The sequence below is a fragment of the Perognathus longimembris genome, chromosome 13, assembly GCF_023159225.1.
Source record: "Perognathus longimembris pacificus isolate PPM17 chromosome 13, ASM2315922v1, whole genome shotgun sequence".
Lineage (NCBI taxonomy): Eukaryota > Metazoa > Chordata > Mammalia > Rodentia > Heteromyidae > Perognathus > Perognathus longimembris.
Genome location: NC_063173.1, coordinates 8186844 through 8247791, shown reverse-complemented (window position 1 = coordinate 8247791; position 60948 = coordinate 8186844). Strand labels below are relative to the sequence as shown.

Below are 60948 nucleotides of genomic sequence, written 5' to 3'. Positions count from 1 at the left end.
GTTTTCTGAGCGTGAAGGAATAGCTATCTCGAAGAAGTCCTGAGATGGTGAAGGGAATGGGAGAAGCACCTTAAGGGGCGGTGTGTGTGTGTGTGTGTGTGTGTGTGTGTGTGTGTGTGTGTGTGTGTGTCTGTTCAAGACTAGAGAGCAAAGGAAACTTCCAGTGGGGGCATTTGTTGGCTATTGTTTTGTGGGCATGCTTACAGGGTTTGGGAGAGAATAGAGGTGGGGTCACTGAACACAATAGAGATTAAAGAGAAGCTTAAAAAGGTTTTCCATTAACCAACCCAGATGCCCCTCAGTAGACGAATGGATCAGGAAAATGTGGTACATATACACAATGGAATTTTATGCCTCTATCAGAAAGAAAGACATTGCCCCATTCGTAAGGAAATGGAAGGACTTGGAAAAAATTATACCAAGTGAAGTGAGTCAGACCCAAAGAAACATGGAATCTGTGGTCTCCCTCATAGGGAATAATTAGCACAGGTTTGGGCTAGTCACAGCAGAGGATCACAAGAGCCCAATAGCTATACCCTTATGAACACATAAGATGATGCTAAGTGAAATGGACTCCATGTTATGGAAATGGCTGTTATATCACTGTTGTAATTACTTTCAACATGTGATATGAAACCGTAGCTTCTATTATTGATGACCCTCTTGTATCCACTTCCTGTGGTTGTACCTGCACTATCTCTGTATCTTATCTGTGTACATTGGAAACTGTATATACTGGCATTAGAACTAGGAAACTGAAAGGGAATACCAAAATCGAGAGGCACAGGGTAAAAAGACAAACGACTATAAAAGCAATACTTGCAAAACTGTTTGGTGCAAATCAACTGAAAAACTCATGGGGGGAAAGGGAAAGGGGGAGGGAAAAAATAAATAAATAAAAGGTGCTCCGTTGGTGGTGACACTACCCTGTGAAGGGAGGTTGAGAATATGACCGGTGTTTTTTCACATTAACGATGGCTGGGGGGGTGTATGATGTTAGCAGGATTTGAGACAGGGAATGAATAGGAAGGATAACAGCCTACAGTAAGGTGCAAGGCAGTACTGTAGATTTGTCCCTACACAAGGCCACTAACAGCTACCCCTGGTGGTGAGTCTCATCGGGGAGAAGGAGAGACAGGACAAACGGTGGCAGGCTCTGGTCCTAAGGACCTAACGAGTACTAATGTCCAAAGCACCCTTGGCTTAGGACTTAGCAAGGGAAATGTAAGTACCTCACAAGGGGCCTCAGAGCATAGATGTAATGTAGCCAGTGAGGTAGTCTCCCTACTAACTGAATGCACTTATAACAAACCAGAACCTTTAAATTTATTTGGTTCATTTAAAAATGAGGTTAGTTGAAGAGCAAGATTGCATTCTGCACCGTAAGAGGGAAAGATGTACAGTCAATGGCAAGCAAACGTTTTTATAAGCCAGAACTGGGGCTTGAACGTGGGGCCTGGGCGCTGTCTTAGCTTTTTCACTCAAGACTGCTGGCCTACCACTTTAGCCACAGCTCTACGTCCAGCTTTTTGCTGGTTAATTGAAGATAATAGTCACCACGGTCCTCAAATCTCAGCCTCTTGAGGAGCTAGGATTACAAGCATGAGCCACTTGCATTCGGCTAGAAACCTCTCCAACTGGGGGTGTTCGTGCTGGAATCTTGGATTAATGGTGACTTTTTCAGTGGGGAAGGAACCAGAGACCACCGTGAACCTGCTCTTTTGCTTCTGAATGGTGCTTAAACAGAGAGACAAAGTGTGTTTTTCTTTTGTCACTCATCCACACAAGTAAATGGAAAGCTGAATACTAGAGACTTTGGGTTTTGAATGTAATCTTGACCTTTTGAAATAACAGGCTCGAAAATGGACCAACGTGTAAGTCAAAGGAGCAAGTGCGACGTGTGGTTCCTGGGGTGCTGAGGAGAACACGGTGTTCTCATGGTGGCTGCAGCCTCAGCGGAAGGACTTCATCATCTGGTAAGTGACGTGGGCCTCCGGGTTCCTGCTCTCCTCGTACACGTTGATGGGCATCTCTTTTTCTTCAGCGTGAATCGGCATCCGCTTGCCCTGCACGCTCATGAGCTTCACCGCCAGGGGCCCAAGGTTTGAATAATCCTGGTGGAGAGACAGAGGAGCGGGTTAACCGGCAAGTTAGCCCTGACAGGTAGTCCTTTATTCTCCTTGACCCCTCTACCCAGCTAATGTTGGCTTTGTTTCTTGTCATCTATAGCCTGTGAGCAAGCCGAGGCGAGGGCCTGCTATCTGGGTGTCCTTGAGAGCTCATTTCCTGGTTCACCCCTTAAATTACCAAACATCCTGGCATGCTGTAGAGTTTGCAATAAAGAGCTCCCGGTATTTGAATTTAACAGAATCAAAGAATGAAAACAAAGGAGCCACATTTTACTTCCCAAGGCTGCTTACACTTGCATTTCATTTTTTAAAAAAATTTTTGTCAATTGAAAGGTGATGAATGGAGGGCTGGGAATATGGCCTCCTGGCAAGAGTGCTCGCCTCGTAGACATGAAGCCCTGGGTTCGATTCCTCAGCACCACATATATAGAAAAGCCGGAAGTGGGGCTGTGGCTCAAGTGGCAGAGTGCTAGCCTTGAACAAAAAGAAGCCAGGGACAGTGCTCAGGCCGTGAGTTCAAGCTCCAGGACTGGCAAAAAAAAAAAAAAAACAAGAAAGGGGATGAATGAGGAGTTACAGTTACAAAAGTAAGGTAGTGATTACATTTGCTTTTAGACAATGTTACCCCATCCTTCATTTTCTCCTGCTTGCCCCTCCCTACCTGTATTTCATTTTCAAACTGTTCCACTATGAAAGGGAAAGGGAATTGATGGAGATCTACCACTTTATACACTAAGGACGTGATAGTTGTACCACCATCAGGCATGACGTCACGGTGTGCACCTGTAACCCAGCACTCAGAAATGGAGGCAAGTGGATCCCATGTTTGAGACTACCTGGCTAGGCGACGAAGCAAGACTCTACCTCAAAAATAACAACAAACGGGAGGGGGAAATGGAAGGCGTGAAAGGGTAACATTGTCCAAAAAGCAACGTCTTCTTTACCTGATGTACATAACTTCAAAAGGGATAAAAGCAAACACCATTCGTGTGGAAGTAAATATGCCCCGCTCTCAAACGAATGGCACCCATGTAGATTTTGTGTACAATTGTTTGCCAGTCTGCACTCACCGCAACAATGAGAGCCATGATTCCAAGATGCATATTGGAGCACCTGGAGTGTACAGTTGAGAGACTAGGACATTCATTCATCTTGGGTGGGGGGGGGGTGGTTGAACTCAGGGCCTCATGCTCTTGCTTAGCTCATTTGCTCAAGGCTGGTGCTCTACCACTTGAGCTACATCCTTAAAGACTTTTTGCTGATTAGTTAGTCTCACACTCTCCTGCCTGGGCTGGCTTTGAACCGCAGTTCTCAGATCTTAGACTCCCGAGCAGCTAGGATCACAGCTGTGAACCACTGGAGCCCGGATGCTTTCATGAAGCTTACCTTGAAATCCCGCTCATCCTCGTACAGTAAAAAGTTCAGAGGAGAGCCCCCGAGCTCTTGCCAGGACCCGAACCCCTCGAGTGTCTTCAGGCGCTGGACGTCGTCACTGCTGTCTTTACAGATGATGCTACCCAGCTCCCCTAAAGATCTCGAGTCTGTCGTCTCTAATTTTGACGGCTCTTCTGTGATGAACACAACGCAGTTAGATACACGTGGTGGAAGGATTTAAACGTAACATGCGATAGATCCGGTGACACATTTTTAATTCAAAAGGACTTTGCCTGTCAGAAATGTAAAATCTGGAGCTAGGATTATAGGTCAATGGTAGTTTCAGCCTAGCATGTGGGCCAATCCCAGCACTGGAGAAAAAGCAAGAAAACAAAGTGGAAGGGGGAAGGAGAAATCGGTGGGAAACAAGAGAAAGAGAAGAAAAGAAATAGAAAGTATTGATTAAAGTAAGGAGCAGCCTCATTTTAAGAAGCTCCAAATTATATTGCCTTCTGTTAGCTAGTGAGTTCAGTATCATTTGGAAACAAATATGGCTTTCGGTTGGCTAAGCTGGGACCCAAAGTATGCCAGTGTGGGGAAATACCCTGTCGCTTTTCACTGGTCAAGTTCAATTAGAAACGAAGTATTGTGGTGCTTGCCTGTCATTCTGGCACCTGGGAGGCTGAGGCCGGAACATCATGCGTTCAAGGCCAGCCAGGGCTATACAGTGAGACCAAAAGAAAGAAGAGATGAGAGAGAGAGACAGAGGTATAGACAGACTGAGGGAGAGACGGAGAGGAAAGGGAGAAAGAGAGGCTGGGAGAGAGAGGGGGGAGGGAGAGGGAGGGAGGGAGGGAGAGAGAGAAAGAGAGAGGGAGGGGGAGGGAGAGAGAGGGGGAGGGAGGGAGAGAGAGGGGGAGGGAGGGAGGGAGGGGGAGGGAGAGGAAGGGAGAGAGGATAGAACACACAGCAGGAAGTCTGTGACTCTGCCCTGAGTAGCTTTTGTGGGTGGGGTACCCGCCCATAAGAGATGGTTAGTAGCTGTTCATTAAATTGAGAAAAAAAAAATCAACACCGCCACAGAACGCCACCTGTTGGTTGGCCTGAGAAGTGCAGGATCGTTCCTCCGGGAGGCGCCTCGGGCTGCCCGGTGGCCTGGGCGAGGTAGAGCCGCCTGAAAGAACCAAGGAGAGCGTGTGGGTGGCCCCTGCTCGCCGGGGTCCAGTGCGGGTGGGGAGCCAGGGCTGCAGGCCCGCTGCACGCGCGCCCGCCCCGTCTTACTCGTTCGGGGCGCCGGGTGCGTGTCTGAAGGACGGATGCTCACGACGTTAAAGGCGAGAACGCACTGGGCGGCCGCAGGGCGGCTCGGGGTGGCGGGCGCGGCCCTGCGGAGGGGGAGCCGGGCACAGCGGCTGCCAGCTGCCTTGGTGCAGTTTTTTTTCTCCCCGAGTTTTAAAACGGAATAATTTTTCAAGTGTGTTTGGTCACCTAAGATGATGCTAAGTGAGATGAGCTCCATGTTGTGGGAACGACTGTTCCATCACCGTTGTAATCACGTTCCACATGCCGTGCGAAACCGTAGCTTCTACTGTGGATGATGCTCTTGTGTCCCCTTCCTGTGGCTGCACCTGCGCTATCTCTGTATCTCATCTGAGTACATTGGAGACCGTGTATGCTGGTATTACAACTAGGAAATTGGAAGGGAATACCAAAATCGAGAGACGCGGGGTAAAAAGACAAACGACTACAAAAGCAATACTTGCAAAGCTGTTGGGTGTAAATCAACTGAACAACTCATGGGGGGAAAGGGGAAGGGGGAGGGGGGAATGAGGGAGGAGGTAACAAACAGTACAAGAAATGTACCCAAGGCCTAACGCATGAAACTGTAACCTGTCTGTACATCAGTCTGATAATAGTATATATGTGTGTGTATATGTGCACAGTGTGTTTGGTCAGCTTTGCATGTAATGGATCCTCAATGTGCCGCGTGTTGGTTTTCGTTGGCTTGGAAATGGGCCCCGCTTCTCAGTGAGTCTATGGGGACATGGAGGATGCACACAGTTCCCGATTCGTGCACATCTTGCTCACATCTTCCCCACAGTGGCCTGGGGGGGGGGAGGGGAGGGGGGAGGGGGAAGGGGAGGGGGGAGGGGGGAGGGGGGCTGCCATCCAGCCAGGAAGCAGACGGGAAGTGAGCGCAGGAGTGCAGGAGCTGGGGCCGGGAGCCGCCTCGCGGGCGCCCCGTCCAGGCCCTGGGCTTTCCCGAAGCTGCTTCTCCCTTGCCCACACTCTGATTTCACCTCTTCCAAGGACAAGCAGAGCCACTGGCTCAGCCACACCGGCGGGGGGGGGGGGGGGGGGGATTTTGCACTCCTGATCTTGGGGTGGGGGCGGGGGAGGGAGGGCAGCGTTGACTCCTGGCTGGCATAGCAGATGGCGGAGGGAAAGTGTCCCATCCCGGCTGGGGCAGCTCAGTAGCGGGGCACCTCCTCAGCATTGCAAAGACGTTCCACACCGCCCTTCCTCCCCGTCCACACCGCCCTTCCTCCCCGTCCACACCGCCCTTCCTCCCTGTCCACACCCCCCTTCCTCCCCGTCCACACGGCCCTTCCTCCCCGTCCACACCGCCCTTCCTCCCCGTCCACACCGCCCTTCCTCCCCGTCCACACCGCCCTTCCTCCCCGTCCACACCGCCCTTCCTTCCCGTCCACACCCCCCTTCCTCCCCGTCCACACCCCCCTTCCTCCCTGTCCACACCCCCCTTCCTCCCTGTCCACACCGCCCTCCCTCCCCGTCCACACCGCCCTTCCTCCCTGTCCACACCGCCCTTCCTCCCTGTCCACACCGCCCTTCCTCCCTGTCCACACGGCCCTTCCTTCCCATCCACAGGGCCCTTCCTCCCTGTCCACACCCCCCTTCCTCCCTGTCCACACCGCCCTTCCTTCCCGTCCACACGGCCCTTCCTCCCTGTCCACACGGCCCTTCCTTCCCGTCCACACGGCCCTTCCTTCCTGTCCACACCGTCCTTCCTTCCCGTCCACAGGGCCCTTCCTTCCTGTCCACACCGCCCTTCCTTCCCATCCACACCGCCCTTCCTCCCTGTCCACACCCCCCTTCCTCCCTGTCCACACCGCCCTTCCTTCCCGTCCACACGGCCCTTCCTCCCTGTCCACACCGCCCTTCCTCCCTGTCCACACCGCCCTTCCTCCCCGTCCACACGGCCCTTCCTGTCCTTGCCAGTCTGTGGTCCATTAAAGAAGTCTTTGTCATTATCCTAGCCACATCAGCACTCAGCCAAGCGCAGCAGCCTGGGCTGATCACAACACAAGAGGGGAGCTGGCGGGGCACAGGGCAGCGCTGTGCCCAGGTCTAGCCAGTTCAGAGCGGGGACAATGGATAGCAGGACAGGCAGGGTTCGAAGCCACACAGTAGTGACAGCCGCGAGAGGTCGGGCAGGACCACACGGAGGACAGCAGCGGGTGGCAAGGATTCGAGCCTGAGAGTATGTCTTGTGTCTGTGTCTGAGTTATGAATGACCTTTTGAATGTTAATTCCATATTCAAGAGCCCCAGCTTCCGTCAAGAGGGATGTAAGGCTTCGGGGGAGTCGGGTGTGGAAGCTAGCCAACCCAAACACAAAGCCATGGATACACCGGGTTTCTCCTGCCCAGGGAACACTGGGACTTGCAGTGCCAGCCACTTTCTCCTCCTACAAAGTCATTTTACCACTTCATCATGCCGAGAATTCTAGAGTCTACTAGGTAATTCAATGTCCAATACATCTCTAAGAAGCTTCTAGAACCTCAGTTACCCACTCCCTTGTGCTAACTCTGCACCCCATCTATGTGGTAACAGTCCCCGCCCTCCTGGGCCATCCTGGGCACTGCTTTCTAACTAGTGCCCTCTGGCTGAAGCACTGAGCAATTAAACCATCTTTAAGAGAAACGGCTCTTTACAGACATAAATATTTACAAAACATTGTCTAGGTATGTTCGTGGATTTTGACCTGGGTATTTTGAGATCCACAATTTTACAGTTGTATAATTGTTCTATAAGCAGCAAGTTTTCTTCTTCCAGTTCATGAATCGTACTTTCTAGTCCTTCAACTTCCTTCCGGTGAATTGCAATCTGTTCACAGAAGGAGAGAAGGGATGTGAGTACTGACTGCGTTCTATGAAGTTCTCCTACAGCCAGTTCAGCTCTTTCAAGTTTGCCTGAGAGGAGGCGCTGGGGTTTGCTGAGCCCTTCCCCTGAGGACAGAACAGGTGGGGGTGTCCGCTAGGTAATTTTCAGAACTTGTTGCATGGGCAGTTACTATGGAGAATAGAAAGTGTCCTTGTCTACCCTTCCAATGCACTGCTGAATCTAAGCAAGGCCAGTTAATCTATCAATACGGTGTACTGGTAGCTCAGTGAGGATCTATTTGAAGAATACAAGAAAGACTGGTAACACGTGAAAAATTATGTGCTATGGTGTTTTGAAAAAGGGAAGCGTACACTTAGTAGCCTTTTCTGTAAACTTCTATATTATAGTTAGGATTCTAGTCATAAGCCATCATTAGTGTATGTGTGTGTGTGTATGCGTGTGTGTGTACGCGTGTGTGTGTGTGTGCGCATGCGCGCATGCAGGTGCAAGCACTGATATTGGGACTTGAACTTAGGTCATGGGCACTGTCCCTTAGCTTTGCCGCTCCAGGCTGGGCCCCTACCACGTGAGCCTTAGCTCCACCTCTGGGTTTTTGATGGTTAATGGAAGATAAGAATCTCTTGGGCTTTTCTGCCTGGGTTGGCTTTGAACTCTACAATCCTCAGCTCTCAGCCGCCTGGGATCTACTGGCCAGGATTACCAGCATGAGTCCCTGGTGCCCAGCTTCCTCATCAGTTTTTGAAGTACATTTTGTTAACTGCTGTCTAAAGAGTGGGAAGGAAACACTTCCAGACTGACCCCCGACTGTCCTCTCTGCCCCCACCCCATGGGGCCGCGTGGGTGCCAGACTAGGTGTTCATGGGAGAGATCAGGAGAGTTGGGAGAGTTAGAACTACGTATAGAGAGTGGAGGATGTTGAGATTAATAGAACAATGAACAGGGGTGGGGGGCTGACCATGTAGCTTAGTGGTAGAGCGCTTGCCTAGCATACATGAAGCCCTGGGTTCGATTCCTCAGTACCACATACACAGAAGAAGCCAGAAGTGGCTCAAGTGGAAGAGCGCTAGCCTTGAGAAAAAGAAGCTCAGGGACAGTGCCCAGGCCCTGAGTTCAAGCCCCAGGTCTGGTGGGGGGGAAAATGAAGAGGGAAGGGGAAGTCATAAGGGCATTGAGGGAATGGGATAAGGAAAAAACCAAACCAAACCCCGCCGGTGCTTCCGTTCCCCATGGCTTCTGCAGAGCTGCCCCGAGCGCAGCTGAGGACTGACAAGGTCACTAAGATGGAATTGCACTTCAGAATTTTGAAGCATTTCTTACATTACTGAAAATGTAGCATTCAAGTCATGGTTCTGAGCTAGATGCAGGATACAACCGTGAATGAGACCAGGTTCCCGCCCCTCCCCACAGTTTATAATCCAGTGAATATACAAACACACGTAACTACAAAGCAGCAGCATACAAGAGGCTCAAGAACTGTGGGTGGTTTGGTGTGAGAAAGAAAAGCATGTATTACTTTCCTGGCTGGACTGGCTTCGAAATGGGATCTTCAGATCTCAGCCTCCTGAGTAGCGAGGGTTATAGTGCCTGGCTCTAGCTTTTATAATCATACAAATATATTTACATTTCTGGAGTGAGAAAGCAAAAAGGAGGGAGAAAAATTGGAAGATCCTCAAATACCTATGACAGAAATCAGGAAAGAATATTTAGCTAATGCTAATAAGACAGGGATGTAGAATAAAATACCTATTTTTGAAATTGTCTTTTGAACATTTTATGGAAGCCTTAGGTCTCCTCATGTTAACTTCTTTCCTTTGTTTAGTTTCTCGGTTTTCCATTTGTTAAATCAGTTTAAGTCGTTTGAAGATTTCAGTTCTGTTCATTTTCTTAATAAGCATGCTAAATTAGACCGAATAATGACATTCATACAACAAGAAATCTTTGTATCCTTCCCAGGGATCTGAAATTCTGGTTACTGTTGAAAGAAGTTAGATGGAGAAATACCTCCAAGCACTCCATTATTGAACAATCCATTGTTACTCATTCTAAACCTGCCCCCAAGAAATTGACATTCATTGTTCGGTTGCCAGACAGTTTTTAAGTCTTGTAATAAAACATCAAACCAGGAATGATCTACATTGATTTTGTATGTAAATTTAATGATGCTAAAATGAATATTTATTGAAATAAGAAGTAATTAAAATCTATTGAATTTCCTTAAAATTATGTCTTTTATTATTAAGCCCTTTTCTCCTATGATTAAATTAAACTTGGCATATTTTTCAATCTTTTATTTCCATTGAATTATAAAAGTAAAAGCAAGGAAAGTGTCATGTGTGGTTTTCGCAGAGTCAAGGCTTTCTTTACAGTCAAATATAAGTTCTTTTGTCATCATTTTCTCTAAACGTAAGATCCATGACATCTTTTTTTTTTTTTTTTTTTTGGCCAGTCCTGGGCCTTGGACTCAGGGTCTGAGCACTGTCCCTGGCTTCCTTTTGCTCAAGGCTAGCACTCTGCCACTTGAGCCACAGCGCCACTTCTGGCCGTTTTCTGTATATGTGGTGCTGGGGAATTGAACCTAGGGCCTCGTGTATCCGAGGCAGGCACTCTTGCCACTAGGCCATATCCCCAGCCCCAAATCCATGACATCTTAAAAAGTGAAGCGTTGAATGAGATCATGTTTGATAAAAGTATAAGAACTAAGTTGCTTCCCAGTACAGCGTGCGTGTGCATGTGTGTGCACGTGCGCGTGCCAGTTTTTGACTCAGCGTGGAGTCTACCATTCGAACCACACCTCCACTCAGGCACTGGCTGGCGAGTTCCAGATGGAGTTTCACACTGTTTCCCCCAGGCTGGCTTTGAACCTCGATCCTCTCATTTCTCCCTCCTGAGTAGCTAGCCGGCACCAGGCCCCCGCGCTGCTTGGCTATGACCACATCTTGAGGGTTCTGCTTTCCTCATTTGGGTTTATTTTATTAGCACACATTGCTCTACGGGGGGTGTGGGGTGGGGGGTGGGACGGAGGACGGAGCCACACGTGTGTGCACTGTGTCCCTGGCCCTTCCATGCTTCTCCAGACTCACCAACTGTACTCAAGTCGTGAAAAAGGAAAGGGGGGCCGGAGACGCTGCAAGCCACGTCTCTATGGTGAATGTCTAGGAAACACGGGAAGAAATTGCAAGAAGGAATTGAACAAGTCATCTCACAGGTGTACCTGTGAAGTTGGGGTGTCTGTGCGGGAAGATGTGGGGGGCAAATGAAAATAGAGATCCAGAGTTACTCAGGAAGCAGTCCGCAGCCAGCCCGGGACGGGGGGGGGGGGGGGGAAGCGCGAGGCACTGAACCCGACAGCCACAGGGGGCGGGGGCGCAATGGAAACTCCACCTATTAAGTTTTCCTATTCTCTCTGTAGATGAGTTCCTTGTGACACTTTATTTCATTTCAGGGGGTCCTGAGGAGACACAGGGTACAGTCTGCTAGACTCAACACAACATTCACAATTCACAAATGTTTTGGGATCGCCTAAGGTTTTTACCCTAAGATCGAAGCTGTGCATCGGGGTCACCCCTTCACTGGGAGAATCAACATGCATTGGTATTCAATCAGTAAATATTTAATAAGCATGGGTTGTTTGTCAGGGGACATGAATATACACTTGAAAAAACCAAAGGGACTGTGTATCGAGGACATGGATGCACAGACAGACAAATGGTTCACATATTTTAGCAAGGACACTGGGAGGAAAGAGAGTGATGGAGGAAACCTCAGCATTTCCTGAGGTTCTAAAATGATTCACAAACTGCCTGGAAGAGGCGTTTTCCAGGCAGATGAGCATGACGAAGTAATGGAGATGCTGACAAGGGGACCATCACGACAAGGAGGGGGCGCAGCAGCTCCTAACAAACAATCAGCAGCTCACAAGGCCCACAGCGTGGCGCGTGAGTCTGTGCCCCTGGATCTGAGCTGTCCTTTGCTGCAGCCCCTTTGCCATCACCTGGGGCTCCGGGGGGGAAGAGAAGATTCCGTGATGGCAGTTTGTGTGGAAGACCAAACTGATCCTCCAACAGGCAGTGCCTCCTTAACATCTCAAAGGAAACTGCCCCAAACCCGAGGCTGCCTTCGCTGTTATGTGCCGGGAGCGAACTCCTCCCGGCTACTGGTCAACCAGGCCACCCCTGCGACTTCAGCCGGTGTTAACTAGTCATGCCTTTCCCACCCCCTGCCCCCAACTCTCTGTATTTCACCTCTCTCTAGTTCAAGTCTGTCTCTGAAGACGGCTGAAGATGTACTCAGGTACTCTCTTCTCATAATTGCCATGGGATGAGAAATCTCCTTTCTCTGCCCTTTACTATCTCTTTATTTGGCACATGAGGTGCATGGCTGGACGAAACTTGGGGCTCCTAGACGTTGGACCTTTGATCTCAAGAGTACTTCTTGTACAGCAGAGAGACAAAGGGGACCAAGGATCCAAAGGACACCCCATGGACCTAAGAGCTCTTCACTAACACACTAAAGGCCATGCAAGCATGTCTCTCCCTCTGTATTTCCTGTGGCCATCTTGGAAAAGACATTGGAGGGGAGGGTGGTGGTGTGAGCCCAGGAGGAGAAAGACTAGTTCACTTTTAGGACATCAAGAAACTTTATATTTGAGTATACTGTAAACTCCCACATCCCTTCTGGTTGTTATCAAAACTACTTCTGGGGGCTGGGGATATGGCCTAGTGGCAAGAGCGCTGCCTCGTATATATGAAGCCCTGGGTTCGATTCCCCAGCACCACATATACAGAAAACGGCCAGAAGTGGCGCTGTGGCTCAAGTGGCAGAGTGCTAGCCTTGAGCAAAAAGAAGCCAGGGACAGTGCTCAGGGCCTGAGTCCAAGCCCCAGGACTGGCCAAAAACAAAACAAAACAAAACAATAAAAACAAAACAACAAAAACTACTTCTGGTACGTGCTAAGTAACAGTTGTGGTAGAATTAGGACTTCACTTGGATTTTACTTTATCTTGGTCAAAGCTCATTGCTGTTCTCATGTCTTCAGTTCATAATTCATCAGTCATTTCTACTTCAAATATTGTGAAAGAAGCCAGGCACTGGTGACTCACGCCTGTAATCCTGGCTACTGAGGAGGATGAGATCTAAGGATCACGGTTCAAAGCCAGCCCAGGCAGGAAAGTCTATATGACTCTTACCTCCATTTAACCACCAGAAAACCAGAAATGGCACTGTGGCTCAAAGTGGTAGAGTGCTGGCCTTGAGCAGAAAAAGCTCAGGGACAGTGTCCAGACCCAGAGTTCAAGCCCAATGACAGACAAAAAAAAAAAAAATATATATATATATATATATATATACATATATACATATATATGTATTGATGAATTCCACTTACCTCTCTTTTTAGCCAGTCATTCTCCCAGATTTCTCGATAACTTCCCCTATCAATGAACTTCACAGCATTCTAAAAGAAAGTTTTCTGTGTTAGGGAGGAGTTTCCACTTGGCCATTCCTAATTTTAGCAATGGTGACATACAATGTATCTGATCTTTTTTTTGGCGGATGGGGTGGGGGTGGGGCTGCCAATACTAGGGCTTGAATCAGGACCTAGGTGCTGTCCCTTAGCTTTTTAGCTCAAGGCTGGCACTCTTATCAATAGAGCCATAGCTCCCCTTCCAATTTTTTGGTGGTTAATTGGAGATAAGAGTCTCATGGACTTCCCTGCCTGGGCTGGAGTAGCTAGCATTATGGGCATGAGCCACTGGCATCTGGCATATCTATTTTTTAAACATATTTATGTGATTTCTTCACACGTGGTAGGCAAACTCTCTGTTGCGGTGCCACAGACTTAGCCTGATATTTACATTTTCATCAACTAGAATTGTATAGTGGATGACGTTGTAGCTCTCTATGAGATGGTTTTATATAGGTATCATGTTACAAATTAGATTCTCAGTATCAGAAGGCCAGAACCAAAAGAAATTCAGAAAGCTATTCTAGCTAGCCAAGAACTGGTGGCTCACGCCCGTCATCCTAGCTGGATCCTCTTGTATTTATGCTTCCTCTGTAAGTTGGGATTTAAGGAAGGAATTGCTGTTTCAGCTTTGTTTTTTGCTGGTACCTGAGTTTGAACTCGGGACCTTGAGATTGTTTGGCTGGAGGCAGGCCTGCAGTTCCACTTTGTGGTAGTCATTTCGGAAATGGAGTCTTACGGACTCTTCTGCCCAGGCTGGCTTTGAACTACGATACTCCGTAGCTCAGCCTCATGAGTAGCCGGGATTACAGGCGTGGACCATCCACACTCAGCTAACGGCCAGCTTTTTTACTTGTTAACAGCGTAATCTCACGAACATTTGCTCAAAATGGCCTTGAAGCACAATCTTCTTAATCTGAGGAGAATCTAGATTATAGACCTGAGAGAGCAGAACCCAAGTACTTAACCACTATGATAAACTATCACAGATAAGGGCTGGGGCTGGGAAGGTGACCTAGCGGTAGAGTGCTTGCCTAGCATGCATGAAGCCCTGGGTTCGATTCCTCAGCACCACATACATAGAAAAAGCCGGAGGTAGCACTGTAGCTCAAGAGGTAGAGTGCTAGCCTTGAGCAAAAAGAACCCAGGGACAGTGCTCAGGCCCTGAGTCGCAAACGCCAGGGCTGGCAAAATAAAGAAATGCATAAATAATGAGGGGAATACTTCGCTTTACGATGGAAGCAGAGGTTGGAGGCATGGCTCAGGTAGTAGTGTCAGCAATGAGAAATGCATCGCATACCAAGTCCTGGTTTTGGACCAAAAAAAAAAAAAAAAAAAAAAGGAAATGTACCTGGGTAGCCCACTCCTTCTTTTGTTCTAGTTGCAACAAAGTTTCTCTGATTATTCTCTTTCTAGCATCTTCCAGAGTGACTTTATAATGCTCTATATAAAGAAATGAAAAGCTTTAATAGGACTGATCCTAGGTAAAACTATGGTTTAATAACTATTTCACCTTCTGGGATTCTCATCTGTCTATGCATATATTTTTCTGAATTCCCAAAGCATATTTTTATGATGCACCTGGCTCCTACAATTAGAAGAAATGCTCCCCTAGTTTGCTACCATCTTAAGTAAACTAATGGAAGATCAAAAGAATGCATGTTCAAAGGACTGTCTCTTCAAAAGGAGAATTTTAAACACTGTAGTGTTTGTACAGCTATCTGTTTTCTGCACCACACCATTTAGGATTCTAGAAGACAGTATAAATATCTCATTCTCTGCTTGCGTGGCACCATGCACATCTGACTCCAAGAAGCGAGCACACGGAGCAGAGGTCGCTGGAGGTAGCATGCCTGCCCGCATGTCGCTACTCTCTCCACGTTGTCCAATGTTCATAAATGTCATATGGAGGAGAAGAGATAAAGTTCTAGACTTCACTGTTCCTTTTTGTTTCTTTTCTGGCACTGGGGCTTAAACTCTCCCTTGGCATTTTTATTCAAAGCTGGTGCTAGACCACTTGAGCCATAGCTCCATTTCTGGCTTTCGGTGGTTCATTAGATAAGGATCCTGACCACTGCCATCCTTATATGTCAGCTTTCTGCGGCTTGGATTACAGGTGGAAGCAACTAACTAGTGCCCGGCTAGCTGAGCTTTATTCATAGCACATGCACAATCATTGTTTGGAAGTCAAGATCTATGATCCTATATAAATACGTTGAAGTATCACGATACTAGATTGTTGGGCAGGTCCGCCCAGCCCTATTTAAATTCCTCTGTAACTACATTTAAAACTGGGATGAGGTGTGCTGTGGCACCTGCCACTTAGGACGCTGTTTAACAGCTCATTGTCCTTCACAGACCCATGCAGTCGAAGTAGAACTACAGGGAAGGCGATCCCAGACCGGACTCCGCGAGCTAGCCCTGTTCACCTGACCTGACATTTTCTCTGCATTCTCTTTAACTGTGTTGATGTCATTTTCTAAGGAAACAATGGTTTGAGCATGTTGTTTGCTCCCAACATTCTTATATTCTTCCCAATATTCCTTTTCACCAAGTTTCTCAAGAAATATTTTCTCAGCATTACTTATTTGCACACGCATGTCTGTTGGAAAGAAAATCAAGACACATGTCATTTTTATTGCCATGACAATCATATGTTGCAATCTGTTATCATAAAGTCAAAGTCTGATATAAAAATGCCATTAACTCATAAACATTATTGTATATATATTATATATATGTTATATATATTTTGTGTATATATAGTGTATATAATTTTAGGAAATCTAAATGATTCATATTATTAGATTCAACATCTAAGTAAAATCAAAACTTCTATTTTCAATAGGTATGTAGTGTAGGCTGCCAATGGTATAAATGCCTAGAAACCCCCAACTTCATGCAGTCCTGTGATAAGGGTCCCATTCTGTATAACACATTAGGCCACGCTTCCTTACTGTAGTATAAAGAACTTTTGTCTCTGAGCAAAGGCAATCTGAAGTCATTTTTGTAAGGGCATTATTGTTATCGCCATGGTTTGTGTGTGTGTGTGTGTGTGTTTATGTGGCTTTTAGGAAACTCACGGCTGGCACTTTAACACCTGGGCCACAACTCCACTCCCAGCTTTTTTGGTGGTTAATGTGGAGGTTAACCACCAAAGCAATTGGCGTTACACTGCAAATGAACTGGGGTCACTCACACAGACTTTTCTGCCGGGGCTGGTTTCACACTCCTATCCTGAGTAGCTAGGATTACAGGCGTGAGCCACCAGTGCATAGATTAAAAATTATTTGACTCAGTCATCTAAAATTCACTTTTTGGATTTCCCTCTTTTGGAATGGCCATCACAATAATGTGTCTTCTCCCACTCCACCACTCGGTAAGGCCTTAGAGTAAAATAAGTACAAATATGTACAAATACTGAGCTATTTCAAGCATATAACTTTTAGTCTGCCTTTATTAAGGTGCACTTGCTCAATGGGGCTTTTAGGCCTGAGTGGAGTATTGCGGAATCTATTTGAATGGGGGCATCACACAGAGCCAGGCACAATGACTGCGATGGATTTGTGCCTCACCGCACACGTGCTTTCAGAGTCCCTGGAGGATGTACTTCAGACATCTCTAGGAAGGCAGCCCTCAGCAGTACTTGGTGCTCAGTAAACGTTTACTACATGAATCATTCTAATCGGGCTGGAGAGACGCGCTTTAGCCCAAAGGCCTGAAAGGACCCCTAGACCATTCACAACTATTCTGCTAGCTACTTGGGAGGCTGAGATCTGATTATTGAAGCTTGAAACCAGTCTCGTCAGGAAAACGCCTGAGACTCATTCATGAGTAACCAGGGAAAAGCCAGAAGCCGAGCTGAGGCTCAAGTGCTAGAGTGCCAGTCTTGAGCAGAGTGCCCAGGCCCTGAGTTTAAACTCTGGTACTACACACACACACACACACACACACACACACACACACACACACACACACACTCTCTCTTAAGCAGGTCCAACTTTGCCCAATTACCACGGTTTTCCTAAGCAAGAACACGTCTTGGGGCTTTCATGGCCCATCTCCAGCATAATTTCTATCCTGCCGTCCAATTTTCCTCTTCCCAACTCTAAACTCTTTCCTCCAGCCAAACAAGAATGTGGGGGCTAGCTCCCTTAGAGAGATGGGGGAAAGGTTTCACGCTTATAGTCACCTTATTACTCTCAGATCTAAACTAAGGCGAAAGTCAAAGAAAGCGCTCAGTAATAGGCTCTCACATTAAAGAACAAGTCCCACTAGAGCCCCGTGGACTTTATCTGCCCCCCCTCGCTCCTCCTCCCCCTCACGTGGCTCCCTTGCTCACGTGATCACTGCCTTCCCCTGACCATTTACTTGTGCTTGTGGTGGTGGCGGCATCATCTGAATCCACACTCGGCGATGTTAGTGCGTGCAAGAGCTAACTGCCGCACGTGCTATCAGGATGCTCACGTTTCCTCACTCACCTTTCAGGCATTTTTCTTGGTCTCTTTCAAACTGCCATTTTTCCTTCATTGCTTCTTCCACGTCCTCCCTTGTTACAGGTGACAGTTTGTCCTCTCGCTCCTCGCTCCGCTCCTTCAGGATGTTCCTCAAGTGCCAGAGCTGCTCCTCCTTCAAGCGCCCATTCTGTCACAGACACGCGAGGGTGATGCTGTCTGCACCGGAGGCCCCCACACCGAGCTCACTCATTCCACAGTGACACAGTTACATCTCCAGGAGCTTAGAAAGCCTGCGCCCTGCACAGCTATGGACCCGAGAGCTGCCAGGCTCAGTGGTGCTTATTGAAATTGTGCTATGACTATCACGTGATTAGTGATTATATCGGCTAAATGCTGAAGTCAACTTTTCCAGGCTACATCAACTCTGTTCTCTAACTAACACAAGCCAGCCTGCACTCTGAGCACTGCTTTTGGTTTTGGTTTTGTTGCCAGTCCTGGGGCTTGAACTCAGGGCCTGAGCACTGTCCCTGGCTTCTTTTTGCTCAAGGCTAGCACTCTGCCACTTGGGCCACAGCACCACTTCTGGCTTTTTCTATATATGTGGTGCTGAGGAGTCGAACCCAGGGCTTCATGCATGCGAGGCAAACACTTTACCACTAGGCCACATTCCCAGCCCCTATCCATCTTTTTTTTTAAGTTTTTTTTTTTAATGGTTACCATTCAAGACTTCATATTTAAACTACAGACCCTTCCATATTTCTAAACTGCTTATTTAATCAACATGAAGTTTATTAATCCAATGAAAACATGCCCTAAAATAAATGGTAAAGTGAGTTCTTCACAATGAAGGACACCAAAGACAGTAAAGAAATAGGCATATTTGAAAGCCAGAATAAGTGTTACTTACTTGTTTTTCTTTTTTTCCCTACCTTATTGAAAAGACAACTGCATAGATAAATAATTATCAATCTATGTTGGTGGACATGGAAGACAAAAAGTGTAAATTCTATGGTAACAATACAAATGAGGAAGGAAGGAACGAGACAAAGGTTTCGTATGTTACTGAAATTAAGTTGATACTAATCTAAACTAGACTATTATTCATTGTTAATTGATATTGTTGAGGAAACCACTAAGAAAATAACTTTAAAATATAACAAAAGAAATAACGGAGCTGGCTGGACCCTGGTGACTCATGCCTGTAAATCCTAACTACTCAGGAAGCTGAGATCTGAGGATCACCATTCAAAGCCTGCCCCGGCAATAAGGTCTGTGAGACTCTCATCTCCAATGAACCACCAGAAAACTGGAAATGGCGCTGTGGCTCAAAGTGGTAGGACACTAGCCTTGAGCTGAAGAGCTCAGGGACAATAGAATTCCAAGCCCTGCAAAGACTGACGAGAGAGAAAGAGAGAGAGAGAGAGAGAGAGGAAGAAGAAGGAGGAGGAGGAGGAAGAAAGAAGAAAAGGAAGGAAGGAAGGAAGGAAGGAAGGAAGGAAAAGAGAAAGAAAGGGCAGAGTTAAAACAGTACACTAACACCAGGTAGGTGCTGGTGGCTCATACCTGTAACCCTAGCTACTCAGGAGGCTGAGATCTGAGGATCAAAGTTCAAAGCCAGCCTGGGCAGGAAAGTCCATGAGACTATCTCTGCTTAACCACCAGAAAACTGGAAGTGGTGCTGTGGCTCAAAGTGGTAGAGCACTAGCTAGGCCCAGAGTTCAAGCCCCATGACCAACAAAATAACAATAACAACCGTACACTAGAAGATATTTAATACAAAAGAAAGAAGTAATGGAAGATAAAACAAAAGAACATGAGACAACAAAAGAAAATTAAGATAGCAGTTGCAAAATTTTCTTATGAACAATTACATTAATGACATGAAAATAGGTTAAGTATGAAAATGAATGACCAGAACTTGGCAAAATGGGCTGTTAAAGAATGACCCAACTGCATCCTTTTTTCCCTAGCTGGTGCTGGGCTTGAGTTCAGGGCCTCCTGCAGGCGCTCTGCCCCTTGAGCCCCGCCTCCAGCCCTTTTTGCTTTAGGTTATTTTTAAGACAGAGTTTGCCAGTTTTGCCTGGTGCTGGCTTTCGCTAGCAATTTTCCCGCACAGAGGGGAAGAGCCTTTGCATGCTGCCGTAGCTGGATGCTACCCACTTCAGAGACACTTTAGATGAAAAAAAACCAAATAGGGTGAAATGTTAAAGGTGCAAGAAAAGATATACTATGCAATTAGCAATCCAAAGAAAGCTAGCATGTCTGTAGTAACGTAACACGAAAATAGGCTTTACAAAGAAAATTGTTATTGGAGGCAAAAGACAATAAATAATATGACAAAAAAGAGTAAAACCATCAAGAATATGTAACAACTAAACACACATATGCCTTGGGTTGGGTATTAGTGTTCATGCAGTTCAGAAGCACAAGCAGTGACCTATTACAGAAGTCTTTTTAGCCACATGGCAGTGGCTCATGCCTGTAACCCTGGCTCTTCACGAGGCTCGCATCGGAGGATTGCTGGTCAAAGTCAGACTGGGCAGTAAAGTCTACGAGAGTCTAATCTCCAGTTAACCACCCAAATCCCCAAGGTAGAACTGTGGTTCAAGTGGTAGAATGCTAGCCTTGAGAACAAAAGTTCAGGGAGAGTGACCAGGCCCTGAGTTCAAGGCCCAAGACTGACACCCCTCCCCCCAAAAAAAAACAACCCACAAAAAACAAAAAGAAAAGAAAAGAAAGAAATACTCTTTGTATATGTAATTCATTTAAGATAGGTCCGACTAGATTATGGTGGGCTCTAAAACCAATGATGGGTGCCCATTATTAAATAGCAGTATGCGTAGCTGGGGTACTCAGTGGTAGAGTGCTTGCTCAGCATGCATAAGGCCTTTGGCTTTGATCCCCAGTGACACACACACACACACACACACACACACACACACACACACACACCAGATGCACAGAAGAAAAGGCATTGCTTGGCTTATAAACAACTCCGTAGAAGACTCTGTTTCTAAGCCATGTCCTGCGAGAGAGTGATGAAAACACCAGAACCGAGGAGACACAATAACTTCTGTCTGAGTGAGTTTACAAGAAGCCAGTCTGGCCTCCAGGGTGCTAGCACTTGGATTTATGAGTTCTGCCCACCTAAGCTGTGAGAGAATAAGTTTCTGTTATTTTACGCAAAGAGTTTGTAGTATTCTGTTATGGCACCCCACGGAAACTATCAATACCCTCATTACAGAACCCCAAATTATATTAAGCCAACCCTTCTCCCCACTTAGTAGCAATGAGGGGTTCCCCGTACACACGATTCAGGTGTCAATGAAGGCCAACTAAGAAACCTAAGTTCTATCTATCACCAGGAAGAGTGATAAGGTAGCTGACTTATATCTATAGAAGCTAGGTAAAATATGATCCAGAGGTTACAGTATAATATCAATATGTCCATGTTTCAACTCATCATACCAACAGTCAAGATGTCAAGCTGAATGGAAAGGGCTAGTCTCATGATACCGATGCCCACGTCCCTGACCGGTTATAATTATTTGACAGAGTTAAAGCAGCTGTGATAAAACTGCTCCATGAACAATGATCAACAATGACCAATAACAGAGCAGAAAGCACCAGGTGCTGGTGACTCACACCTGTAATCCTGGATGTTCAGGAGGCTGAGATCTAAGGATCGTGGTTCAAAGCCAGCCCAGGCAGCAAAGTCCATGAGACTCTCATCTCCAATAAACCACAAAAAGCTGGAAGTGGCGCTGAAATGGTAGAGTGCTAGCCTTGAGTAAAAAAGCTCAGTGCCCAGGACCCCAGGGAAAGAGGTAGAGAGGGAGGAAGGGGGAGAGAGGGGGGAGAGAGGGGGGAGGGAGGGAGGGAAACAGAGAGAAAAAGAGAGAGTCAGCAAAAGAACAGCACATACAAAGAAAAACACAATGAAAAAATTAGAACTAAAAAAACCACAGTAACTGAAGGAAAACGTTAACCAGTAGAATGGAGGGGCCAGAGGAAAGAATGAGCGACATGGAAGACTGCACAAGAGAGAGAATAGAGACTAAGAAAAGCAAAGAATAGAAAAGAAGTTCTGGGACCTATGGGAGAACGAGGGGTTTTTCCTTATCAATGTGTTTGATGGTAGCCATCCTAGTAGCTGGAAGACACTACCTCACTGTGCTTTGGAGCTGAGTTCCCCGGTACACAGTTAAGGGAGCATCTTTTCATAGCCTTGTTGGCCATTTGTATATTTTCTTTGGAGAAATGTCTATTCAATGCTAAACTGATCTTTAAGAAAAGTATACAAGCAATTCAATGGAGGAGAAACAGCTTCAACAACCAGTGATGTGGAGACACCTGGGTATTTGTGAGCAAAAAAAACCAGACGCTTTGATCTGAGTCACACCTTACAAAACGAATGCGACCCGGATGCTGACTTCCATGAAAAAGATGAAGTCACAAAACTTTAAAATAACATAGGGGCTGGGAATATGGCCGCATGGCAAGAGTGCTCACCTCCTATACACGAAGCCCTGGGTTCGATTCCTCAGCATCACGTACATACAAAATGGCCAGAAGTGGCGCTGTGGCTCAAGTGGCAGAGTGCTAGTCTTGAGCAAAAAAGAAGCCAGGGACAGTGCTCAGGCCCTGAGTTCAAGGCCCAGGCAAAACAACAACAACAACAAAACAAAAAAAATATAGGAGAAAAATCTTCTAACTTTAGGGATGAACAAGGTAGGGTGTGTGTGTGTGTGTGTGTGTGTGTGTGTGTGTGTGTGTGTGTGCGCGTGCATGCACGTGCGCCAGTCCTGGGCTTGAACTCAGGGCCTGAGCACTGTCCCTGGCTTCTTTTTGCTCAAAGCCAGCACTCCACCACTTGAGCCATTCCCAGCCCTGAACAGAATGTTTTTAAATGCAACCTCCAAACTGTGATCCAAAAAAAGTAAAAACAAAAACAAAAAGGTAAACTAGACAATATTATACTCTACTCTGAAAAATCCTTTCATAAAGACAAGTTACGGAGAGAGAATATTTGAAAATATATTTCCAACGGTGGACGAGCATCTAGAAACGCAAGGCCCTGAGTTTAAACACCAGTACCACAACAAAAGGGTAAAATTGGCAAGAGATGTGAAAATATCTCCAAGGAGGATATACACATACATGGCAGATGCGCACAAGGGGTGATGTTGTATCATTATTCACTAGAGAAATCAAAAATTAAAGCTTCCGTAAGATGCCACTGCGTACCTAGTAGAGTGGCCCATGTGAAAGCGACGTCCCCAGGCCCCTGGCGACACTCATGCTGGAAGGTGAGCGGCTCGGCCAGCCAGGTGGGGGACATGCCTGCCCCCTCACTCCCCGGGAGGCGGGGCTAAGAGGTGTGCTACCTCCAGTCCAGCAAACCAGCAAACAAAACACACACACAAAGGAAAGAAGGATTTAAAAAAAAAATGGGTCACGTAGTCCAAAGCACAATTTAGTAGTAACTTAAAAAAATGAACATGGGAAGCCCTGCGTATTTATTCCAGAGAAATGAAGACTTAAGTTCCCACAAAGACCTGTACGTGGCTGCTTGGGTTGGCTTCACGCCTGGTACTAACTGGAAACAACTCCGAAAGTCTAAACAAATGGAAGGAATTCCAGATCGTCAACGGTGAAACGGAACCAGCGACCAGCAAGGACCGCAGCCATGGCTAGGATACGCTCGAAACAAGAGAATACAAATGTTCAACGCTGGGAGGGGACTGAGTGGTGAGCCAAAAACACACGAATGCTATGTGTTCACGACCAGCGTGAATGTTGTTGAGGTGCGTAATACTGTCAGCGTCCTAGCTGTGATGCTGTACTACAGTTTTATAATATGCCATGGCAAGTTAGGTAACGGCTACAAGGATCACTCTGTGCATTGTTTCTTGTAATTACATGCAAATTCATAATTATCTCACAATAAAACGTTTAAAAACATGGCCAATCATTCTTACCAATGAAAAATACAAAATATGTTACTTTCTAACCATTTCTCATAATCTGATTTTTAGTTGATTTTAGTGATGCAACAATGGCTGCTAAATTTGATTCCAGCCTCAAAATTTTACAAACATATATATTATATAAGGATAAGCAATACCCTGAGCTCAAACTTAACCACAAAAAAAAAAGAGGAGGAGGAAGAGGAGGAAAAAAGATGATGTTAACGGTGACAGAGACAATTCAATTTATAAAACTCATGAAGAAATACTACAAGACACAACAAATCTTTTTTTTTTTTTTTGCTTTCCATACATGGAACAATATTCTCAAAGTGAATCCAGTTTCCTAGACCAGAATTTTAATGTGGCAATTCTCTACAAGCATGTAGTTTTTAGTATACGTGCTGCCGAAGCGAGCACATCAAGCGTGTGTTTTTTAAAAATTAAAACAGCAGCACATATCTGCACATGTTAATGAATATTTACATGAGCCTTAATAATATTTCTGTTACACAAAAACTTAGCAACCACTGGGATCCCATGGCTCACAACTGTAATGCTAGCTACTCGGGAGGCTGAGACCTGAGGCCCTCGATTTGAAACCAGACTGGGCAGGAAAGTCTGTGAGACTCTTGTCTCTAATCAACCACCAAAAGGCCACAAGTGGAGCTATGGCTCAAGCGGTACAGAGCCAGCACCCAGGCCCTGTGTTCAAACCCCAGGACCAGCCTGTGTGGCCGTGTGTGTGTGAGCACGCGTGCCCCACCCCCCCAAATATGATTTCAAAGCCTTAAAACATTATTCAGAAGAAATTTGCTTGGTCTTTACCTCACTTACATAACTGTAACCCCTCTGTATATCACATTTAAATAGCAATAAAACATTTTAAAAAACAAACCAAACTTAGCATCTTAAAATACCAAGTTATGTAAGTTCTTATAACCTAAATAACACAATTAAACTTTCACTGACATTACTAATATAACAGAACCATTAGTGCCCTCTTGTCTCACATGTCCAAAAACATTATATCAACTCCAAACTCTGAATAACATATTTCCTTGGGTATATTTCATCATGTCATATTCCTCTCTCTCTCTCTCTTTCCCTTCTTCTCTCTTTCTCTCTCTCTCTCCCCCTTTCTCTCTCTCTCTCTCCCTTCCCCCACCCCCATCTTTTTTTTTTTTTTTGGTCAGTTCTGGGGCTTGCCTCCAGCGCTCCCTTGGTTGGCTTCTTTGCTCAAGGCTGGTACTCTACCACTTGAACTGTCCCTTCACTTGAGGACTTTTGCTGCTCACTTGGAAATAAGAGTCTCTCAGGTTTGGCTGCCTTGCTTTGAACTGTGAACTTTAGGTCTCAGCTTCCTGAGCAGCCAGGGACAGGTGTGAGCCACCTGTACCCAGCTATAATTTACAGTTTTTTAAAGGCATGTATCTACATGTTTAATGACTGACAATAGATTTTTACTCACTCTTTCATGATTCTTTTGGTTCTTGTCTCTAAGCTTCTTTAGTTGAAATAGCAGTCGGTCTACTGTATTTTCCTTTATTTCACGTCTGAGAATAAACAAAGATGCTTTACAATTATTTAGCTTACGGAAAGGTTAGACCAAAATTAAACTATTAGCTGTATTACCGTTATGATCAAAGTGGATTCATTCCAGGGATGCAAAGCTGGTTCAATATATGCAGGTCAATTAACGTAATTGACCACATCAACCGGAGCAAGGTCAAGAATCACATGGTTATCTCTCTAGATGCGGAAAAAGCATTTGATAAAATCCAGCACCCATTTATGATAAAAAAAAAAAAGCTTTGGAGAAACTAGGATTCCAGGGAACATTCCTGATTATAAAAAAGGCTGTCTATGACAAACCCACAGCGAGCATTATACTTAATGGTGAAAAGCTAAAGCCATTTCCTTTAAAATCAGGAGCAAGACAAGGTTGTCCGCTCTCTCCTCTTCAACATAGTACTAGAATTCCTAGCTAGAGCAATAAGGCAAGAGGAAGACATAAAGGTGATCCAAACAGGAAAAGATGAAGTTAAAGTGTCTCTCTTTGCAGACGACATGGTCCCGTATCTAAAGAAGCCCATAGACTACTCCCAAAACTTTGGCAAAGTAGCAGGATATAAAATAAATCCTCAAAAATCAATGGCATTTCTATACGCCAATAACTGGAAGAGCGAAGCTGAAATCAGGAAAGCAACGCATTTTGCAATAGCCTCAAAAAACATAAAATACTTAGTAATTGTGGGGACTGCTCTCTCTGCTCCGGCTCAAGTGCTCATTTCTTTCTCTCTTATTATCCTCGCATCGCCTTCTACCCCAACCCTCGGCCTGCAGGTTTGTCGGGGTGAGACGTGGGGATGTCTCCGTCCTGGCGGGCGCGCGACCCGCGTGGTAATGTGACCGCTATCCTACTCTGGAAGCAACGGACATAGACCACGGGTCAGCTTCTGAGAGCGAACTAACTTTATTGGGAGAGGGGCGAGGGTAGATGATCAGGGGAAGGGGGTTGGCCAGGATTCCCATAGGCCATGAGCTGTCAGGTGACCTCCAAGGGGCTGGTCACTTGACCTCCAAGGGGCTACGTCACTCTGAGCGCGCCAAACCAGGGCGGGCTGGTAGGCGCCAGGCTGGCTGCCAGCTAAGTCGGGGGTCTCTTATCGGACCGGTTTCTCCAGATTCCAATGTAGAGAGGATGGAAGGGCTGCATTCCCCAGCTGGGGGAGGTGCCTCAGGCCCCTTCCATCTAGGGGGGAAGATGGACCCCAACAAGTAATAACCTTAACCAAAGAAGTGAAAGACCTCTATGATGAGAACTTTAAAAATGTGAAAGATGAAATTAAGGCAGACCTATGCTCCTGGATTGGGAGGATTAACATGGTCAAAATGGCAGTATTGCCAAAGGCTATCTATAAATTCAATGCAATACCCATTAATATCCCAACATCATTCTTTAATGAAATAGAGGAAGCAATCCAGAAATTCATTTGGAACAATAAAAGACCCAGAATAGCAAAAACAATCCTAAGTAGAAAGAACAGTGCTGGGGGAATTTCTATACCAAACTTCAAACTCTATTACAAAGCTATAGTAGTAAAAACAGCTTGGTACGGGCACAAGAACAGGCCTGAGGACCAGTGGAATAGAAATGAAGACCCAGAAATGAACCTGCAGAACTATGGGTACCTAATCTTTGGTAAAGAAGCTAAAAAGAAAGTATGGAAGAAAGACAGCCTCTACAACAAATGGTGCTGGCAAAACTGGTTCAACACCTGTAACAAACTAAAACTAGATCCTTATATATCACCCTGCACCAAAATCAACTCCAAGTGGATCAAAGACCTCGAAGTAAAATCAGATACCCTGAAAACATTACAAGAAGGAATAGAAGAAACACTTGGGCTCCTTGGCACAGGACGAAACTTCCTTAATAAAGGCCCAGAAATGCAACAAATCAAAGAAAGGTTGGACAAATGGGATTGCATCAGACTGCAGAGCTTCTGCAGGGCAAAGGCCATAGTTTTCAAAATAAACAGAAAGCCCACAGATTGGGAGAAGATCTTTACTGGCCATACAACAGACAAAGGCCTCATATCTAAACTATACGCAGAACTAAAAAAATTAAATTCCTTCAAGACAAAAATTAAACTAAACTATTAGCTGTATTACAATAGCCCATTTAAAAAAGCAAGAACCTTTTGCAAGAGAATTTGTGTATTTGAATCTATTTAATTCACTAAAAAATATGCTAGAAAACTTCAAGCCTTAAAGAATATCCCTACTGGTATTTTATAAGAGTAACTGTATTTTCCACTTATCTATGTATAAATAAATCAACATAAAGGAAACCTATGAAAGAGTTGACAGAAAACAAGAGCTCTCTAAAATAATTTCTATTCTAAAAACATCAGATAAAATGGCGAGTAAAGCAAAGACTTTATAAGAGCAAGCACATCTTGCAATACTAAGCTAATCCTTGCACCAGTACTTTTTGGTCCAAGCTCATTCATGTACAATCTCTTCTACAAATAGAAGCTTCTTTCCTGCAAAAAGACCTTTAACAGTGAACAGCATCTGCTGACCATCTGTAGAGAGGAAGGAGAGAAGAGACTGGGAAGAATTACTATTGGGTGGCTATTTGAAAGGTTAGCCTATCTCCATATTGCTATTCTCTAGTAAATTTTATAATTTTAAGCCTGATACAAAAATAGCACCATAGAAATAACTTCACCTAAATTTCTGGCCTCATTTAAGAACAAAACCAAACAAACTAAAATGATAGCATCTCTGGTATAATAAATAGAGGCGTGGTTAAAGCACGAGAATCTCTGGTTGACATCTTGGTCTTTGGTGCATCTTGCCTACCTTTCCACATACTTAACATGCACATGGACATGATATATTAGGGGAGTTGGTTGGGTTTTTTTTTTTTCCAGTCCTGGGCTTGAACTCAGGGCCTGAGCACTGTGCCTGGCTTCCTTTTGCTCAAGGCTAGCACTCTGCCACTTGAGCCACAGCACCACTTTCGGCTTTTTCTGTTTATGTGGTACTGAGGAATCGAACCCAGGGCTTCATGCATGCTAGGCAAGCACTCTACCGCTGAGCCACATTCCCAGCCTGGACATAATAAATTATACAGTACTGGAGGCATCCACACACAGTAAGACCAAAGGTGGATACTCTTAGGAGAGGAACACAAAGGCACAATGCCTATGTGCATTTCATCATGTCAGATAATAGTCAGTGAAAAGTGCCTGTTTAGAGGTAAGTATTTCACCATTTCATGTAAGTACTTAAAGAATATTTCCTATATTGATAAGCAAAGCAAGATCTTTTTATTTTCATGAATGTGGTTTTGCTCTGACAAGATCTAAAAATATTTACTTAAAAAACTCTGTGCTCATATTACATAGTAGGCTGTGCTAAGTATTCGAGATATAAAGAGTTGTAAAAGAGAAAAACACAGAACTGTACAATTTGGTCTCCAATCTGCTTCTATTATCTTGTCAAGAGTTGGGTGGATTATTTCCATTTGGTATCACAGAAGTCCCAACAATGACTACATCTACATCAGGCAATTGTTACAGACTTACTGATAGTCTAGGAATGCCTCGCTGGTGGACATTTTGTCATTTTTTGGTGTGACTGTTATTGCATCCTTTTTATTTGCTTTCCCCGTGTTCTCCATTCTTTTGGATAGCTACTAAGAAATATACCTGTATGGAAAAAAGACATGGGAAAAGTGAGTACAGTTTATCCATCTAGTGTTTGTTTACTCTAGGGACTTAAGACTAAAAGGTAGAAGGGGCACTATTTGGGAAGAGGAAAGAGACCAGTGGTAGGAGGGTAGGGAACAAGAAATGGAGGCAAATGTGATCCATACACATATATGGAAAAGTCATAATAAAGCCAACGAAAATGTCAAAAAGAAAAGAGAAAAGGAAAGAGAGTTTTGTTGTTCAGGAGGCTGAGATCTGAGGATCAAGTGGTTTAAAAGCTAACCTGGGCAGAAATATCTGAGACTCATTTCTCCAACTACCCACCAAAAAGCAAGACATGGAGGGATAGCTCAGGTGGCAGAGAGCAAAGAAGCTAAGACCCCGAGTTTAAGCGCCAGTACTAGCGCATGCATGTCCTGTCCAGAAAAATCTGCCTTTTCTATGAGGACTGCTCCCTGTGGCCAGATCTCACATCAGTCCTCAAGGATTATTTGGATTCCTGAGTCTGGTGAGTTCCATGTTTAGTCCCGGTACAATGTCCCCTCTTCGTCCCCATCTCCATTCTTCCATCCTGAACTTTCTGAGATCTCTTATGTATTTTGATACTTTATCCTTATCAAGCTCCTCTCAGAGCCAAAAAGTGATAGTGACTTAAAAAAACGAACCTTTTCTTTCTCTATACTGTTTGGCGGTTGGCTAATATTTTAAAAATGAAAAATGGTAGCACAAGTTTTGTCTTTTTCTTTTGGTCACACAATTTTCTATAATCACCAAGAAGCTTGGATCTAAACAAATTTGGACTAGGCTCCAAAAGAATTAGGTTTTGTCTGGGTTGTTACAAAGAGTAAATACAAACACATTTTGCAAGTGTTTTATTTAGGAGGGTGCTCAAGGCTAGTTTCCATGCTCCGATCTCAGTCTCCTGAGTAGCAAGGATTACAGGCGTGAGCCCCCACCAAAGCCTGGCTTGAAGGTGCTCTTTCATGGTGAAGAGATTTACAAATCCAAATAACAATAATGCATTATCAACAACAGCTTTTTATAAGTTATTACTTCCTTTTCAACTTCATAAACATGATCAAAAATATGCATACATATGTAGATGTACACTTTGCTTTTTGAGACAAGGTTTCACTGTGTAGCCCCTGCTGGCCTTGAGCGTATGATCTTCCTGCCTCTGCCGAATGCTGGGATCACAGTGTGCCACTCATATCCAGCTGTGTGTGTGTGTGTGTGTGTGTGTGTGTGTGATTTTTTTTTTCTTTTAAAGAAAAGCTAGCTGGGCACCAGTGGCTCATGCCCGTCATCTTACTTAGGAGGCTGAGATTTGAGGATTCAGGTTCAAAGGCTGCTTGGGGAGGAAAGTCTGTGAGACTCTCATCCCCAACTAACTACTAAAAGAGCCAGACGCTGAGCTGTGGTTCAAGTGGTAGAGCACCAGCCTTCAGCAAAGTAGCTCGGAGACCGGGGCCCAGCTGCCCGGGACCAGCACTACAAACCAAACGCAAAGCTCACTGTTTAGCAATATTCCCATTAAGCAGGAATATTTCATGCCTTTGGTTTAAGTACTACATTATACCTCTCACAGCATAGTTTTCCTGAAAGATTTTAAACTTTATAAAGTTTTACTGCTCTCATAACCCTCAAGGGCAGCCCTGGGCGTATTGGTAGTCTGTGGCAGGAAGCGCCTGACCTTTGTAGTTGTTTGGAGGGCGAGGAGGGAGGAGGATGTCATTAGCTCTCTAGCGCCGCTGCCTTTCTCCTTGCAGCCCTACATCCTGATCCCTGAGAACTTCAGTGGATGGATGGAGGGCGCAGGCGTGCGCAGGTTTTAACCCTACACCCACCACCTAAGTATCTGCATGACCTTGTGACTGTTCCGTTAGTCTTTTTGAAGTCCCTTCTCACCGTTTCTGAAGTGGAAACAATAGTGATCTTATTCTAAGAGCTCTTGTAAGGACGGAACGAGCTAGCATTTAAAGTACCTGGCATCTCACCTCACGAACAGAGCTTAGTAAGGGTGCTTCTGCTTCTTTCTCTTCCTTTCTAACTCCAGATTGATCCTAAAACTCCAGGAAGCCATAAAGAAGGGGATGCCTGTGTATTGCCAAGCATGACGACATGTGGAAAGATCAATCGCAGGTTGCCAACCTTCGTGACTGACTTGGACTGGCAGTCTACCTACATCTACATGGACCATTTAGCTCCACGGTGGAAAAACTTGCTGAAATGGAAACATGCCCTGCCCACAGTCCTCCCGGCCCCAGACCTCCAGGGGAGCTCTATGGGTTTGAGACTTTTCTAGCCAAGTATTCCATCATCCATGAATGTAAATGCATAATGCTTTCCAATGGATGACTCATAGCAAAATAGAATACATTAAACTAGTGTCTTAGGCTGGGCACCGTTGCTCTTGCCTATAATCCTGGCTAATCAGAAGGCTGAGATCTGAGGATTATGGTTTGAAGCCACAGACAATTGTGACACTCTTCTCTCCAATTAGTCACCAAAAGGATGGAAGGGGCTGTGTGGTTCAACGGTAGAGCATAAGCCTCGAGTAAAAAAGCCAAGCAAGAGATTGAGGCCCCGAGTTCAAGCTGTAGTATTGGCACATAAAAAAAGGACAGTGTCTTAACTCAGAAGAGTATTGAGAATAATTTAGGAAGCTCCGTATCATCATTACACCAACACACAGAACTAGTAGCCAAGAAAACAACCCTTCTTATTTGTTTCAAGATGCAGACTTGAATTTTTATGTTATTTTCTGTTTTACGGTGAGAAATTTTATCCTGATAGTCACGCAAAATGCTTCACTTTAAAACAGTAACTTACTACTTAATAATGAACTATACAATAATATATAATAATAATAATGAACTATACAAACTATTTTATTTGAAAGTTACAAAAAAGTCAACATTAATCTCTTTCTGACTCACGTGGAAGAGACCACCCGTGGCACCCGGCGTGGGTGGAAAATGACCTCATCTTGCCCAGTGATCTCTCTCACCTGCCTCTGAGCTTCATAATTCTCTAATGCACAATTAGTCACCTACCTGTGGCTTAACCACAAAGAGCTGTCATAAAATGAGAGCAAATATAGATCTGTTACAACACAAGTGACTCATGCATACATTACCTTAGGACTCATTGTTTAATACTTTTAAGAAAATTAGTAAGACAACTGGACTGCCTGTTTTGCAAGCCAGTTTTTGCAGTGAGCTAATGACAAGCACTTCACAATGTAGCACTTATCATGTTCTGTGAATGATGGAGAATTTCATAAATAGTCCCAGTTCCTGACCACCCCCGGGATTTCCATCTCCAGCAGAGTGAGGATTATCTCCCAAGAGGATGGCAATTAGGAAAATTCCTGACCAGCGGCTGTCTAACCCGTCCATAACTGCAAATATGTATTTAGTGCTGCTCTGCACGTGACACTTCATCTGGCCACTGGCTATGTAATACAGAAGCAGCAAAATCTCTACTCAGACTGAAAGAACCTCACTGCAACACCATGAGAATTTAGTGAGGAGGGGAGGGGGCTTGTGGCCCGTGCCTGCAATCCTAACTCTTCAGGGGGCTGAGATCTGAGGATGGCCTACCAAGCCGGCCTGGACCAGCCTGGGCAGGAAAGTCACAGAGACTCAGAGCCAAGAGTAGTGGTGCGACTCAAGGAGTAGGCACAAAATCTCGGGGACAGGGCCCAGTCCCAAGGGAAAGCCCCAGGACAGACACACATAAAAACAACAACAAACCCAAAACAACCCGCAAACACCCAAGGAGAACCTGAACAGCATGCAGTGACTAGCACATGACCTCTCTTTTGTGTTTTTCCTGGTCCAACTCTGTACAGTAAACTCCCATTCCAGAGGCAGGGCAGGTGAGCTGTCTAGGATGGAAAGAGTTAGGTCTCCAGCCTTTCATCAAAATGAATGCTCAATAAATACTTGCATCTGAATGGCCAATTTGTAAAGAAAGCATTACTTTCCCTAGCAATCACCCAATTTATTTGCTAATAATGTTGCATATACCCTACATCAGGAAAGCAAAATCACTCTTATCACGAATTTTCACTTATGCTAGGAACAGTTTTTTCAACTTAGAAAAGTTTTATTTTGGTTCATCAGAACACATTTTAATTCATTAGTAGTATATTCTCTAGCAAGCTTAAAAAAAGTTTAACATATTCATCTCTGTGTGTGTGTGTGTGTGTGTGTGTGTGTGTGTGTGTCTTGAACTCAGGGCTTGGACACTGTCCTTCAGCTTTTTTTGCTCAAGGTTGGTGATCTACCACTTGAACCCAGGTCCAATTCTGGCGTCCTCCTGGGTAACTGTAGATCAAGAATCTTGCAGCTTTTTCTTGCCCAGGCTGGCTTCAAACTGTGATTCTCCAGCATTAGCCTGGAGGCATGAGCCACCAGGGCCCAACCTCAACAAGTTTTTCTTTAAACAGAGTCATTTAAATCCTTCTAGAAGTGACATCACTTAAGTTTACTTTAAAATGTTTCAAATCTCTTTTTATACACATTATGTGCACATAGTCACAAAGTGTTAAAATCCAGTTTGGAGAAATAATGTTAAAACTATACATTAAAATCTAGGTATTTAAAATATGTGGATGAATGACATTTTCAACTAGCATTTGGATGACACGTAATTACATTAACATGTATTTTCTTTACCAAAGCAAATCTTTTTAATGAACCGCAAGTCCTAGTTATTCTGGATTCCTTCACTGGCCTACCTTCTGATTCAGAATTACTAATAACAAGTAGTATAAAGTGAAGTATGATATTCTAACTTCTCCCAACTCTTCCTTCAATTTTACCACCAAGAAAAGACAAAAGCATAACCAAGAATATTGTGAGGAGAGTGGAAACACACATCATACTTCTATACTGGATAGTTGGAGAACAACCATTTCTCTACCTTCAAAGAGCCAGTAGTAAATATACACAGGGTATCCGGGGCCTGGTCTTGGCTGTGCTTTTGTAAGGAGATCGGAGAGCAATGATCATGTTCATTGTTAACCATTCATCCTTATTATTTTCACTCTCATCCTTCACGGAACTAAATCTCTACCTACTCCCACTTCTTTTTTTTTCTCACTTAAATGGGGCATCCTTTCCCATTTGAACTACTTCTCCAACCCTCTCTGCCCAAGTAGAGAAGTGTGGAGTAAGGAAGCCAGTACAGGAATAAGGTACTAGAAAAATCGAAGACATTCCGTTTGTGAGAAGACTGGACAACAAACACACCGAGCTCCGGACGGTGGGAGCAGCTCTGTGCGGCTGAGGGATGACTTGAGCATACTGGGGATTCCATGGTGGAGGAGGAGGAAAGATCCAAGGAAGAAATCGCAGCAGCTAGACGGAGTCTAGGTTCTCCACCAAGTTTTGTACCTTCAGACAAGTTTCTGAGCCCCGCTGACCCCCCCACCCCCGTTCCCTTCTTTCTCTATTGGCTGCCCTGCCGCCTGCGTGGCCTTTGCTTTTTCTCTGACCGGTTAGGTGGATGGACATGGAGTCTCAGGACTGGTGGACCCACTCTGAACCTAGATCCTCCGGGTCTCGGCCTCCAGAGGAGCTGGGCGCACAGGCTGAGCGACCAGCAAGCGCCTCGACTGTTCGGGTTCTTAATGGGCAGGAATGGGGGTTTCCTCATACACTTCGTGGTGCCCGAAAGGGAACCAACTGCTCGTGTCTGGAATGTTCCATGGGCCTCTTTCCCGCCCGCAGTTGACCTCAGCGGGTGGAGTGGGCCCGCCCTGTGCAGACTCAACACCTACTGTGTGCTCGGCTCTCCACGGCGGGGCCGGGGGGGCGGGCAAAGGAGCCGTCCTCCCACTGCAAGGCTCAGACCCAAACCGGCCTGCTCCTCCCGGGGTCGGCCCGGTGAGCAGATGGGGGTGCCCGGAGCGCGCCTCCGCGGGGATCCCAACGGCGCCGGCAGGGCGGCGCCCGCGCGCCCCAGGCCCACGGCGGGGGCGGGGCCGGAGAGGGGTAGATAGGGGGCGGGGCCGGAGAGGAGGTCCGGGGAGGAGGTCCGGGGGGCGGGGTCTAGGCCTGGGCCGGAGAGGGGGCCCGGGACCGGGGGCGGGGCCTGAGCCTGGGCGGGAGGCCGGGGAGGGGTCCCGAGGGCGGGGCGGGAGGCCTGCGGTGAGGCCCGGGCGGGGACCCGCGCGGGGAGGGTGTCCGGACTCAGGCAGGAAGGGCCGAGGCGGCGGGCGCAGAGAGACCTGCCACTCTGGCGAGGCGACGGCTTCCCGGCGCCGGCGCTGGGCCCGCCGTCCGCTCTGCCAGACGAGCACGCGGTTGCCGAGGCGCCCGACGTCCGCTGCTCCTCGCCCTCCCCTCCCCAGCCGCGGCTCGGGCGCGCCCCCTGGCGGGCGTGGACGGTGGGCGTGGCCGGTGGGCGTGGCCGAGTCTCGCGCTGTGGCCGCCCCGGGCCCCGCGCCACAGCATCTCCTAAGCGGCGTGGCCGAGACCGCAGCTTCCCCGGAGTGGCGGCAGGGGTCGCGGCGGTGGAGGAGATGGATGCCCAGTCAGATGGTGAATAGACACGGTTCGTGATGCTTCCTCCCCTCACACTCACCCCCTTCGGCCAGGATCGAAAACCTGCCCTCACCCCGTCCTGTGTCCCCTGCAAAGCTTGCCTGACCGTGCTGGTCAAACAGGAAAGCCAGATGGGAACCATTTGCCGGGTTCCCCCATTTGACCTTGGTTTTCCGTTACCCTGGCCTTGCGGAATGATGCACAAATAGAGGTAGGGAAGTGTTCGTGGTAGGAAATACCAAATACATTGTCTCTCTCTCTTTTTTTTTTTTTTTTTTTGGCAAAACCGCAAAGAACCTGTTTGGTACAAACAATTGCTAAATCTTCTTTAAACCTGCAGGATATCTATATATTTTTTTTACAAGATTTAAAAATTCTTTGAACATACTTGTGTAAACCTATTTTCACGGAAGATGACCGCCTCTGCAAGCCGGCCATTAGGCAGTCAACAAGAGTTTAATATTAACCATCACAAGAACTTCTGGAGGCCTGGGTGATAGAACTTTTTTCACTTTGCAAGCTGGTTCAGACTTCTAGTGCATCAGATGTTTCACTGACACCCAAGTCACTTTTGACAAGTAAAAAAGCTAGGAAACAATTTTTTTTAATCCCAAAACTTTGTTCCTCACATTTCTGAAAATATTAATTGGTGCTTTGTGGGAAAAAATAGTAAAAATAAAAATATGAGTTCATGGACATTCTCTCTCTCGCTCTCTCTCCCCTCCCCCAGACTATCCTGCCTAGGCTAGTTCTAGGATCCTCAGATCTCAGCCTCCTAAGTAGCTAGTATTTAAAGTGCAAGCCACCAGCACCTGGTGATGAATAGTCTCTTGAAAAAAAGGAGAAGATATAGCAACAAACTCACCCAGGGATAATGTTTTGATGCTTTCCGGCTTTATTTCTATGATCACTTGCAGTTTGCCTCCTTTCTTCATTGTGATCCAGTTTTAGCTTGAATACCCATACATGCCATCTCCTTACCCCTTACCTCCTACATGGGATGGATTCTTTTTTGTTGGTTTGTGTTTACCAGTACTAGGGCTTCAACTCAGGGCCACATGTTCTAGCTTAGCCTTTTTCTCACTAGTGCTTTACCACTTGAGCGAACCGGTTCCTCCCTTTCTGGCTTTTTGGTGACTAATTGACTCTCGGTAACTTGCTGGTTTTGAACCTTGATAATCAGATCTCAGCACCTAGCTAGGATTACAGGTGTGAGCCACTGGGGCCTGGCCTTATATAACTAATTGTTGACGTGACTTTTATGATCTCTTTGTTTCCTGGGAGGGAAGAAGAGCCAGCCAGTTTTATGGTCCTGCAACATGGACCAGGTGATGCGAGTTATACCTGATGTCATGAGAGTGTTCAACAACAAATGACCGCATGCTTGCCGCACTTCCAAAACAAGACCATGAGAACAAAACCAGAACTTATACACTGTCCCTGGGCTCCTTTTGCTCACGGCTAAGCACTCTACCACTGGAGCCACAGCGCCACTTCTGGCTTTTTCTGTGATTAATTGGAGGTGAGTCTCAGGGACTTTCTTGTCGAGGCTGGCTTCAAACCTTGGTCCTCAGATCTCAGCCTCCTGGGTAGCTAGGATCACAGGTGCAAGCCATCAGCGCCCCACTTCTGTGAGACTCTTAACTCTTTCTTATTAACCACCAAAAATCCAGAAGTGGGGAAGACTCAAGTGGTAGAAAACCAGCCTTCAGCAAAAAAAAAAAAAAAAGCTAGTGGACAATGGCCAGTCACTGAGTTCAAGCCCTAGGCCTGGCATGCATGTGCACACACACACACACACACACACACACACACACACACACAAATAGCTGAGGTATAAGACTTTGGGCCCTCCCTGCCAGCCAGCTGTCAGCTAAATATTGTTGAATTAAACTGACTTTGTGCCTTAAGGAGCAAGAGACCAACAGTTAGCACATAGGCTACAAAGTGGTCGCTGTTTTAAATCCCTTGGTTTAGGTAGTACATTAGTTCTCTCTGTCTGAAGACACTGCAAGACCCAGGGGAGCGTTCAGGAGTGTGACAGCATGGCGAGCTCACAGTTTCTGTGAGTGGGGGATTTGGGAGCAGGTGGACTGGGCCGTTCGCGCGCAGTGCTCGCAGCTCCCGAGGTCAGGCGTTGGGCCGATTCTGCTTCTGTCTGGCGTTGCTTTCACCTGGGAGGAAGAGTAAGCCGCGAGCGCGGCGCATTGGCGAGCCCAGCCCGGGTGGGGCGGGAGCGTGTCATGGAAATGCTAGCCCAGCCGAGGCTCTGGCATCTCAGACCGGTTCCCGGAGGACGCGAGGCCCCAGGCGACAGGGCCTCCCAGCCACGCTGAAGGCAACAGGCTGGGCGCCAGGTGAGAGGCAGGCCAGGGGCAGATTCCACCCTGAACGCCCCTGACCACAGCCTTCAGCCTTCTTTTGCCAGACGGCCTTGCACTCGGGTCCAGTTTCTGGCCCAAGGAGTGTGTCTCAGTGTCTGCTCCTTCTTCTCCATCTGCGGTGATGACAGAAGGATGACCTCACTTTCTGGCTCAGACTGTCAGCTCGCCTCATCTCCCAGGGCTCCAGCAACTGGTGTGCGGTGTCCACCCCCACAGCAGTGCCGGGAAACCGTGCCGGGAACCACACCACCTCAAACCTGGAGAACCAGGCAGGTCCAGTTTTTACGAGCTGCCTTTGAGCCAGCGATAGTGATACACGCCTGGAATCCCAGCTACTCAGGAGGTGGAGCCAGGGGAATCTGGATTTCAAGACCATTCCAAACCAAGACCCTAATCTCAACCACTAAAAACAATGCACACAAAAAAAGCAGAAAACCTACCGGACTTAATGTAACTATAACCCCTCTGTACATCACCTTTATAATAACAATAAAAAATAAAAATACCCAACAAAACAAAATAAAAATACAAACGCCAAACCAAACCAAATAACTAATAGGGCTGGGAGCAAAGCAAACCATAAATGTTTGAGCTGGGAGTATGGTTCAAGTGTTTGAACACTTGTTTGTTCAGTATGCCATGAGAACCTGACTTCAATCTCTAGTAACACACACATGCACTCACACACACACACACGCACACACACACATACAGAAAGAGAAGGAAAGCATTTGAGATACAACAGAGGCAGGGACAAGATGCATTTGCTTGCAAAAGAGAATCTAACTCATTTTCAGAAATATCACCCACCTGTACTAGTAAAACAAAGTTAGTGACTTGAATTTTTAAGTAAGAGGAATCCTATTAGTTGTGGTTATTCCCTTTATTTGATTGTGACCGCGTATTTTACCCTTTACACAACACACTAAGAAAACCACAAAACCTAGCTTGAGTTCTCAGCTCCGCTGTCCTCCGTAGTCACCAGCAGGGGGCGCACCCAAGGGAACGCTGCCTAAGGCATTGCAAAGCCCAGAATCCAGGCCCGGACACTGAAAAATCCTCCTAACCCATATGCCTACCTGTCACGAGGAGAAGCATACTTTGTTGATTTTGTTATGTTTCTGTTTTTGTTTCTTTGGGAGAGAAAAATGGAGAGAGCAAAGGAAGGAGTGACATTGTCCAAAAAGAAAGTACTGTTTTCCTGACTTATGTAACTATAACCCCTCTGTGCATCACCATATAACAGCAATCACAATTTTGAAAAATAAACCAGAGTGATCTTGGACAATGTACTTTGCCCTTCCACTCCTCAGTTTCCTCATCTGTAAGCTAGGTAATAGCGGTGCTTCTCAAAGCTATTAAGTACACACATCGTACAATTCTTGGCATAGAGTAGGTTTCGAGAAAGGTTACTTCTCATACCCCTTGAAGTTCCTAGAGACCGGTGGACACTGCCTCACACGGTCACATTTCCCATGTGGCTAAAGAGGGCTTGTTGTGGTTAATTGTGCATATGGGTCTCATGGACTTTCCTGCCTGGGCTGGCTTCGAACCACCATCCTCAGATCTCAGCTTCCTGAATAGCTAGGATTACACGTGTGAGCCACTGATACCTGGCTCAGTCATTAAATCCAAAAATATTTGCTGAGTATCTACTTTGGATTAGTGACTACGAGGTAGCTGCTGTCTTCATTGTCTTCTCCCCAGGACAAACCCCATCGAATTGTCCTCAGTCCAGTTCTGACATTCTGCTAGAGACTCACCCTTTCTTCCCACGGAGCCCACCTGGAGGACTTGCTGACGTGGCTGAGCAGGCCTGGCAGGCCCCAGCCCTACCAGGGGTTTGAGCAGACCCCCTTCCCCTGGCTAGTAACCAGTTGGGTTCTCCCAGAAGCAAACCCAAAGACTGTAGTTTGTGTGAAAGTAGTTTATTTGGGAGTTGTCTCAGACTGTCCTGGTAGGAAAACCGGGAAACATGAGAGGAGAAAGAAGCCAACATGATCTGGGTTAGCCAGCCCAAGAGCTGGGAAGAAAATCCCAGGGCACAGAACTGGGTGCTGAGCAAAAGGAAGCGCAACATCCCTGCGTTTGAAAGAGAGTGCCTTCATTTCCATTCTCCGAAGGGCAGACCCAAAGGCAAGAACTTGGCACATAGGTAGTTTATATGCATGTGATCTTAATAACCACAAGTGGTTTGCAAAGGAGAATTACCAATAAAATGATACGTGGAGGGATCAGGCTTGATGGCACACACCTGTAATCCTAGGTACAAAGGAGATGGAAGGGAGAAAATGGTGGTTTCAGACTAGCCCTGGAAACAAAAATAAGGTGAGTCTCTACTTGAACAATAAGAGCAAAAGGGATGGCAGTCTGGTTCTTGTGGCTCATGCCTGTGATCTTAGCTACTCAGCAGGCTGAGAACTGAGGATGGAGGGTTGAAGCCAGCCAGCTAAGGCAGGAAAATTCATGGGACTCTATGGGGCTGTGAACATAGCTTAGTGGTAGAGTGCTTGCCTGGCATGCATGAAGCCCTGGGTTCAATTACCCAGCACCACATCAACAGAAAATGCCTGAAGTGGTGCTGTGGCTCAAGAGGTAGAGTGCTAGCCTTGAGCAAAAAGAAGCCAGGGATAGTGCTCAGGCCCTGAGTTCAAGCCCCAGGGCTAGCAAACAAACAAAAAAGAAAATACATGGGACTCTTATCTTTAATTAACCACCAAAAAAAGCCCAAAGTGCAGATATGTCCCAAGTGATAGAACATCAGCTTTGAGCAGAGAAGCTAAGGAACAGACCTAAGTACTGAGTTTAGTCCCCACTACCAGCACAAAAAAACAGGGGCAATAGCAGCATAGTGCTCAAATGGTACAGTACTGGCCTAGCAAGTACAAGACCCTGAGTTAGAAATCTCAGGATGGCCAATAAAGGGGTGTACTGATGAGTGAGTAGCCCCTATGGAAAACGAAGGTTCTATCTTGCTTCTGTGGGGTCATTTGAACCAGCCTCAAAAGTGCCCCACTGTGGGGTAGGGAAGCTGGGGAAATCCCTCAGATTTCTATCTTGAAAGCTTGGAAGGAACCCAGAGAAATGCTTGTGTTAATTCTGGCCTCTAACAATGGTGCTCTGAAGAATGCCACAGATCAAGCTACAGAGACGGAAAGCTGGCGGCGTGTGGGAACCAGCTCAGATTGGCCCTGGACTATACTTAAGGTGTCCGCAGCCTACACTCTGGGGAGAGTGCAGATCTTTGGTGTGATACAGCCATGTTGGGTGTGATGTTAGGATTAGAACAAAGTCTTGGGGCTTGAACTCAGCACCTAGGTGCTGTCCCCAGGCCTCTTTGTGCTAGCACTCTATTATCACTTGAGCCATAGAGTCACTTCTGGCTTTTTCTGAGTAGTTTATTGGAGATAAGACTGTCATGGATTTTTCTGCCCAGGCTGGCTTCGAAATACAATCTTCAGATCTCACCTCCTGAGCAACTAGGATTACAGGTATGAGCCATGGACAGCAGCTTAGGTTTATGTATTCCTTTTTTGGGGGGGGGAGAGGGGTTGTGTATTCTGAACAAGGAATCTCCCTTCAGTATTATTATCCCCCAGCTAAGCAAAATTGACAAACAACACAATCAGCTAGTCAATTTAATTGTTGGAAATCCTTTAGATTTAGGAAACAACTGGTTTTCAAAGTGTCATCACAGTTTAGCAGTGTTCGTATCACCTGAAATTGACCCCATTGAACCCAAAGCCCTGAGGACTCAGAATGTGTGCCAAGCCTCTAAGGAACCTTATACAAAGCAGGAGAGGAGCACATGCAGACGGACTCCTGTGCTGAGCTCAGCTTCACTCTGCTCACAGTGGAGGGTTGCTGGAGAAACTTGAGTTTCTAATCCTAGTTGGGTGTGAACATGGAAAAAACTTCTTGATTTCTAATCTGTAAAATGAAAAGTTTGGACTAATAATACACTGGGGCTTTAAGCTTTTAATGGTACTAAAGCAGTGGAATACTTTCCTTCAAAGACATTCTACTTGATAGTAATAGCCACAAACAACAAGAGACATTAAAACACAGGGTCCTCCTGACATGGGGAGAGTAGACCAGTCCTCCATTTTGCTTTCCTGTGCCGTGAAAGATGCTCAGAACCTTGAGGCGTATAGTTTGAGAACCATTACCCTGCAGAGCCAAGTTGCTCCTATGGTACAATCTAAGACATACACAGACTCGCCCGTGAGTTCCCTGAGGATGTGACACTGGGCCTGGACCCACAAACTTGGCTCTACCTCTGCTAGCTGGGCAGAAGCAAACCACATTACCTCCACCTGCTCAGCATTCTCTTCCATGTGAAGTCCATATTGACTGGAATTCGTGGCATCCCTGTCTTAAAAGGCTGATGACAGGATCCAATGAAATGATGTGTGTGAGCATACTTTATAAATTGTTACATTGTATTTAATTGAAAGGGATTCTTAGGGGAGAAATGATCCTTCCAGGTAGCTTTCCTTTGAAACTGGTGCCAAAGATAGAGAGAATGTAGCTGGGTAAGCAGTCTGTAGTTTCTCTCTTATCTTAGAGCAATGCTAATACAAGTTTCCCTTTTAATTAAAAACCTGTTTACCAGCATGAGTCACTCTAAATAAAATGATGCTTAAGCAGAGACTTGAATCAAGGGGTTGAATCATTCTACTAAGCTTGTAAAAGAACTGTTTGGGTAACACTCTCTAAAGAGATAATTCGTTTCTCTTCACATCCTGCAGCCCACGCGCTTCTAAGGAACACCAATTTTGGAAGATGTTGATTTAGCATTTTTAGCTTCTTGCATATTGAGAAAAATTGTAGTGTAACATGAATTCCTATTTATGTGGCTTTTCCCCCTGTCAGACGGCGTTTCTCAGAGGGAGTCACCTACCACAAAGATGCCTGGGACACGCCAAGCAGCCTACTTTAGGCCTGTATTTTGTCATCAGGAAAGTCATGAGTAATTCTTTGTGAAACTTTTGGAAGACTAACTACTAGGAACATCAACTATGGTTGCTGAAAGTAGAAGGGAGTTATTTTGGACCTATTTGTTTCAAAGCCCCTGGGGATGACAGAAGATCAAATGACGTTTGAAAACTGTTGTCCTGAGAAAAACATATTTTTTTTAGTGGCCATGTTGAAGGCAGTGATCACCGGGACTTCCCAACATTTTCTAAGCGTGTTCCACTTCGCATTTCCTGACATACTCTTCTTATTACCTGGAGCTCAGGCCTATTGCTGTGGTCTCATCAGAACGCTTTGGAGAAGCAATCAATACCAACCGGATAAGGATTTGTTCAGAACAGAGTGGCGGGCTGCAATCATTCTTGTACCTTGGGACTGGCCACGCTGCTTTGGGGACAAACTTCCTGTGAGCACACTCATTCACTAATACAGAAAGGAGCTCCTGTGAGCACACTCATTCACTAATACAGAAAGGAGCTAGACACCCAGAATTCACTTTTACCTGGTCCTGTGAGAGCATAGCAAAGCAGAGAAGTCTGCTGAGACCTGCAAGATACTGGGGCCTCCTCCAGGCAGGAGTTGCAGAGAAAAGGGGAGGGGCTGGAAAGACACAGGCGTGGAGGAAAGCAGAGGGTGTGTCAAGCAGAGAAAACAGTGTGCAGAACAGCCTTCCGAGGACCACAACGGCCTACAAGAGTCCCGCGTGTCATGAGGTGAGTTAGACGGGGAAGATCCTGCCAGCGTGGGTCTTGATCTCTCCTTTGTGTGAATACGGGAACAGTGCAGAACACTCCTCCCAGCGCTCCATAGAATCTTGGGGTCCGTCAGGCCTCCGCAGACCTTTGGGGAGTAGGAGGTCCAAGAGCAAAGTGCTAGACTCCAAAGTCTGCCTCCTCAAGAACAGCTTTGTCAGTGTCCATGTCAAATGTTGGACCTGAGTATGATGGTATAAAGATAAAGTTCTGTGGAATTCATTTTTTTAGAAAAAGTATTGCACCTCCTCAGGTTCCCCGCCCCCCCCCCTCCACCAACCCCAGCTCTGGCATCGGTTGACAGTAGGATTCTGTGTTGCTCTTGTGAGACAGTGCTACCTGGGCTCTGCGGCCCTTGGCTTATTGCTTCGTGGAAGCCGCTGTGTCATGACGAAAGCACTCAGGGCGATGGCAGGAGCTCCTGGGACATTTCCCCACTCACCCAGGCCAGCAGGAGACAGGAGCCTTCCAAAAAGGCCTCGTGCCCGAGTCTCTCTCAAGGAAGAATGCGCAGCTAGAAAGCACATCCATTTCCACTGAAGGGGACAGGTGCTGGAAGCAACCACTCCTGAAGCGAGAAGCCTCTTTCTCAGACCCAGTGAGCCCCATGCAAGCGTCTGTCTTCTGTTCCTTCCCAGCCTCCTGGTCCCTAGGTGAGCTCTCTAGACCCGCAAAACCTGTTTGGGCTTCTCTTTCACATGCCCCCCCCCCCCCCCCCGAACTGACTTCTCATCACCTTGACCTCTGCACAGCATTTCCTTGAGCCAGGCTGCTCCCGTGAAACTCAGCTTTCCTCACCCATGGCTGCACCTCAGCTCCGTGGAGGCAGAGAAGCTCCCGCCCAATGGGGGTTCGAATTGAAGGGGTCGTTGAACACTGCTTCCTACCTCCTGCCACCTGTCCAGCCTCCTCAACTCGGAGCCATGGGGTCCGCACAGCGGAGACACGGGTCTCTCCATTCTCCTTGTCAGTCTTGGTGTCAGCAGTGCTTCTCGAAGTTGAATGTTGGCAGCAGGTCACCTGGAAGTTTGGTGAAAATGAATGGAGCTCCCCTGTCTCTAAGGCATTCTTCAGGGGTGTCAACGGTTCCTAAACTTTGAGGAAGAAGAAAACAGGCTAGCAGTGTCCGCCTCGCATGAGGGCAGAGGGTAGAATACGTTCTTAACTTATTGGTAGACATGCACTAAATACATTCTGTCCATACGGCAACCATGGTTACTTGTCAGACCTATTCTTTGTTGTTGTTGTTTTTGATTTTTATTTTTGGTGCCAGTACTAGGGCTCAGACTCAGAACCTTGTGAGTATTCCCATCTGACGTTCTATCACCTGAGCCATGCCTATAGCCTGGCGTTTTGCTGGTTAACTGGAAATGGAGGCTTCTGAGAATTTCTGCCGAGGGCTACTTCAAGCTTCAACTCTGATCTCCATCCCCCGAGTAGCAAGGATTACAGGTGTGAGCCACGGTGTCCAGCTTTGTCCTTATTTTATAGGAGACTGAAGAATGGCTAATGGTGGCTGTGTTGGATTTGAACCCAGGGCTTTTTTTTTTTTTCCAGGCCTGCAGTTTGGACTCAGGCCCAGGACACTGTCACTGAGCTTCTTTCGCTCAGGGCTAGCACTCTACCCCTTGAGCTACGGCGCCACTTTTGGCTTTTTCTGTGTATGTGGTGCTGAGGAATCAAACCCAGGGCTTCATGCATGCTAGGTGAGCGCTCTACCACTAAGCCACATTCCCAGCCCTGCCATTCTTTGCTTAAGAGTTTAAAAGTTTTATAGAATGAAGTGTTTATTTTGAGTCTGCATAAAGTATTTAGCTTAATTCTTACAATATCCTTATGCTTTTATGGTTATCATCATTCTACAAAGAGATTTTCCTGGATCATTTTGTGTTACCACAATCCATACATCTGGATTCCTCCTCAATTTCCTTGCCTAAGACTTTGCTTTTTAGTTTGGCTCAGCCATAGCTAGAAAGCCTAGCCAATCTTAGCAGAGGTCAGAGGCTCCATGTTGCAAGTAGTATGTAGGAACTTAGTAGAGGAATAGTTCTTTCCTTTGTAAGTTTCTCTCCTGTTTCTTTTGGAGCCATTTACTCAGCATCAGGTAACTCAAAACCTTAACAAGCTATATATTAAGCCTAGTGAGCAAGGAAGAATGTGGGCTTATCATGGCATTCATTGTCTAACCTCGTAACTGAGGGCAGTGATACTAACGGTCCAGTATCCAGTTCTGACAGATGCCTGTGCATGCTAACAGAGCTGAGGTGATTTGTTCCAGGCCTCATCTCAGCTGTGCCAACTTCTGCCAAGGCTATGGGGAAAACAGAAAAAGTGGGATGATTCATTTTTATAATCATCATGAATATAATTAGCTTTATTGTGATATTCCCATAGATGTGTACAATGTGCTTTGGTTAATTCACCTCTATTAGTCTCTTTTAGTCTTCCTTCTTTCTTCTCACTTTTTTCAAATAGTATTTAGTTGATTCCATCATGCTACTTTCATACTTGGGTCATGTTTACCCCTAAGTACCCTCTCCTTCTCTCTTCCCAGTGAGTCTCCCTCAGAGAGTCTCCCTTTGTACTCATGTCTTGTTATTGTTGTTATTATCATTTTAGATCTAGTTAGTGCACATGAGTGAAAACATGTCATGTGGGCTTTCTGAGCTTGCCTTATCTCACTTGAACACGATGGTCTCCAGTGCCATCCATTTTCCTGCAAATGACATAATTTCATCCTTCTTTCTGGCTGAATAATACTCCATTGTCTGTATATTCTACATTTTCTTCATCTAGTCATTGGTTGCTGGGAACTAGGCTGATTCCATAGATTTACTGTTGTGAACAGTGCAGTGATAAAAATGGTGTAGATGTCTTTTTTCTATGTTGATTTACACTCTTTTGGATATAAACCTAAGAATGGCACCTCAGGGTCAAAAGATAGGTCTATGTTTAGTTTTTTGATGAGCCTCCATATTGATTTCCATAGTGGTTGTACTAATTTGCCTTCTCAACGAATGGCAAGATCCTAGAGTTGGCTGCATGGGAGAATATAGATCGAAGCTGTCTTGCTCTGTTGTCATGGCTATGATTTTTTACTGGTGCCTCTACTCTTTCTTCACCTACCCATCTAGGCAGAGCCTGCTTCTCAAGTATGCACAGAACTCTCTTGTTGGCTCACTTACTTTTATGGAATCACCGAGTACAGGTGGGGGCAGGGAAAAGGACAAATACTTGCTTTTTACCTCAGTGGCTTCACCTGTCTTCAGTGGCCAGACAGTCTGACTTCAAGTAGGCAATCTTCAGTAGAATTCTGAAACACTCATTCCCACACTCTGGCTGACATTTTCACAGTCTGAATTCTCAAGGAAAATGATGGGGAACTCGACTTCAGGCAAACTAGTTGACTGTATCTCACTTTGAATGATACTTAGAGACATAGTTCTTCTTGCCTCTCACTTTCCCAGTAGACAGAGATGTCTGAAAAATGCAAGCCCAAGTTTGCTGGGTCCCTTCAGACCTCTAGCTGAGTGTCAGCTAGCTACATGGACTCCATTCCCACCAAGTCATTCCCTTACCTCAATCTCCAAGAATGGACACATTGAAGTCCCAGCCTGTCCTGCCCAGAGGCCATTACACCCCGCGACACAACTCAGTTGATTTTACCACATCATCAACAACAGCTCTTCAGTCATGGAGATTTTCTTGAACCTACCCCCTCCTACAAAATATAAACATGTTCTTGGTTAGCTGTGCTGTAGTATGTGGTTTCCTTTCATTTAAAGTTAGAGGCCCCCTGAGGCTTTGCCATGGTCTCTTTGCAAGTCCTCTAGTTGTTTGTTTGCTCTGAACCTGAAGGTGGCCTCTGGGTCCTTCAGCCTGACTAACCACAGCATCTCACAGGCAATGGACAGATGACATCTGGAACACTTTTGAGTGTTAACTGAGTCAGCAACCTCAGAAGTAAACCAGGGGGAAAGCTCAAAGCTTGAGATCAATCGATTCTTTTTGGAATTCCATTCCTCTGGAAAAAAAAAATGTGGTAAAGCTCTACAATTTTAAACCCCAAAAGGTTGACACTATAATTTTAGCAATCTTTAGGCATTTTTTTATTACAAGTTCTGTTGATTCCAGAAAGTGTTTACCAGTATCAATAATATTGATCATAAGATAAAAAATGAGATAGCAGAAACAACAATAACAACTCAAAATAAACAATAACGAATAGCACAGAGTTGGGCTCTAATGGCTCATGTCCATATTCCTGGCTCCTCAGGAGGCTGAGGTCTGAGGATTGGCGTTTCCAGCCAGCCTAGGCAGGAGAGTTCATGAGACTGTTATAGTTAGCCAATCACTAAAAAGCTGGAAGTGGTGCTGTGGCCCAAGTGGTAGAGTGCTGGTCTTGAATGAGGAAACTGAAGGAACAGCACCCAGATCCTGACTTCTAGCCCCAGTACCAGAAAAAATGAGCACAGTTTTGGAGTTTCAAAGAGTGTAAAAAGTTTTAAAGGGGTACCTTTACCTCCTCTCGAGTCCATACACTATTTCTTATATTGAGAAGTTTCAAATAATATTCTATAGTGTGTGATGACTGTACACGCTGAGAGCAATGACCACACTCAGATCTCCAATGTTATTGTTGGCGAATGTCAGCAGTCAGCCTGGGCTGTAATCTCTACTTGAGGTTTGTGTCAGAAGTCAGAAGGTCAAACACACATCAGTTACTAATTGACTATGCACACAGTGCCTATGACATGCTGGAAGTTTCTCTGGATTTTAAGCCTTTATTTTCCCTTAGTATCCATTGAAAGTACAAGGAGTTTCGTGTATAAGTTCTATACATGCATATAGTGTCAGTTTTCACCTCTTTTTACCTCAGGAAGTCCTAAAATGATGTGTGTGTATGTGTGTGTGTGTGTGTGTGTGTGTGTGTGTGCCAGTATTGGGGCTTGGGTGCTGTTCCTTAAAGCTGGTGCTCTACCACTTGAGACATGAGTTTATGCCTGGTTTTTTGGTGATTAATTGGAGATAATAGTTTCATGGACTTTCCTGCATGGGCTGGCTATGAACCTTGATCCTCAACTCTCAGTTTCCTGAATAGCATCTGGCTTTTTAAACTGATAATTTTAAAAAGACAATGTTGGGGCTGGGAATGTGGCTTGGTGGTAGAGTGCTTGTCTCACATGCACAAAACCCTGGGTTTGATTCCTCAGCACCACATATATAGAAAAGGCCAGAAGTGGCGCTGTGGCTCAAGTGTCAGAGTGCTAGCCTTGAGCAAAAAGAAGCCAGGGACGGTGCTCAGGCCCTGAGTTCAAGCCCCAGGACTGGCAAAAAACAAAAACAAAAAAAAGACAATATTTTTGCCTATATGTGACTTCTATTCCAGTGGAAGCTGTAATAATAGTAAAGTGAGCGAGTGAAGCGTGAGTAGGGGTGGTCAGAGGAAGAGGCTGGGTCTGGGCTGCGTGGTAGTAAGAGCAAGTGACATTCCATGTCAGTGTCTCAGGGCCTAGTGGAAACCACAGGAGGTCACGGTCGGATGCCAGAACCAGCTGAGTGACCGCACCCACTCTTTCTAGCCAGAGGCCCCGTAGAAAGGCACAATCTCCATGTCCAAGTGTGTGGGAAGTCATTGCAGTTTCTATCCCATCCTTACACCCATTTGCTCCTTGATAGGTTTTGCCATTTCTTTCTTCTTTCTTGCCTGCCTTCCTTCCTTCCTTCCTTCCTTCCTTCCTTCCTTCCTTCCTTCCTTCCTTCCTTCTTTCCTTCCTCCTTTCTTTCTTCCCTCTCTTTTTCTTTCTTTCTTTTTTTTTCTTCAAATTTTTATTATCAAACTGATGTACTCTTTCTTTCTTTCTATTTATTTATTTTGCCAGACCTGGGGCTTGAACTCAGGTCCTGGGCACTGTTCCTAAGCTTCTTTTTGCTCAAGGCTAGCTTTCTACCACTTGAGCCACAGTGCCACATCCGGCCTTTTCTGTGTATGTGGTACTAAGAAATTGAACCCAGGGCTTCATGAATGCTAGGCAAGCACTCTACCACTAAGCCACATTCCCAGCCCCGTGGTATGTTTTAGACGGAAGTCTTTCTTCCTGTTGGCTGCTTCCTCCTCTCTGCCAGGCAATTTGGGATTGATGCTTTTTTGGCCTGGCTGTTGATTCCTCTCATTTTCTGCACCCCTAAATACTCTCCTTTTGATCCTCTTCCCCAGAAACTCACCAGCTCTGTCTGTATTAGAGCCCACCTCTGCTTCGTGCATTGGAGCCTTAGCTATTCCTTGTCCTAGTGGAGAAAAAGGATACCAAAGAGCAGGAATTTGTGTGAGCAGTTTCCAGGCAGAGGTAGCACTTAAATCAGGGGGAAGGGGGAGAAAGACCGGTTTTATCTAGTTAAAGTAGCACAACAATGAAGGGGACATTGTCTGGAGAAGATCAAGGATTAGAGTAGGCTGTGCTTTGGAAGGATACACTAAAGCGCAAAGCAAACTGTTAAGGTGCGATCCAGTGTCACAGACGTGCATGGCAGCAGCCGGGGAAAGAAAGGGCTGGAATCTGGCGAGCACATCTAAGCTTTGGTAGCAGTGCTCATTTCAGACCCCATGACAGGATCTGACGTTGGTCTAGCTGTCTGCTTAGGTCTGAGACTCACAGAGAAGACTGGTTACAAGTACAGACTTGCATCAGCAGGGGTGGGAGGGGAAACAGGAGGAAAGCAAAGGAAGGGGTGACATTACAAAATGAAAAAGAAATGTACTCATTACCTGACTTATAAAATGGTAACCCCTCTGTACAGTATCATAATAACAATACAATTATATGTGTGTATGTACACATGCATGTGTATGTATATATGTATATACATATTAGACTTAGCTGAACCCTAGTGGTAGAGCACTTTCCTAGTGAGTGTAAGACCCTGGGTTCCATCCCCAGCCCTATAAGAGAAAGTACAGACTCTGAGAGAAACAGATTAGAGCATTCATTCCAGTACTGTTGGGTATTAGTTTTGCGATCTTGACAAGTCACTTTGTCTCTGATACTTAATCTTCTCATCTATAAGAAGGGGATGATAACACGTACTTCTGAAGTTGTTATTACTGTGAGTCTTCTTCAAGCAGAAAGGCAAATAAATGAGTCTTTGAGCATCTGGGGTGCTCCCTGGGGCCCTAGCGCGACGGGACCTTAGCCTGACACTGACATGCTGGATTGGTGCCGACAGCGGGGTCTGGCAGGGTCAATCCAGAGCCCTGGCACATCATGAGCACACGGTCCCCCGGGACCCTGGGGGTTGGGGAGGTGGGGGAGGATAGGTGGGCGCTCATGGACATACAGTCCTCTGGTGCCCCCATAGTTCTGGACCTATTTCCTTTAATCTAGTTGACCCAAACCTGAAACGCACCCCCCAACCCCCAACACAGGGTCTATTCCACATGCCTGTCCCTGGGTCCATTCTATACCCCAAAGGTGGACTTGATCTTATGTTCCATCGCTCAGAAATGTTCAGGTGCTTTTGATTTTTAACTGTATTGTTGACTGATGTTTATTATTATTATTATTACCGGTCAGTATTGGGCTTGAACTCAGGGCCTCACGCTCTCGCTTGGATGCATTACCACCTGAGCCACATCCCCACTTGGGACTTTTGCCGGTGAATTGGAGATGATAGTGGCTAGTTGCTCACACTGTGATGCGCAGATGTCAGCCTCCTCAGTAACTAGGATTACCAGCGCCTGGCTCATTTGACTTCTATGGTTTAGTTTTACCACTCGGCTGGATTTTCTTCCTAACACTCTCCTTCTGTGCCTCATTCAAACCTGCGTCTCTTGTCACTCTTCCCACGGCTGCCTTCATCTCCACAGGCCCTGCTGCTCTTCCTCTTTAAAATCGTACTCGTTTTTACAGCCTAGTGAAAGTCGCGCCTTTCTTCTGCTTGGAGCTCTTTTTGACTCCCAGAATCCTCCTTGATCTACATCTTTCTGAAGTTAAGGGATGTGTATTCATTTTAAATTTATAAGCTGCACCACTATTTTCTACGCTATTAGAAACATCCTCCTAATTCATTTGACATCGAAGGTAAGACATCCAAATTTCAGAAATATTACCATGTTAAAAATGCACCTCCTAGAAGGGGCGCTGTGGCTCAAGTGGTAGAGTGCTAGCCTTGAGCTGAAGAGCTCAGGGACAGCGCGCAGGCCCAGAGTTCAAGCCCCAGGACTGACCAAAAAAAATGCTCCTCTTGAAGCATTGTACTTATAAACTGCCCTGTTGAATTGAGACTCCTTTGTATAACTAAAGATAATAAAAAGACGTGTCTTAGTCTGAAATAGTGTACACTTGAGTCTGAAATAGTGACCAATGTTGCACAATCACTCATTTTTTCTCTGATTCTCTCACTGGAATGTAGACTTCTGAGAACATGCTTCATTCCCGCACCGTTTACAGCCCGACCCCCTCCTAGCCGGGACCCGGTATAGCATTCAACAAACTCGTTGGATCAATGGACTTCTGGCATGCATGGAAAGTTTCTCAAAGGCAAGGACTCTACTATCATCTTACATTTGTATCTCTACAGTTGGCTTATTTTTTTTGGCCAGTCCTGGGCCTTGGACTCAGGGCCTGAGCACCATCCCTGGTTTCTTCCCGCTCAAGGCTAGCACTCTGCCACCTGAGCCACAGCGCCCCTTCTGGCCGTTTTCCATATATGTGGTGCTGGGGAATCGAACTGAGAGCTTCATGTGTAGGAGGCAAGCACTCTTGCCACTAGGCCATATTTCCAGCCCCTGGCTTATTTTTTGTTTGTGTGTGTGCCAGTCCTGAGGCTTGAACTCAGGGCCTGGGCACTGTCCCTGAGCTTCTTTTGCTCAAGGCTTGTCCTCTACCACTTGAGCCACAGCTCTACTTCCAGCTTTTTTGGTAGTGAACAGGAACTTAAAGAGTTTCATGGACGTTTTTACTCTGGCTGGCTTCAAACCGAGGTCCTCAGATCTCAGCCTCCTGAGTAGCTAGGATTACAGAAGTGAGCCATTGGCACTTGGCTTATTTATGATTTTGATGGTTCTGGGCATTGAGTTCAGGGCCTTGTAAGTTGGCACTCTACCACTTGAGCCATGCTCCATCCCCTTTTTACACTGATTATTTTCAAGGCAGGTCTTGCTTTGTACCTGGACTGGCCTCAACCCATCTTGTGTATCAGAAACCCCACCCACAGAATTGAGGGAATTGATACCTCATTTTAGCCACCCTTTTGGAAGGGTATGCTACATGCTAATAGGTAACTAAAACTGTTGTTTTAAATGCCTTTAATATTTTGCTCTTTGGTTTGGGGTCTTAAAGATACACAGGGCAAGATCCTGTAAAATAACCGGAAGCAGAGATTTTTCCGTAAACAAGTAAGGAAAGTTCCAAAGATTTTATGCATTCAAATCTTATAAGGTTTGTGGCAAGAGGACTGACATGGGAAATATGACTTTGGTCAACATAAGTACTTTGCTTCAGATACGACTCAAGTGGCAGAGTGCTTGCATAACAACTGTGAGACCATGAGTTCAACCATGGTACTGCCAAAAACAATTTTTTTTTGTTAGTTGTGAGGCTTGAACTTAGGGCCTGGGTGCTGTCCCTGAGCTTCTTTGTGCTCAAAGCTAGCACTCTACCACTTGAGCCACAGTGCCACTTCCAGCTTTTCTGATAGTTTGTTGGAGATAAGTATCCATGGGTACTTTTCTGCCCAGGCTGGTTTTGAACCACAGTCCACAGATCTTGGCCTCCTGAGTAGCTAGGATTATAGGTATGAGCCACTGGTGCCCTGTGTTCAATTTTTTTAAATAAATTCTTAAAACCTGGGATTTTGATCTAGAAGAGACGTGGAATCTATTCAGTCGAGCTTTAGAGAAAAGGACATTGAGTCCTGAAAGGTTAAATGACTCTCTGATGTTAGCAGGGCCCCAAAGAGAAGCTAAATCTACTGACTCTTAATGCCTTTTAATAAGTAAGAGACAATACTTTGTAAGCCAAGAATGGTGGTGCACACATCTCAGGAGGCAAAGACAGTTAAAAGTCAGTTAAACCTGACTAGACTACAGTCCTGAGACCTTGTCTCAAAACATGTAAAAAAGACAGGTGCAAGTGGCTCATGCCTGTAATCCTAGCTACTCAGGAGGCTGAGATCTGAGGATCACGGCTCAAAGCCAGCCGGGGCAGGAAAATCTGTGAGACTCTTATTTCCAATTAACCACCAGAAAATTGGAAGTGGTGCTGTGTCTCAAGTGGTAACACACTAGCCTTGAGCTGAAGAACTCAGGGCCAGCGCCTAGGTGCAGAGTTCAAGACCTACTCCAGAAAAAAAAAAAAAAATATATATATATATATATATATACAAAAAAGTAATTTATAGGTGACCATTTTTGCTCTTTTATTTTCACAATAGACAAAGTAGATATTTTTATTCTTTTCAATTTTATAGATGGAAACACCTGACATTTGGAAAAGAGATTTGCTAATTTCACATAAAATCAGGACTAGATTCTGGGCCTTATCATTTCTGGTTTAGAGATTTTTCATTCTTTCATGATGCCTATCATGGTAAGTGAAAAAATAAACTGTGTGTGTATTTGAGCTCAGGGCCTTGCACTCTTGTTTGGCTTTTTTTGTTGTTGTTGTTCAAAGGTGGAGCTCTACTGCTTGAGCCACACCCCTAGTTCTGGCTTTTTAGTGGTTAGAGGTAAGAGTCTCGTGGACTTTCCTTCCCCAGCTGGCTTCCCGAGTAGCTTGGCTCATAGGCTTAAGGCACCAGTACCTGGCTAAACTAACATGGGTTTGAAAGAAAATCAACAGCAGACTAGTAATCTGGTTTGTCTTTGAATTTGTCATGAGTGATATGCTAGATACCTAATGACCATGCAGTGAAGTGTACGAGTGAACCAAGGAGAAGCAATCATATTTTGTCCACCGCAGGCAACCTAGTGTTCAGTGTATGTGCATCAAGAACCCTTTGTACATGGGGAAGAACAGTCAGGAGCAAAGACAATATTTTGTCATTACTGCACCTTGAGTTCTAAAGCAGAGTAGCTAATGGAGGATAGTTAGCTCTTTCACTATGTCTGCCTTATCTTGTACATGATACTTAAAAGGCCCTGCCACCATGGCACAGTGGTGGGAAGGAGAAGAAAAAGAACTTGCCACAAAGACAATGGAAAGCCGAGGTTAAATCTTCTTTCAAGTAGGAAAACAGATGGACAAAGTAGTCTCATCAACCTTGAGCAATCCTACCCAATAGAACATCATGTGAGCCACATACTGAACTTAAAAGGTTAGCTGGGCCCCAGTGGCTCATGCCTAGCTACTCAAGAGGCTGAGATTTGAAGACCATGGCTTTGAAGCTTGTCCTTTTAGGAAAGTCCATGAGACTCTCATCTCTAATAAACTTCCAAAAAAGCCAGACGTAGAACTGTGGCCCAAGTGGTAAGGCACTAGCCTTGAAAAAGTTCAGGGAAAAGTGTCCAGGCTCTGAGTTCAAGCCGTAGGACTAGAAAAAAGTTCTAGAAGCCACACACAAAACAAAGTTAAAAAAAATTTAGAATATATTTTATTTAATTCAATGTATCCCCAATACTGTCATTTTAACATGTCATTTACACAAATATTATTGATGAACTATATGTTATATTTATATAGCACATCATTTCAAGCAACATTAGTCACTTTTTATTTATTTACTTTTTGATGGTTACTGGGTTTGAACTCAGGGCCTCATCCTTGGCACACAGACATACAGGCAGGCACTCTTACCCATGAGTCATAACTGCAACCCTATTTCCTGCTTGTTATTTTTGAGATAGGGACTCACTTCCTGCTGGGTGTTAGGCAGGAAGCCTATGTTATACTTCTCACTGTAGCTGGGCTAACAGGCACGGACTACTGTACCCAGCTCTCCGCTGAGATGGTCAGGTAATTTTCTGTAACTTGCTTTCTTAGCTGTAACCACTTTGAGATATGAAGTAATGACTATTAAAGCATTGACTCCAGTACCTGGCAGGTAGGAAGCAGAGCCATAGCTGCAACAATATCCTGAGATTACTGGGATCTTGCTTCAGTACATAAACACGAGCCCTGTTTGGGATTATTACCAAAGATTAAGAATCTCCTATAGTTCACTGTCTCCTCTTTCAAGGTAAGCATAGAGAGGCTCTTAAGTACATTGAATTTCAAAAATAAGTAAATAAATAAAAAATATCTGTATTTGACCATTCTAGGAGCCTTATATAAGTAGGAGGTCTATTCATTCTCTCTCTCTCTCTCTCTCTCTCTCTCTCTCTCTCTCTCTCTCTCTCTCTCTCTGGAAGTACTGGAATTTGAATTCAGGGCATTGCACTTACTAGTGCCCAACTCTAGTTTTTGAAGTAACTTTCTTTTTAAGATGAAGAAATATTTGTTGTATAACACTGGGTAAACCTACAGATTTAAATAATGTATAATTAGTGTAGGAATATCTGTTAGCATGAACAGGTGAAAGGCACTGTTGTAATAAATAATGATTATTGTACATTCATATCAGAGACATGATCTTTTAAAAGAACTGTGTATGAAAGCATATACACATGAGCATAAGTTAAGACATGTGTCTGCCTATGGTCATTGCTTATAAAGATGATAAATAATGGTGTTCCAGTTTTTGTGGACATATCTCTGGTAGAGCTAATCTCCAGGTTGTAACTTGATTTTGTTGTTAGTTTTTCATTTGGCCTGGGTATCAGGGCCTGATTCTCTCCAGTCTTTCTTGTTTTCATCTGTAAATGCCCATAGTAGTAGCTGCCCTTCATCAAGGGATTGATGTGAAGATCAAACAAGATAACCAAATTGAAAGGCCTTTGAAAAATACAAAGCCCCGTAGAAATGTGAGACATTATTAAAGACTGCAGAGAGATTGCTAACACAATTTGATTCAGAGCCAAAAGTTTTGTATTTCCAAAGTTAAAAAGATAGTCAGCATTTACAAATTATTTAGAAAACCAAATTCTTGCTTTGGTGACCCAGTACCATGATTAAATTATGTTCTAAATGCTGTACATTTGATACTTAGTGCTATAAGTCATCTAACCACAGTACCACACTAGATGTAATTATCCAGCATTTTAGCAATAGCTACAATTTTTAGTGGGAAAGAAGTTATAAATCTACATAGCATGAAGACAAAGTCATATCCTTAAAAGGAAGGGTCTCTTACTTTTTTTTTCCATGGTGGCAAATATGTTGCTTTCTGCAATAGATGAGAAGAAGCTGTCTGCCAATGTAACTTAACAGACATCTGTTGAGTACTATGGTATAGAAGTCGTTTGGGAAAATATGAGATAAGGAAAAGAATGGAAGTGGTGAGAAATGCAAAAGAGAAAATGCTGCTGAAATGAATGAGCTTTAAGACTATAGGCAGTGGCAGATACTGAGACAACTGACTAGAAGACACAATGAAATCAACAGCAAGACAATGGTTGAGGAACATGGCGGGTAAAGAGGCTACAAGAGTTATTCCATTCCATCTAGGGATGTGGAATCACATGGTATTTGATGCATGAGAATATTCCTGATGCTGAAATGGAAGACAGAGGGGCTGGGAATGTAGCTTAAAGAAGATAGCTTGTCAAGATCCTAGAGGCTTTGAGTACAAGGGAAAAAACAATGAGGGGCTGGATAATTCAAACCTAACCATTCAAACCAAGCCCATCCCCCCCCCCCAGCCCGATAATTATTGACTTACTAACCAGTTTGCAAGACTGATTCAGAGGCCGCACTCCACGTTCTCCTCTGAAAGCCGCAGCCTCCTGGCATTCCACCCTTGTGGAAGAGCTGAGAACTGTCTCCTTGTTCAGATAGGAGGCCCCAGATTTAAATTACTCACTTTCATCTGGAAAATCAGAGCCCAGGCTTCTCACCACCGGTGTCGAAGCTCCCTCAACACCAACATTTATACCTTTTGTTTTAGCTTTCTTCTGGGATTACTGTTAGGTTTACTCTACCCTTTTCAAAACCTGTAAGAATTCTCTTCCATTCATTGTCATGCTGTTGACTGACATGGATTGAGAGAATTCCTTAGGCGAGGCAGAGTGCTAAGTGCTACAGGTAATATGACCGCTTCTGTTGTATAAATGGTCTCTTACACAGGGGAAGTGACATGTTCAAAGTCACCCAGCGAGTTCCCTGGTAGAACCAACATTTCATCCCTAACTCCATCCATGGTTCCTATCTTATAGCCTTTGCCTTCATTATCAACATGCAATCCTACGAAGTTCATTGTCACTTATGTGCAACCCAGTTTGAAGTGTAACTTTGTCCTCTAGGTACTGCCTTGAAATGATCATGCCGACTATGGCTTCTTTAGAGTTTTCTGTATGCAGGACACTATGCTAAGCACACATAGGTTCTCACTGACGCCTCAGAGTCACCCCGAGAGAGGAGCATAATGATTGTCTTTCTCATGAGTGAGCAAATTGAATCACTGTAAAGTTGGGTAATTGGCATAAAGTTTTATAAGACACTGATGGAGCCAGTGTTTGGATTTGGGCCCTTTGGCGTCAGAGCTCCTTTTCTTTGAGCTCCTTGGGGGTTCTTTGAGAATCAAGAAGACTGCCCCAAAATGTCTCCCAAACATTGTCCGTCCATGAGCCTGTAGTGATGATCCTGACGCCAGCCCTCTAGGGTGGGTGTCGCTGTCTCCAGGGGAGGAGTGGCTTTGGGGTAGCAAGCTTTGAGTTCCTTCCATTGTGTTCCAGGTGATGCAAGGCGTCCCCAGATGAGCAACCCGCCCCCCCCCCCCATGCCCGCCCTCGGGGCTGGAGAGTGGCAGGGAGTGGTGAGCTTCTTAACCCAGTCAGGGGCAATCAACAACAAAAGTGAGATACGAAAACTATTTGGGTTCCTGGCACTCCCTAGCTTAAGGTCATTCTCCAGCAGCCATTATCAATAGGGTACAGAAGGCTTGCTTCCCTCAACAAGGCAGGCATGGTTATTCTTCCAGTATGTAACCAACTCCTTACTTTCCTCCTTCTTCAAGAACAACCGTGGAGTCCGGAGCTAGTGGTTTATGCCTGTAATCCTAGATCCTCAGGAGGATGAGATCTGAGGATAGCAGTTGGAAGCTAGCCAGGGAAGAAAAGTCCATGAGAGTCTTACTTCCAATTAACTGGCAAAAAGCCAGAAGTGGAGTTGTGGCTCGAGTTTTATAGAGCACCAGCCTTGAGTCAAAAAGCCAAGCCAGAGGGCAAAGCCTTGAGTTCAAGGCCCCATGCCAATACACACACACACACACACACACACGCACACACACCTTCTTTTTCTTCTTCCCCCAAAGTGTTCATGTGACATTTTTGTACACCCTTTATAGTAATGATATTTTTTGTAGTGATCATTATTGTAATGATCTTTCCCTTCCACCTTCTTTCCCTCCCCCCTCCCTCCCTCCCTCCCTCCCTTTCTTCCTTCCTTTTTTGTTGGGCCTGGCTTGAACTGTGGGCCTAGGTGCTGTCTGTGAGCTCTTGAGCTCAAGGCTAGTGCTCTACCCCTTTGAGCCACTGTGCCACTTCCAGTTTTGAACCGTGATCCCCAGATCACAGGCATGAGCCAAAGGTAGCTTATTTTTTTCATGAGCTTCTTTTGCTCAAGGCTAGCACTCTACCACTTGAGCCCCAGCGCCACTTCCAGATTTTCTGTTTATGTGACACTGAGGAATGGAACCCAGGGCTTCATGCATGCTAGGCAAGCACTCTACCACTAAGCCACATTCCCAGCCCCCTCCCACCCCCCTTCCCCTCCTCCTCCTTCTGCCAGTTCTAGGGCTTGGACTCAGGGCCAGGGCTCTATCTTTTGTTTTTGTGTTCAAAGCTTCACTGAGCCACCAGTGTTCAGCTGGCAAAGGTGTGTGTGTGTGTGTGTGTGTTTTTTAGACTTTTTTATTGTTATTATAAAGGTGATGTGCAGATACGTTATGGTTACATAAACAAAGGTATTTCTTTAAAGACAAGGTGCAGGCATGTCTTGGTGCTCCTTCATCCCCAGTGCTCTCTCCTGGGACCTATCAGAATCAAAAGTTGGGCGGAGGGTACCGAAGGCACCTTAGCTTCTTAGCATGCAGAGTCCTGGCCTGGTTAGCAGCCCTGTACCCAGCACCGAATAGCACTGATCAGCATTTGAAATTCGGAAAGAAGGGGAAAAAAACTGGGAGAACCAAAAGGTGGACTTCAGTGGGAGAGACATCACTAATCCCCGAGGTGAGGCCCGGGCTGGCCCCGGTGTCAGGCCGATGGAGGGAGGGCAGGGCAGCTCCCGCCTCGAGCGCACCGGGCCGCCGGTGGCTGTCAGTGCCCTTGGCGTGGAGAGGCTCCACACCCTTAATGCTCAGCGATTTTCCGAAGAAGATGAGCAGCCTTGCTTTCCTGTGCAAACGTTCTTTCCCTTGAGAAGGGTCAGGGCTTCCCAGGGGGCGGGGCCCCGGGGCGCGGGGGCGGGGCCCCGGGGCGCGGGGGCGGGGCCCCGGGGCGCGGGGGCGGGGCGGGGCTGCCAGGGCCCCTGCCATTGGCTGGGCTTCCAGGAGCAGCCCCGCCCACCCTCGCGCTGGGCCGAGCCCGCACTCCGCCGGCCGGGCGCTGACAGCCGCTGGGGGAACCCGGTGAGGCCGGCCGGGGCGCGCAGCGCGGAGAGCGGGCGGGAAGGTAACGCGCGGGCAGCGGGCGGCGGGCGGCGGGGGAGCGGGGCGGGCCCCAGCCCGGGGCTTCCCGGGGAGCTTCGTTCCTCAACTTCCCCCTCTGCGGCCCCTGACCACACCCCCCATCCCTTGAGAAGCTGGGGCGCCGGGTAGGCGTGGGGGGGGGGGGTCTGCTGGGCTAGCAAGCTGGGGGCGGGGGGCGGCTTTCAAGGGCTGACCGGACCCGTGGCTGCGAAGTCCCTGCCCCAGGTAGCTCAGCTGGAGGACGAGTGTTCGGGCAGGTGGGATGAAGGGGAGGGGAGGGGAGGGGCTGATGACTTCTTTGAAAACAAACCAATGGGTTTTGGGGTTCCCCCCCCACCTTGCACGCAGACTGCTCCCCACGGAGTGTGATTTATCGCCTTTCCAAGCGCAAAGCCCACTGTCCCAGCAGCACGTGGCAAGTGGGTCTCTTGCACCCATTCTGCCTCCTCCTCCCTCTTCCCTTTCCTTTCTCCCCCTCCCCGCCCCCCGCCCTCCATGCACCCCTTGGACTGTGAGGGGCTCCCCTTCCTGCCTCCATGCAAAGTCCTGCTGGTTTGTACCCAGCAGCCTCGGGGGCACTGGGCTCTGGGTTGCGATGGAAGCCTCAGATAAGAAGAGACTGAATCATAGCCTGGCAGAGGCGCACCAGGGAGGCCTAGCCGGGCGACAGACAGACAGACAGACAGACAGACACACTGGAAGGTGGAATGTATTCAAACCGCTGTCCAACTTCCTGTCCCTTCTTCTTCTTTCTTTTTTCTTTTTTTTCTTTTTTGGCAGCCATTCCCAGCCACTG

The 60948-nt window shown here is 46.0% G+C and overlaps 1 protein-coding gene across 1 annotated transcript; it reads right to left on the bottom strand.

Moving 5' to 3' along the window:
- Positions 1-1568: 1568 nt before the first annotated feature.
- On the bottom strand, positions 1569-34728 carry Ccdc83 (coiled-coil domain containing 83). Its single transcript, XM_048360633.1, has 12 exons — positions 34555-34728; positions 28638-28760; positions 25007-25091; positions 17591-17753; positions 15544-15711; positions 14461-14552; positions 13032-13100; positions 7475-7630; positions 5592-5608; positions 4785-4888; positions 3516-3697; positions 1569-2114 (listed from the first exon to the last, which is right to left on the bottom strand). Exons 2-12 carry the CDS (start codon positions 28730-28732, stop codon positions 1953-1955), a joined length of 1293 nt encoding a protein of 430 aa, XP_048216590.1. The 5' UTR covers positions 28733-28760; positions 34555-34728; the 3' UTR covers positions 1569-1952.
- Positions 34729-60948: the final 26220 nt, after the last annotated feature.

What these genes read in the sequence shown, in the direction of transcription:
- Ccdc83 (XM_048360633.1), bottom strand. Translation starts at nt 28,732, where the DNA reads ATGGAGAACACGGGGAAAGCAAATAAAAAGGATGCAATAACAGTCACA. An exon ending in ACCAAAAGAATCATGAAAGA is followed by an intron (nt 17,754 to 25,006) that starts GTGAGTAAAAAT and finishes TGTCTGTGACAG; the next exon opens with AATGGGCGCTTGAAGGAGGA. An exon ending in ATGACTGGCTAAAAAGAGAG is followed by an intron (nt 7,631 to 13,031) that starts GTAAGTGGAATT and finishes TTCTGTGAACAG; the next exon opens with ATTGCAATTCACCGGAAGGA.